This window comes from Xyrauchen texanus, chromosome 44, assembly GCF_025860055.1.
Source record: "Xyrauchen texanus isolate HMW12.3.18 chromosome 44, RBS_HiC_50CHRs, whole genome shotgun sequence".
Lineage (NCBI taxonomy): Eukaryota > Metazoa > Chordata > Actinopteri > Cypriniformes > Catostomidae > Xyrauchen > Xyrauchen texanus.
This window is the reverse complement of record NC_068319.1, coordinates 25,157,879-25,221,515: the sequence shown is the minus strand read 5'-3', so window position 1 is coordinate 25,221,515 and position 63,637 is coordinate 25,157,879. Positions and strand designations below refer to the sequence as shown.

General features: G+C 38.1%; 1 protein-coding gene across 2 annotated transcripts; it reads right to left on the bottom strand.

The window, feature by feature from the left end:
• Nucleotides 1-18,107: 18,107 nt before the first annotated feature.
• LOC127636919 (protein FAM163B-like) lies at nt 18,108-60,246 on the bottom strand. Of its 2 annotated transcripts, none has more exons than XM_052117720.1 (3): nt 59,475-60,246; nt 24,599-24,714; nt 18,108-21,856 (listed from the first exon to the last, which is right to left on the bottom strand). In XM_052117720.1, the coding sequence occupies exons 2-3, from the start codon at nt 24,689-24,691 to the stop codon at nt 21,404-21,406; spliced, it is 546 nt and encodes a 181-aa protein (XP_051973680.1). In that variant the 5' UTR covers nt 24,692-24,714; nt 59,475-60,246; the 3' UTR covers nt 18,108-21,403. The 2 variants fall into 2 exon arrangements, with proteins under 2 accessions (XP_051973680.1, XP_051973681.1); XM_052117721.1 differs by having other exon boundaries at nt 59,479-60,246.
• Nucleotides 60,247-63,637: the final 3,391 nt, after the last annotated feature.

Sequence of the window (63,637 nt, the reverse complement as noted above, 5' to 3'; positions counted from 1 at the left end):
TTTGGCCTAACAAATACATTTTCAACAAATCAATTTGTGCTCTATTTATGAGCACAGTATTTTCTTTGCATCATTCATTATCAAATAGAAGCAAATATACATTTCTTTGTTTGAAATTCTTACTTTGAAGTCCACCTCTACTAAGCAAAAATTATACTCAGACTTCACCATGATTACCATGTTAGATAACACAAAGCATTTTATGACTGTCAGTGTAATAAGTCAAATCTTTTGCAACTTGCTATCAGCATAGAAGGCGGCATTATCTATGTAATCCACAAAAATGGACAAAATCCATAACCCTCTATCATAACTTTTCACGCAGTTGGACCAGCCTATTCAACATAACTCAGTACAATACATGACCTTTAGAGCTTTTAATTGAGCAACCAGACAAGTATGGTGTATACACTTTTAAATAAATCCACTAGTTGGTTTTTAAAATGAAATACTTTAGACGATTTATGGCAAAGCAATGTTAAGACAACAGTAACACATTTGTTTAATTAGTTTGCTATAGCATTCACACATTTGTCCAGTTTCATTTACCAGAGTTGAATAACTAGTTTAAGATCATTAACATATTTTTATACAAAATCTTTCTGTAATGCTCAGTACAACTCCCTTTTGCTGTGAACACAATGCGAGGAAGCCCACTTGCAGTGCAGAAGCGGAGCTAAAAGTTAAGGGATTTCTTTTCACAATGTTGACTTAGGCCTGTTCCATTACTTTGAAGGTTATATGTAACATGGAATCAGTTTGACAGATTTGAGCATGTCCATTTCACTGAAATAAGGCAAAAATTCTGCAAAAAAACCCCAAAACACAATAAAGTAAAAACAAACAACACTAACTGGTATATTTGTCCGTAAATGCTACATTCAATTTCCAACCCTCTACAGGCATAGTTTCCCCCAAAATAAAACAATTCTGCCATTATTTACTCACCCTCATACTTGTTCCAAACCCAAATGCGTTTCCACCTCATACAACTCAAAGCGAGATTTTTTTTAAAGAATATTCATGCAGCGCTTTTCCATATAACTACAATTCATAGTGACCATGTTTGTCAAGCAAAATAAATAAATAAATCACCATTTAAGTTGTCCATATGATACATGCGCTATTTTCCAAGTCTTCTGAAGACATACGATAGCTTTGTGTGAGGAACAAACCCAATTTTAAGTTGTTATTCACTAAAAATCATCTTCTCTATCGATCTCAAACGTCACTCTCGAGTCCACATATTAGACCGTGCATCATGTTTGGTTATTACACATGCAAGAAACGATGTTGATTGGTGTCAATGATGCCAAACCTGTTTGTTACACCGTGGTGTGCCATTTTTAAACATCTGAATCCTTTCAGAGCCTCGGCTGAGAGCAAGACTTTGACTAAATATCTACTTACATTTTTAATCTGTTCCTCACACAAATCTATCATCTGGCTTGGAATATAGCGCATGAGTTAAATGAACTACAATTATGGTTGAACTTATATGAAAAACAGCTGCGTGAATTTCTTTAAAAGTTCTCCTTTTGAGTTCCATGGAAAAAAACTAACTGCATATGGGTTTGGCAGAATTTTCCTTTTTGGGTGAAATATTTATTTTACAGTATCACAGTATTCAGTGAAACCTTTCTACAAGCTTCTGGTTCTCCACAGCTCTCTCATGAAGCTCAGTCGTCCAACTCGAGGCTGAAGTGACTGTACAAGTCTCGTGTGGTCACTCCACGCAAGCCGGCTGAGAAAGAGACAGAGAGATGGTTGTCTTTGTCAGTGGTCACATGGGGAAGGATGACGTGGCACAGACCCCCTCTGGCCCTCAGGCCAGCTGAAGTCACCATAAAGTCAGAGCAGACAAGAAACTAAGCAGCCTGAGAGCCTAAATGGAGCCCATTATATTACAGAATTCTGCATTAATACTGGAGGATGCCATTATCATAATCTTAACACAAGAGAGAAATCCCAAACGTATGGAAGCTGTAACCCACTGATATGTGTGGGATGGTAAAGTGTGTAGGCCACAAGTGTTTATGGGGGAGATAAACAACAAACATGGTATTAAATGTGCAATTTATTTTTCTAGGTTGTGCATCTGATTAAATGAAACCACAAAGGCACCACATGCATGATTATCTTAAAATCCTTAAAGGAATAGTTCACACAAAAATGAAAATTCTCTCATCATTTACTCACCCTCATGTCATCCCAGATGTGTATGACTTTCTTCTGCTAAACACACACACACACACACACACACACACACACACACACACACACACACACACACACACACACACACACACACACACACACACAGATTTTAAAAATAATATTTCAGTTCTGTAGGTCCATATAATGAAAGTGAATGGTGACCAAAACTTTGAAGCTCCAAAAAGCAAATAAAGGCAGCATAAAAGTAATCCATAAATCTCCAGTGGTTTAATCCATATCTTCTGAAGCGATCCCATCAGTTTTGGGTACGAACAGACCAAAATGGAACTCTCTTTTTTACTGTACATCTTGACATCTTCAGTCTACTTGGCAGACATTATTTCAAGCTTGATTACACTTTCTATAGCGCCATCTAATGATCTGCACATGCGACAAGCACTAGGAAGTGTGATCGAGCTTGAAATAATGAATGTGCCTAGAGACTGCAATTGCAAGGTGTACAGTGAAAAAGGAGTTATATTTTGGTCTGGGTTGCTTCAGAAGACATGGATTAAACCACTGGAGTCATCTGGATTACTTTAATGCCTCCTTTATGTGCTTATGGAGCTTTTTGGAGCTTTGGTCTGGTGACCATTCACTTTCATTGTATGGATCTACAGAGCGGAGATATTCTTCAAAAAAATCTTTGTTTGTGTTCTACAGAAGAAAGAAAGTCTTGGATGACATGACGGTGAGTAAATGATGAGATCAATATTAAAATGGCAACAAGATTTACCTAATCTGCCCAGAACATTTTGTCCAATGTCTTTGACGTCATTGTATTCATGTAGCACATCTTTGTGCTGATCCAACTCCTGCACAACAAATCCTCGACAAACACAACCGAATAACAAAACCACCATTTAATCAGACCTTAAATCATAATGATGCACTTGCTTTGAATATTTATTACCAGTATGTGTAATATAACAATGTAATTACCAATAAACACAACTGATAAGCATTCTAATTGACTTTAAAGATCAGAAAATGCATTTGAGACATTTTTAGGTATCATATTAATGTTGTAAAATAATAAAGTATCTGAAAGGAATGCATTCTGAAATATCCCACATTAAGTGTCATGTGACACATTTTTCCTGTTTTTAAACAAATTTCAAATGACATCTCAGACTGACTTCTCAATTCTTTACATTAACATTACTTTACTGATCACCTATAACATACTTTTGTTCATAGAAATCTTTTGTAGGCATTGTTTTACTGCAAGTATGGGTCAGAAAGTGCTATGGTCATTTGAATCCATTTGAAACTGACAAATATTAAAGAATAATCAAAACCTAATTATCTACCCTATTAGTTATATTCCAAAATCTCTCTTTCTTCCCAATTCACTACTACTTACTCCTTTTCCAGCAGGGCGATCTCAGAGTCCAGCCGATCTAGTGATTTCCAGGCGCTGCCACAGGCGCTGCTGATACAGTTCTACTCAGCAGTCTTTGAGTCTGTCCTCTGCACTTCATTAACTGTCTGGTTTGGAGCAGCTATGAAATTGGATATCAGATGACTACAGAGGACAGTTCGGACTGCTGAGAGGATTATTGGTTTCCCCCTGCCCTCCCTTCAAGATCTGTACACTTCTAGATTGAGGAAAAAGGCTGGAAAAATCACTCTGGACCCCACTCACCCAGCCCACTACCTTTTTGAACTGTCGCCTTCTGGCCGACGCTACAGATCACTGAGCAACAGAACAATCAGGCACATGTATTTTTTTTCTCCCTCAGGCTATCCATCTCATGAACAGTTAAAACTGCCCCATTGACACATCCTACCTCTTCTGCCATAACATTTCCTTGCATCTGTATATAACAGATTTGTATTTGTACTAAATATATATATATATATATATATATATATATATATAGAACAGTTAGTTCCGGTCCTCAAATCTCATTGGACGAGAGATCTTCCATGAGGACTGATGATCTGACAGCATCAGCACTTTGACGCTTCACTGTGTGTATCACTCCGCTTGTGTTCGTGCTGTTCTAAACTGAAGTGTAAGAGCAGTGAAGATGTGTTAGGAGTTACTGTCTTTATTTTTGAAATTACATATATTAGCCAGCAGGTGGTGGCAAAAGATCATTTTTGTGTGTAATATGAGCCATTTGGTGACGTAAATTGAATCCGTTAGTCATTGTAGACATAGAACTGCACTCCATGATCGCTTGTATTACCACTACATTACTTCAGCTAGGACATTGTTATAAAAGGCTTTAAATGAACAATTTCAGGATTAAGGCTTATCATAGCTGAGAGACACACCAGACTGTGTGATTACAGAACTCGAGGCGCTTACCGAGTTTCCACATTGGAGTGGACACACTGTTTAAAATGGCGGAGGATGTCGCTGTTTCTATAGTGAATGACTCTTGCGTGGCTACCATGAAATAGGGAGAAATGCCCCCGCTTGGACACTATTTTTCCACTGAGAAAGCTTACCTTCTACCTCTCTCTCTCTCTCTCACACACACACACACACACACACACACACACACACACACACACACACACACACACACACACACACACACACACACGTAGTGTTTCCATGTTTTATGGGGACTTTCCATAGACATAATGGTTTTTATACTGTACAAACTTTATATTCTATCCCCTAAACCTAACCCTACCCCTAAACCTAACCCTCACAGAAAACTTTCTGCATTTTTACATTTTCAAAAAACATAATTTAGTATGATTTATAAGCTGTTTTCCTCATGGGGACCGACAAAATGTCCCCACAAGGTCAAAAATTTCGGGTTTTACTATCCTTATGGGGACATTTGGTCCCCACAAAGTGATAAATACACACTCACACACACACACACACACACACACACACACACACACACACACACACACACACACACATCCAGCCGTCTAACTTGTTAGAAACAGCACAAGCCGTGATACTATTTCTGAAGTGAACTTTCTGAATTACTAATGGAGGCCTGGACGCATCATTTGTTTTGAACCAGCAACAGCAGATTCTGATCCGTTGTGTAAGAAAGTAGTTCCATGCACAAATGCCTTTTTATGAATATACTCGGTTTTTAATTTTTTTTTAAATGTACTTGTTCATTGAACTGTTGTATATAAGCAATATCACACTCGGAATCGTGCTATATGGCCCTACATCAGCCTGTGGCCGAATCACAGCAGTGCTGATGTAGGGCCATATCGCACTCTTGCTCGTGTGATATTACTTAAATATATATATCTGGGCTGTCGATTTAACGCGTTAATTCAGTGCGAAGAGATCTCAAGATGTGTTCTAAGTATTAAACTATATTTAACTAAAAGTGTTATGTTTATGACGCAATACACCCGAGACGCTACACAAGCATGTCTGACGCAGGTGTAGATTGACAGGTCCTTAAACAAGCCCTCATAATAAATCTCCAACTGATTGATAAATTCACTTGTGAAATGGATTGCTGTGAACTGTGTGTCAATGATTGACTTATGATCAATAATATGATAGTAAACAATACATTGTATTCTAAAGCCACTTTTTGTATTGTCTTATCAATGATGAACTCTGCTGCCACAAGAATGTAATGCATTTTAAATATCTGAATATTTTTTATTATATATATATAATTTTTTAATATTTAAAGATAACTATGTATAATTATTTCATCATTATATATTGAATTATTGTTATATGAGGGGCTTTCTCAGACAATATTTGTATATGCGATTAAATGTGATTAATTAATTTGGACACCATGTCATTAATCGATGGACAACCCTAATATATATATATATATATATATATATATATATATATATATATATATATATATATATATATATATATATATATTGTCTCATTGTGTGTTCTATATGTACTTTATTTTCTATCCAGTTTTTATTTATTTATTTATTATTAATATTATTATTATTATTATTAGTTGCTGTATTGCATTGTTTGTGCACTGGAAGCTCCTGTCAGCATGACAAATTCCTTGTATGTGTAAGCATCTGCCAATAAAGCTCATTCTGATTCTGACTTCTCTCTCTGTTTACCTTCTTCTTGAAGACACGCCCCCTTGTCGTGGCGTAAATTTGACGGAGCACTCGCACTCGTGACTAGATTTGTAGTCTCATCCATTTCCTCGTAAATTAATTTATCTGATTATAATATGCGAACAGCTGCTTTGCTTCTGCACTGCACTTGAGGATTAAACCATCACATCGCAGTGAAAGTACATCTCCGCCATTCTACGTCATCACAAGTGGATCATCACGTGATCACTGATTCTTATTTAAAAATGTTTATTAAATCCACTTATCAAAAACACATTACACTTTCAACAAAAAGAGTACAATACAGCATTTACACACTAGGGGGAGCTTAATACAAATATACATAAAAATGTTAAAGAAGTAACAGATTTGAAGTTTTTATTGCCTTTTGTTTTTTAGAAAATTGTATTGAGTCAATATTATGTTCCATTTCCTTTCTGAAAACTTAAAACTTAAAAATGTACATGTGTGAATATGAAATTTTGCCAATAAAGGAATAAGGTTTATAATATATGCATGACTGACTTAGTTAGTCTTTTTGGTTCTCTAGAAGAACAAACAATACATGTTTCTACAATAAAACAAACTGCACATCAATACACTTGGCAATCACTTGCCAAAAAAGTTTTACAAATGTGCAGTGCCAAAATAAATGAACCACAGTTTCAGAGCAGCTGTCACAAAAGTTACAGCTTATATTAATATAATCTTTACACGTGATAAGATAATGTTTTGCTGGGTAAATCCTGTGTATGAGTTTAAATGACACTTCCTTAACTTTATTTGTAATTAGATACTGATTAGGTGTGAGCCGAACCTTATGTAAGATGATTCCAATATGAACACACATATAGTCACAACATCTCTTTGAAACAGCTCTTATGGATCTATTTCTGGATTGAAAGAATAAACAGATTTGACCTACATATGAATTTACTATGTTAAACATAGACTAATGCTGATAATTTGCTATTGTCTGTTTCTAATCAGCATACACACTACAGGAGAAATTGCACCAAAAACGTTTGCATAATCCAACTGGTGTTACAGCGATATTAGAGTGAACCAAAAACACATCATAGGTGAAAAGAAGAATTTCAATTAAATAACTGTAACCAATTAACCAATGTATAAATAAAAAGAGACATGTGTTTATATAAGATGTCCTTATTCTTCCATATATATAATATAAGTGAAAAATTGTTTTGTATATCATGGACCATGAAATAAAGGCCTGACGATGAAACTCAGCCAGTTTCACTCGTATCTTATCAATATCATAATTGAAAAATATGGAAGGGGATAAAATTCCAGATTGAAGTAGGATCTGTTTAAGCTAATTAACCTTAAATGTATTATTTAATATTTCAAAATCCAAAATTATTGAGGCCACCGTTTTCATATGAACTCATCATAACTGTTTTCTTTACATAATGTATTTTGTTTTTCCATATAAAATTGATAAACATTGTGTCACTCTCTAATGTAAAGCCAATGCTGCATGAGTTAGTCTGGAGATGCCCTCTGCCATTGTAATTACAATTCTGCCCCTTAATGAAAGATCTCTTGTAAGCCATTGGTTTAATTTCTTTATATGTTTTATAATGTTGGGATCAAAATGTAGTGAGCATCTTCTGTGCTGATCTTTAGTAATGAAAATTCCCAAGTACTGAATCTCATTTTTTATTGGGATACTGCAATAAGATGTTTCAGAGCATTCCTTAATGGCCATAATTTTACATTTACTTAGATCATGTATACACCAGATGCCCTTGAGGACTCATCAATTACCTCATAGCAACAGAAACGTGACTTTCAGTTTGAAGGAAGAGTGTAGCGTCATCAGCTAATGGAGTTACCTTTAATTCTCTATTAATAATATTCATCATTTTATCAATAGACTTCACTTGCAGTGAATTGGAAAAGGCATCAGCTGTCACTTGGAAGTATACAAATTCTTATAAAAATCACGACATTATCTAGATATTAATGTCTGATCATCCATTGTAACTCCATTAATGTTTAACTTAATAATAGTGTTATAAATAAAATTCTGTCTTTCTAAATACAATTAAAAAATGACGAGAGTTCTGTTCCCCTTCCTGAGGCCATTGTCTTCTTGTCCAAATAAAGGCACCTTCAGTATTTTTGTTTTATTCAAATCATCTGATATAATCTGCAAATCCGCCATTTCATATTGTTCTTCATCTGGATGCTTCTGAGACAGATTTGCTATTCTAGTTATTACTCTAGTTTCTTCCGCTCTTTTACATGTGGCCATAAAGGAACCAGATTTTCTGAAATATTTGTTGATTTCAAATTTGAAAAGTTTCCCATTTGTACTAAACATGTTCTCCAAACTAAAAATCAGATCTTTAACTTTCTTTATGACATCATTAGCAGAAGGGAAATAAGACGGTAGTTTAACAGTGATTTTGAGCGAGTAGCTTGACATCTATGTAAATAGCTCTATGATCCGTGAGAGGAGTAGGTAAAATAATTAGATCTACCCCATCTTTGCCAAAGCTATCAGAAATGTACCAATAATCTATTCTAGATAGAATCCTGGAGCAGGATTCATTACGCCACATAAAGGATATATAGTAAAGAATTTGGTTCTCCAAATAAGACAAAATGTATCCATAAAATCCTTTAGATTAGTGTTTGATGAATCTGATCGACCTGGTGGCCATTTATCTACAACACAGTCCTGGGTAATGTTAAAATCCCCTCCCATTATGATATAGGCCTTTGGATATTTTTCCAACCATTTTCTATAGCTCTCAAATCAATTTCATTTTCTAGCTTCCTCTTGTACCCATAAGCATGGGAGATAATGAAAGTAATATTGTTATATTTAAGTACCAAACAAACCAAATGTCCTTCAGGATCACATGCTGACCGCAGAACTTCCCCATTAAACCTATTCTTAAGTGTTGTTACCCTAGCTGAATGTTCAGAACCATGTGAAATCCATATTGAATCCCCCCATTGAGCAACATGAGAAACAGAATGAGCTTATTGCATATAACAAAAATCAGCCCTAAAATGCCTGGCAAATTATCTGAATGATAAACTTAACAAACGAACAGAAACAGAACAAACAATAGTAAATATAAAGAAGAACCTTTGCATAAACGTTGAGAGTTGAAAGATCAGCACCCTTTAAAAACAGTAGTCACACATCAAGATGTCTCGCATGAATCCTTGAAGTTTTAAATTGAAATATGTTCAGCTTTATTATGCTGTTATGTTTTAACAAGGTTTTTATAGACAGGAGTTTTGAAGGTGTAATTGTAGAGCAGTTCTATTTCTTGGTCAGTAGATGGGAGCATTTAACAATGCTTAAATGAAATATTGACTGGATTGAGGGGAAATGAAACAAGCAGCTGTTTCAAACTGACTACGCCTTGATTAATATCCATGTTGAAACTTATGAACAAATCAAATAAATTCAAACTCTGTGACTTTTAAAATGTACCACATGCTGATCTACAATGAGAAAAAGTGCTGTTGTTAACTTGCATGTAGGATTATGGACTGAACATTGGGATACGTTTTACTTTTAAATCTCAATAAAATCTCTTTTAAGTATAACATAAAAAACGATAAAAGGGGCCATTCAACCTGTGAGGACATGTTATTTATACCTCACACCTTATTTATTTTAAGAAAAAATACTTATTTACACTATCAGTATCGCAAGTCCTTTCGACATTTAATGCAAGATATAAATTATAGATATACATTTTCATTAGTAAAATTGCTAATAACTGATGTAAGTAATTAGGTTTGCACTAGAAAAATGTTTTGATTTAAAAAATGACGTTATTAATCACGTAAATACCCATTCTTGATGTAAAAAATGCAGTTTCAACTGTAAAAATAAAATTAAAAAATAATAATAATATATATATATATATTATCTGCGATAACATTTTCACTAGGATAATTACTTTTTTTATATCAATAGTTACATTGTTACAAGTACAAATGGTCATTACTGATATTACTGATATCAACATTTGAATATATATATATATATATATTCTTTTTTTCTAATGGCAATGTTAATTTCAGATATCTGTAATGTAATTGTAACTGGTATCAAAAACTCTTTAATTGATTGATGTCTGATCCATTTCCAGATATTTGAAATGAACATTGCACTATAGTAACAATGTAATTATTCATATAAAAAAATTATAGCTTTAACTAGTACATGGCTGAGATGGGAAATTGGAATTTAATCAAGTAAGAAATTAATTATAGATATTATATAATATATAAGAAATATATTATAGATATTAATTATAATATTAATTATCTATAATATAATTATAGAAATTAATTATAGACTCCTATATGTAAAGGAGTTAATGGGATAATTGTGAAATTCTACTTGTGAAAAAAGTTTCTGTGAGTAATGATGTCATTTTTTGATGTCAAGTTATTACTAGTAGTCTTTACATTAGGCGTCTTTAATTAATATGTACTTAAGCATTTGATACAATGTACTTATTTTGTACATACAGTTTTGAACTGCAAAGCATTTCTGGTTATTTAATGCAGCATAAAAACTCAAACGCATGTATTGAGACAAATATTATCCAAATAATGGGGTCACAATACATCCAGCCTAATTTATGTAATTTAAAATTGTGATTCTTATTCAGATATTTCACAAGATTTTGATACAATGATATACATATATAATCAATTAATTCACTTTTGATAATCCTGTTTAAAAATAGACAATATGGGCTGAACTATCGGCAGAGAGTTTATGGAAGTTACAAATGTTTCAATATGCTATGCGAGAATATGCTTGCTCATATCGTCTGTGAATATGTATAAAAATACTCACAAATGATAATTCTTTCTAATGAAATGTGAATTAATAAATGGAAATAAATAAGCCCAATGCGTGGGCATCCTTGCTAACGTTACATTGTTGTATGGTTGTAGGCATCTTTGCGTCTCCATGTACAATGTCCAACCGGCAAATCAATGTTGTGGTGTTCTAGCTTTTTTCTTGCATTTGTTCTTCTTCTTCTCCTCTTTTGTGGAGGTTGGAACAACAAGTTTACCATGCCTTACCACCTCCTATGTTTGTTACATTGGGAGAAAGAGCTTTGAGGAAATATGGTTATAGCACCCCTTTGGATTTTAGAGCTGCTAATGACTTATCCATGCAGTGATTGTGGCAGTACAGAGCCTATTCTGGTTGAGAACCTACTGTACTTGTTGCTGTATTGTACTTAACATTTATTTAATTACATCTGTAGTGAAACTGTTAACCTTATCCCTAACCCTAAACCTCACTCTACCCGTACAGTACCTCAACCTCAGTAGCAGCAAATGTGAGAATTTTGCAGAAAAACATGTAGTTACATTATAAAGGCATTGTATTGTTTTTTTAATACACAGTAGTTAAAGACACATCATATAAAGTGGGACCAACCTAACTACTGATATCAAGAATAAACATTTTAACTAGTGAAAATTGGATCATGGGTATCTATTATTCATACCCTGCACATGATTAAATGTCGAAAGGGCTCACGATACTATCAGTACTTTCACATTAATGAATTAATAGAATATCTTTGTCAAATAACTTGTGGAAACAGGCACCGTATGTCTTAAATGGAAATATTCTAGTTTATGATGTAACCATGATGTATGGTTTCTGATGTAACCATTTGAAACTATGAAAAATACTTACATTTACTATTTGCTGCAGATTAATCTTGCTCTTGGCTGTTTGCAACAATTTGACTCAGCATTCATGGGACACTGTAATATCTGTTCAAGGACACTATCTGATGCAGACTATCAGACTGAGAGCTTGTGGCCATTTTCCGTTTGCCCATGGTTGACTGGGCAGTGTGAAAGGAAGAAGGGTTTTGGCTATAAGAGAAAAAAAATGAAAGGATAAGGACAAATTAGTCCATTGGGCCAACCCTCTCGAGCCATGCTTTATTTATTCTCTCTCCATACAAAGAGCTTTAGGAGATTGAGTTGGGAGGCTGAAAAATTCACAAAGTCATTCCCTTCTCTTTCTCTTTATTCAAACTAACAAGACTGTGGTGGGCTGTCTAGATCTGACACCAAACAAAGTATAGACTTAATTCGCATTATACTGTTTTTATCTCTTATTATTGTTATTTTCATCTCTGTCTCTTGCTTTTCTCCATCTCTTGCTGTATTCACTCTTCACTGGAACACCTACAGTAAGCGGTATTTAGTTGGCAGTGCATGAAGCTTGGCTGGAAAATAAGGCAAGCTAATGCAGTGAGCCTGACCTCATTTATTTTATCTTTGAAAGTGTGCAACAATCTTAAACAGAATTGCAGCTCCAAGAACAGTGTACACCTACCTACGGCACATTCTTAGATCAGAATCTAATGCTTCATCCCATAGGAAAAGATATAGCCATGGACACAACACGAATGCAGCGTATTTGCATTTCATCATGTTTGTAATTCAAATGGACGCCTACCTCTGAGATGCATCTACCACCTCGTCTCACTGTCAAAGAATGTAAAACACATAAACCGACACCCCCTCCTTTATGCTGGCTCTCTACGCAGGGCTGAGAGAAAGATCACTGGCAGGGAGAAAGAGGTTCATCTCGAGGAGTGATAATTCAAGGCATGTCATAAAACATCAATACCCCTACAGAGGCCTGATCATCACAACTGTATGCTGGGAAACATTATGGCCTTAAATAATTAATTAAATGAAGATAGATACTCTATTTTATTGAAAATTCATATCTGAGTTTTGACCCCTTAATTGTTTTTTAATTTTAATTTTGTCTTATTTTAAAAAGGATTATATGCGCTGGTTCAGATTATCATGAAAAACCTGGAAATGTGTATATATATATATATATATATATATATACATACATACATATATATAATAATTGGAATTTTAAAATGGAGATTTTAAAGCTTGGGAATGACTTAAGCTGTGTTAACACTGCCAGCTACTTTGCTGCCTGTTGCCAGTGGCTGGTGGTTAGGTCGCTAGTGGTGTGTATGGAGAGTCTAAACAGCACTGTCTCTATATATTTAATATTATTATTAAAATATTTGGATCACGTGAGTGCTACCATGTTCTCACGTATTGGCTGTCGCTCCCGAAAGTCGCTCTTCATTTGCATAAAGTTACAATTTCTCAACTTTGTCACGTCGCTGGACACGCCTACATCTGGTCACCAACAGTCGCCGTTGCTCATGTTAATGGAAGTCGCCGGCTCTCATTGAGAATGAATGAGATGAGGTTGTTTTGTCGCTGCATGTCGCTGGCAGTGTGATCGCAGCTTTACACATAAAAAATCCTGAAAGTTTTTATAGTGAATATGTTTTTTGTGATTATACTATGCTCTAATGTAAAGTTATTTCATATTATTTACTTGTTATATGACGCTCACAATTGAGCTGTTGTTCCATATTATGCTTAAATATATAATTACTATTAGCACTAATTATGTGAAATATATATTATTGTAACATGCCGTAATGAAGTGTTGACCTAAGGTGAAGGAATTTTTGGCAGATTCACTTAAAATGAAAACTAAAACTTTCATTTACATTAGTATTTATACTCTTCACTATAACACACAGGTCCTCCATACCATTTGAGAATTCTTGAGTTGTCTCTAGAACTTGATTGTAGTGGCAAATTTACTTGATTGCACAGGATTTCTGAAGACACAAATCTGAGCAATAAGGCTTTCAAATTAACATAAAACATTTGAATATTCATCGAATTTAAGATAAAAATGCAGATTGAAATTCTTAAAGGATAATTCAAATTTTGGATGTGTGCCAAGCACTGATGATGACAGTTATGTGCCCCTGCTCTATTGCTTTGTTTTATTCCCGTGTGACGCTTACAATCAGATGTTCAAGTCAATAAGTGAAGTGCAGCAGAAACAATGCATGCTAAGGGGAAACAAAGTAGCAATACACTGTGTCAATTGGGGGGGTTGTACTTCCTTGTTTTGATTATTGGGGAGGGGGGTTACCTCCCCAATCCTCCCTGGAATCTACACCCCTGCTTGTAGTTGAACTGGTGGTATCCACAGAAAGTTCAAAACATTGACACCATGAATTGCTACTTTGTTTCCTCGTAGCATGCATTGTTTCTGCTGCACTTACCTTATTGACATGTGGCAGTTATGAGTAGTGGATCTTCTTGAATTTAACTGATTGGCAGTCAGCTCAAACAGGAAAAAACTAAAGCAAAAGATCAGGGGCATGTAACAATGACTTACATTCTTGAGCTACAACAGACAAAGCGGGAAATATACAGACGTGTTCAGCGTGAACGGCACCCAGAGGTTGAGATCTGTGTGACTAGGCAGGCAAAGAATGAGGATCTAAGTGCAGCTTTATTAAAATAAACACAAAAACTCAGATTAAAGAAAAACACAGGGAACCTGGGACAGAGCATAACAAAACATGCAAGAACTGACAAACTATCTGGGGAAAACAAGGGCTTAAATATACAAGGGAACAAACAAGGGAACGAGGAACACCTGGGGAAACAATCAGGGAATGAGAAATAATCAGGAGAAAACCAATCATAAAATGAAACTACAAGGAACTACAAAAACCTAACAGGAAACAGGAACTAAACAAGAACTTCAACATAAAAGCACAAAAACAAAAGACAACAGGGAATATGACAATCTGTGGCAGTGGTATACTGACTGTCTTGCTCTCTTATCAGCGTCTCTCTGAATAAGCATTAAGTACACACATACAACTATATTTAATGAAAAACAATGTGGTACCGCTGGTATTATGAAGCTTGAGTCCGTGGTAGGCCTATGGCACTGGTATAGGCTACTGTGCAACACTAAGTTAACAGAATCTTCAATTGAAGCATTTCTTTTCTCATTTTACTTTTTATTTTTTTACTTAATATTTAAGAATAGTAACTGGCTAAATCTTTTGACTATCATTGTATGCACACTTGTTAACAATCAAATATGTTCCTTGCAATAAACAATCGCAACAACACAGTGCTGATTGGTTTACTTTGTTAAACTGGTTGATTTGTTGCACCCTTTTGTGGACATAGGAGACAATGTCCATTTAAAAATCAGATGTCTTTTCGAGTTACAAGAAAACTAGCCAGTCAAACATATGTTCAGGTTTGTTGAACTTTGTCTTTGGTGTGGTTAAAGTAAGAGTGTAGAATTCAAAGGCTAATTCTAGCAGAAGTTAGTAAAATGGCTTTTAATCCATAAATGAAATGTGTTGTCTTAAACCAATTAAAAGGCAAATTAAACTGATCCCAATTTAACAAATAAACATCTAAATGTGGTGGTGATAATTTAAGATAAGACTTAAGCCTAGATAACAACAAGAAGTTCTTAAAGGAAACCATAATTAGATTCTTGCCTTTCGTTCTTTGTGTGTGATGCTGATGGTAAAGGTTTCAAAAATAGCTGTAATCCTTAAAACTCAGCCATTCCGAAGTTAAACATGGGTACATTTTGCACAATTTCAATTGAAACCCTTCAGGCTATTGTTTGTGTCCTTCCCATCCAAAAAGGCAATGAAAAATGTTGGAATTAACAGTCACGTTGTTCATGTGTTTTACTAGACCTAACCAACTGTTCATGATGGTATATCATATACAATTTTAAAGGTTCACTCAGTAATATTTCCTAATTTATAAACTTTTACTTGACATGAATAGTAATTTTGAAAGAAATGTATAAAATCATGCTCACTCATGTGAGATGATGAGTTCAGTCATAGCAGTAACCTCATGAAAGCTCTTTTATTCTACATGGGGCAGGGGCGCTTCACAGGGGAAACCATGTCTGCATCATATGACTTCTTGCTTAATCTCAGTAACTGCCCTGTTATTTGACACTTTCATTCATGGATTAAATTAATCCTGGTTTACCATGCATAGTGAATATCTTCAATGACATTGGTAACTGAAAACTACTGTGTTTGTATTTTGCAGCATCTAGGCAACTAGATGTCAGTGCCAGCCACTTTGACGTATTTCCAAAAATTACTGAGTGCACCTTTAAATATTGTAACTGCTCATTTTGATACTATGGTATCGTTCCAAATGGAATACTTAACGTTTTTTTACTACATGAAGCAATTGCGTGTAACAGCTGATGGAAATTACGTTTCAAGCACATGTGTTGCAGCTAGATTTATCACGTTAGCCAACCTCATTTCAACACTTATATCATAAACAACATACACATATTCACACAGCAAGTCATGATTGTAAAACATTCAACTCACTTTTGTATGGATATCCACTTAAGTTTCGCTTGTGTCACCGGTCCTGTTCGACCTGCTCCAAACAGGATTCAAAACAACATCTCCGGCATGGGATGCGGGCGCGCAAAAGAGGAGGCTAAAGGCCAGAGCCTATACCATCAGTCATTAGTGTGCCTCTTGAGGCCAGGGGAGTGAGGTTTACACACTGCACAGCTACCTACCAGCTGGCAACCATTACACTCACCCCCCCTTAAACCTCACTCCCATTCGGGTCATGGCACCAATGTAACCAGACCTGCTCCGAGCGGGATTCGAACCGGCGCCTCCGGCATGGGAGGTGGGCGTGCTAACAAGTAGGGCTAAAGGGTACAGCCTCAAGTGTCAGTTGCTAGTGCGCCTCTTGAGGCCAGGGGAGTGAGGTTTATACACTGCACATCTACCTACCAGCTGGCTACTGTAACACTTACCCCCCAAGCCTCAATCCCATCAGGGTCACGGCACCAATGTAACCGGTCCTGCTCAACCAGCTCCGAGCGGGATTCGAACCGGCGTCTCCAGTATGGGAGGCGGGCACGCTAACAAGGAGGCTAAAGGCTACAGCCTCTAGCGTCAGTCGCTAGTCGCCGGGAGTGAAGTTTACACATTGCACAGCTACCTACCAGCTGGCAAACGTTACACTAGCAGTGCAGCCAGGTAACTCCGCCCCTTCTGCTATGTACAGCAAGCCGTGTGCGCTGAGTGCATGAAATGGCCAACATTCCACACTCCTTTTTGACAGTTGAAAAAGTGGATCTTGGAAAATCACAAAAAATTCTATCAACAAATTCAGCTTTTCTAGGGAATATCTCTTATATAATTAAAGGAATTTTCGGACTCAGCACAAGTTAAGCTCAGTCGACAGCATTTGTGGCACAACATTGATTACCACAAAAATGTATTTGAACTCATCCCTCCTTTTCTTAAAAAAAGAGCAAAAATCTGGGTCGCAGTGAGGCACTTACAATGGAAGGGAATGGGGCCTATCGGTAAACATTAGAATACTAACTATTTCAAAACCATTGCCACAAAATGTAAACAGTATGTGTGTTAACATGATTTTAGTGTGATAAAACCGCTTAATAACCTTTTCTGTGTAAAGTTATACCCAATTGTACAACTTCGCTGCCATGACGTAATGCAGTAAACATTAAACCCCTAAAACAACTGTAGTAACGATGATATAAACAACTTTACAGCTAAAATAATTTATGAGTTTTAACAAAATAATTAATGTAAGTGCTTCTTAAAATTATAAGCTTCACATTTCTACCTTTCAGCCTCCAAACAATGGCCCCATTCACTTCCATTGTAAGGGCCTCACTGTCACCCAGATTTGGGCTTTTTGTTAAAGAAATAAATACATTTTTAAGGTAATCAACATTATGCCATAAATGCTGTCAATTGAACTTAACTTGTATTGAAACCCAGAATATTCCTTTAACAAAGCATGAAACCATTAGTGAAAATCCAAACTGTTAATTATTGTATTTAAAACATGCCAAACACTTTTCAGCCATTTTATTATCCACATTGTGTTCTTAATTGTATAATCCATTACAGTAACATTTCAGCATCACTTTAGAACATAAAAACAATATTATTTACCTAAGGCAGAAACAAAAATACTGTTATAATGCAGTGATGCATAAAAATAAATGTATAAATAATAATTATAATACAGTTCGTTAACAGGCACTGGAACGTGTGTGCGCACATGAGCATAAATGGGGCATAATGACTGAAAGATAAAATAAAATAAAGCAATACAACACAACTACATGGTGATCACAGAAGTCAAAGTCACCTGTAGGACTTTAGTATGTAGCTACACACAGAGAAAGAAAGCTAGAAACTAAAGAGAAAAGGAGAGAAGAAATATTCTTGATCATTACTGTCATTATTAAAAAAAAAGTAAAGTTGTATCACCAAACCTGTTTTAACATCAACAAGGCGAGAATCAGGCTGATTGATGCCTCTGCAAGAATGAAGTGTGCAGTGAAAAATCCTTCTGGGAGAAGACGATCTGTTCTTACAGCATTTACAAAGAGCAAATGCTGCCCTTGAAATCCAGAATCCATTTGGCCCTTGCATTCATCTCACATCCAGATTTGTAAAATAATCAAGAGACAGGAATATTATTGATCAAGTTTACAAGCATATGATCATTTTTAATCAAAATTAATTCTTAAATTAATATCAGAATTCAGTCATGTTCCATTTAAGTATGTGTCATGTAAATGCAGTAACCTGATTGCCATAACCCGATTAAGACAATATTCTGGGTTCTAGAAATCAGAATAAGACAGCTGGATGGATGCATTCTGAATATGCTGATTACATTAAATATTCCAATAGCTGTGGAGAATAAAGTCTTAACCGGAATATGGACCTTAATCAGACAATGATGTGCATGCAAATCTAGTCAATTACTGCATTTACATGCAAAATAATATTCCAATATTAATCAGAATTTCATCATATTCTGATTATGTAAGTGTCATGTATGTGGATTAACCTAATTTCCATAACCAGAATAAGTCAATATTCTGGTTACTATAAATCTGAGCAAGATAGCTGGCATACATCTATATTAATCAGAATTTTGGGTCATAAAAATGCCTTATTAAGAATACCCAGCATAATTGAACAGTCATTTACTGTATATCTGCAAACAAAGGTAATTCTGGCTAATATTTGATACAATGTACATATTAGATATTAACTAATATTTTACAAACAATAACAGAAACATCATGGCCTACATATTCCAAATCATTGTGCTTTTGTTTGTAATTGTTAAAGGAATATTAACGTTAAGAATAATAATTGTTAAGCCCAATCGACATAATTTGTGGCAGAATATTGATTGCCACAAACATGAATTTTAACTTGACCCTCCTTTAAAAAAAAGCAGGTTACATTGGTGCTCTAAAAGTGGACGTGAATGGGGCCAATCCGTAATTGTTAAAATACTCACTGCTTCAAAAGTATAGCCACAAAGCATAAACAATATGTGTGTTAACATGATTTTAGAGTGATAAAATTGCTCTTTTCTGTGTAAAGTTTTAGCCAATTTTACAACTTGCTACAGTTGCTATGATGATGTAATATCAACAAATCCTAAAATGACTGTAAAAATTAAGATTTAAAAAACTTCACAACTCAAATAATTGTTTTATTATGCCAAAAAAAAAAAAAAAAAAAAAAGATTTAGGAGAAGAATTATTATAAGTGCTTTTATAAAATTACAAGCGTCACATTTCTGCCTTTAAACACTCCAAAACTTGGCCCCATTCCCTTCTATCGTAAGTGCCTCAATGTAACTTAGATTTTTGCTTTTTTTAAAGAAACGGTTGGATGAGTCAAAATAATTTTTTGTTGTATTCAACATTATGCCGCAAATACTGCCGACTGAGTTTAACTTGTATTGAACCCAGAATGTTCCTTTAAAGGTGCACTCAGTAAATGTTTTCCTCATTAAAAAAGTTTCACTCCTAAAGACATAAATTGTAATTTTGCAATATTTGTAGGAAATCACGACTACTCTCATTAAAACGAAGACTCCAGTCATACCAGTGACCTTATAAAAGCTGTTTTATTCTACATGGAGAGGGTCCGCACATGGGGGCGGCCATGTTATGATCACATGACCAGCCGAATACTACTCGTTTAATCTCAGTAACTGTCCTGTTATTTGATACTTTCACTCATTGATTAAAGTAATCATTGCTGACTGTGAATACAACATTTCTACAAAACATCTGAAACTGAAAACTATTGATTTTAAATAGTGCTGCATCCAAGCCACTAGGTGTCAGTGTATGTCCAAGATGACACAAAGACAAAAGTTACTGAGTGCACTTTAAGGAAACAACTGAATATTAATTAATTAAGTTACTGTCCAGATTTACATTAACATAAATATTTGCACAGGAACACAGCATGTAAATGACTTTTTCAGAATAAAGGCTTAACCAGAATATCATTAAAATCTGAAAATGATGTGAAGGTAAACGTGGTCATTTAGGATAGATAATGACTTGTTAAATTAAACAAATCAGAACCTTTTAGATATCAGAAAAGTGAATAAAGCAGAACAAATCATTTAAATATTCAAAACAGAACAAATATATTGCAATTGTGAAAAACATCAATTCATATTTATAACAGCTCACAGAGGGGTGCCCAATATATTTGTCAGTAAAAAGTAATGCCTCTCATCCCGTTGTTACCTCATAATTAAACTTTAATACATAATATATTGTTCTGCTGATATCGTGTTTAGATTTACCAGTTTTATTGCAGCCCATCCTGGACTTTCAGAGTGTGATGGTTTGGTAGCTATACCAGTTTTTTTAAGATATAATTCAGCAAAAATCCCATTTAATACGTAAGCTACATGAACAACAGAAAAGTTTAAATTTAGACTGTATTTTCAAATATTGGCAATTTCAGCAGTTTCCTTGTATAAGTGTGACTTCTCCAAAGAATCCGAGAAAAGCATAAAAAACGAGCATCGCCTTTTTTCAAAGTCTTCTTTCCAATTAGCCAAAAACACAACACAAGGGAAAGAGAACTAAAACCGAGGGGTAGAGGTAGGGAAAAGGGGTCTCAATCTTCAATCTCAACACATTTTGCCCTTGTAGTTCTTTAGCAGCAGGAACAATACCTGTGTCGCCCAGCTACAAACTAATGCACTGGGCGTCTTCCTGAAAACTCGACACTCGTCCACTGTCTTTATGTAGGCAAAAGGTAGAGCTTTATGAAACATTGAAGTACACTGTTTGGACGTCCAGGCTAAGTTGCAACACTGTCTAGACATCAGTGCTAATGCTGCAACTCCGCTGGAACATTTCCCTCATGGTGACCGAGCGGCTGAGGTTTAGTTTGTGGTAGTTGGGTAGTGGTGTTGGCAGCTGGGTGTGCATCGGGGCGGGAAGCGGAGTGGGTATCGGAGTGGGCAGCCCCAGATCTTGCTGATGCACGCTGCGGTAGCTAATGCGTTCACCGCCATTCCGCAGGCCCTCAGGCTGTTGCAGGTAAAACGGTAGATCGTAATGCGTACAGGAAGGACAGAAGGTCTGCGAACGTGTCAGTTTTCGAGCCCGCGGTGGCGTGAAGAAGCCAGGCCCATTGGGGGTGGTTGCCATGGGGACAGTGGCAGCCAGGATGTTGTGGTTGGAATGTACCGGTGGCAGACGGGATGTGACAGCGAAGTCAGGCTCCTCCTCCTCTGACTCCGACTCCTCCTTCTTACAGCAATAATACTGAAACATGGAGTGTGGGAGAAATCGTTTGAGTTTTAAGATGTAGTGGTGCTCTTGTGGATAAAGTACAGCTAAAGGATAGATCACCCAAAAATAAAGGTGAGTAAATGATTTTTTAGCTCACTCCAGTGCCACATGATGTGTAATTGTAAGTACAAAATACTAGTTAAATAACCAGACCCAGGATGGATAATTTAACTCAGTGAAATCGCTTGACAAGCACAGTTTTCTTTCCTATGTTGACATATATGAAACAGGAAGTTGGGGAAGGAATCATTGCTTTTAAAGTTCTAAATCATTCTTTTTTCTGGGGTAAAAATAAGTTAGGAACAGCAGATCAATGGTATACTGTTTGCAAATATTTAGACACCTGCCACACTGCTGGGGGAGATGTTTAGAGGTACATTTTACTATGAGGATTCTCAAGACGGTAATGTGAAATTAAAATGTGTTATCAATGACTTTATGCCTCATTCTTTGAGTAGAAACTGCGGTCAGTAAAAAAAGCTGTTTTAACCACTCAATGATGATTTCAAGTAATATATATGCAGTAGAAAATGTTTAATTTGTTTTGCTTACATTCTGAATTCATAATGCCAATGCGCTTAGACGCTACACACAGCTGCCCTTACGGAAATCGAAAGTTCATGGCGAATTTGCCGCAAGTTCACCACTGATTATTTTCACATGAAAATGAGCTTTGTGGCAAACTTGCAGCTAAATGTCAATTTTTGCCAAAGGTTTGCCAGAGGTTTACAGCTACCTGCGAAGAGCTGCCAACTTCTGGCAAACATTTGTGGTGAATCAAAAGCTCATTTGCATGTCAAAATATCAGGCAATCAATTGCAACCAATGGCACATGAGTGAAGCAGCATTTTACAAGGTAAATGGGCACTTGAGAATTTGTAGATTTGATTCCTTTTGTAGACTAATTAAGCAAAACAACATGTTATTGGTCAAAAAAGTGGACACAACCATGAGTGCAAGGTGAGTCATGAATAAGCTCTGCAATGGAAAATAGGTAGACAGTCTAATGGCCTAATTTGTAGCTAATAATAGGCTCTGTTATTGCATAACTTACATTTAAGAACATTTATGATAAACCATGTCAGACCTATTGTACTTAACACAATGCCATCACTGGCCGAAGTAAATCACATTAAATTAGGTCAAGTTAATGACACTAATTGAAATGAGGACATGGCTAATCAAGAGTATGAGGAAGAGAGAAAGCGCATCTATGACAATATCTATGATCTTATTCTAAACGGATAGTTCACCCAAAAATGAAAATTCTCTCATATTTTACTCACCCTCATGCTATCCAAGATGTGTATGACTGACTTTCTTCTGCTGAACACAAACTAAGATTTCTAGAAGAATATTTCTGGTCTGTAGGTCCATACAAAGCAAGTGAATGGTGACCAAACCTTTGAAGGTCCAAAAATCATATGAAGGCAGCATAAAAGTAATCCTTATGACTCTAGTGGTTTATTATGCAGTATGTCTTCAGAAGCTACTGTATATGATAGGTGTGGGTGAGAAAGATCAATATTTAAGTACTTTTTTACTATAAATCTCGACTCACATTCACATTCATCTTTTGCTTTTGGTGATTCGCATTCTTCTTGCATATCACCACCTACTGGTTAGGGAGGATACTTTATAGTAAAAAGGGACTTCTCACTTGCTTATGAAGATATAGATTTAACCACTGGGGTCTTATAGATTACTTTTATGCTGCCTTTATGTGCTTTTTCATTCATCATTCACTCTCATTTTATTGACCTACAGAGCTGAAATATTCATATGTGTTCAGTAGTAGAAAGAAAGTCATAAACATCTGGGATGGCATGAAGGTGAGTAAATGATGAGAGCATTTTCATTTTTGGCTGAATTTTTTTTTAAGATCTGTTAGATCACTGATAACTGAATATCAGTGGCAGGTTAATATAGCTGACACAACAAAAAGGAAAATACCCTCATCTACCTGTCTTTACTAAACACAAAAGGAGAAATAGAGCAACATGTCCAAACTGCTCTTTTCCATAGAAAGAAAGAAAATAGTAACTAACTGGGGCTGTCAAGCTTTAAAAAAAGATAAAGGTCTGAATGCCATTGGTTCTCGTATATCATGTGATTGATTACAACATTGTAAGTTTGAATCCGAGGAAGCGCAAATTTGATATTTTAGAGCTGCGTCGGTGGGTAAGATTTTCAGTGAATAGCAAAATTTCAGTCTAGAAAGCTATCGTATGGCTTCAGAAAACTTGGAATATGATATATGCAACAACCAATGAAGTCTGGATTAGAGATGGGATAGAGAAGGACATTTATTTTAACATTTGCTATTTATAACGGTCTATAGCTCTCAAATCTTGTTCTCGCTTCTGCACATTCAAACCTGAAATGTTTATTGTGTATGCTACAACTAATGACATTTGAGTATAGTTTCCTTCTTCTTCATTTCTCATATTTAAACTCACAAAACATCTGAAAAATCTAAATGTGGCGTGACTGTTCAGTTCTGATTGTTGGACATATGCTAGGGCTTGTGACTGCCAATTCCTTGAAATCTAGAGATCTAAAGAAAACAAAGACTGTGACAACACTTTCTAAGTGAAGAGTGAAAGTACTAAATCACAAAGTTATACCTATAAGACTGAGAAAACAGACAGAGGATCAAAAGAAGGCAAGAGAGGAGCAATCCTCTTTGATATGTGTCAACAATCAAGGTCTCACCTGCAGCCTACAGTAGCACAGTACCGCGATAATGCACAGTAAGATTACTGTAGCTAGAATTCCACCTGTGATTACCACTGTCCCGGCTGTCATTCGAAAGCCTCTCCATCAACACCCTGAGAAAGAGAGAGAAAACTGAGTTATCAAAATGAAGAAGGCAATAGGCATTAGGTTAGCGAGAAACGCCCTTGAAGTTGCTGATGACATCAAAGGTAACCATTTATACGACCGGTGCATGTGCTATTGAACTTCATTAGCTTCAATCAAATGTGTCTGAAGGATGTTATGGACATTTTAGCATTTTACATTTTATGATTTGAATGCTAAATTTGTGACCGCACAGTGTGATGAATATGAATGGGCAGAACAAATGGAAGAAAGAGAGAGACTGAACAGACCTTAGAAGCAGATGGGGAAGGTCAAAAGAAGAGGAAATGATTGAGAGATTTGAGTGAGATGAATGATTAAAACGATGGCAGAGATTTATAGGAGATGAAGGCACAAAGGTGTGGTTGATGGAGAGAGAATGGAATGATAGTATTTAAAATTGATAAAGATCTAGTCATGTAGCAGACTGTAGAGGTAAAAATCCTGAAGCAAGAGTGGTATAGTAATTACCATACCACTTCAATTTCTGGAGAATCGCTACTTAAGATTTAATCTGCAAAGTTTGTTTTAGCAGCCTAGATTCTTAAATATTACACTACCACTAACCAAAAGAGATGGATCAGGGCACAAAAGGTCGAATTCACTAAACCATCACACCACTTTGAGTGCAAGAACCTACATCTTATTTCCTAACCACCTACAATCCAGTATAACAGATGCTATCTGTGCTGGTATAGCGCTGTGCCATGCACAATAATCCTTTATTATAGTCCATTTGTTGTCCTATCCAGCTCTGATTAGTAGCTTTATCAAACTTCAGCCTATAGTTCTGTGAATGGCCTATTGTCAGTTTTGATTACTCAATTTCACTAGCTTAGGCCATGTCCACACTCATACGTTTTAGTTTGAAAACGCATCTTTTTCTCTACATTTTGACATTCCGTCCACACTGAGATGGCATTTTTGACAGTGATAATTGAGCTTTTCGAAAAGGCTTTCCCAAGTGGATAAATGTAAAAAAAAAACTTAGTAATGATTGAATAGTGATGTGGGTCTGTAAGATTAAGTATTTGAGATGAATTGTGCATAAATAACCAATGCCATTGATATTGAATGTGGTGTAAATTGTTCAGTGCTGCAAGTTGGAGCTTAGGAAATGTGATAAAGGCCTATTAAGTCACTGTCAAACGTTCGAGTAAATACAACTCCTTTCTATGTAAAATAGGCTTATTATAGAGTATAATGAACCAGATAAAAAAAACTCAGTGCTACTTGCCTGCTGCAATTAAAATTGCTTGCTATTACCGTCAGCATAAGACAGTCAGCAAATAGCATTATTCCCAGCCATATGTCCAGACATGATATACAGTCAAGTGCTCTTTCAGATTTTTAAAGAGCAGATTCAGGTACACAGACTGCACTTATGTGCAAAAAATTAGTGATGCCAGAACAAGCAACAATGCAAATCAGACTTGATGCTGATAGTCAAACTGATTTGACCCTGGGTCCCATGTTTAATTATCCAGTGGTCTTACAACTGAGACACCCAATACTCTATTTAGGCATGGAAAAAGGTCAGATGGAAAAGTTAGTTTGTGAAATAAATGGTTATAACCAGGTGACGGTAGATGGGTATTAATAGGTAATGACCTTTCTGTGACACTGGCCAAGGTTAATTGACCCATAAGCCTTCCTCAAATGACACCTTCCTTTGAGAAATGAACACTTTGTCTTATTGAAGCATGCAAAATCACAATTTAGTGCCTTCACATGTTCAAATAGTCTTTAAGAGAGATTTGGCAAAGGGTAGACAGGATTGGATTACTGTCTGTAATGAAAGTCATTCTGCACAAGGTAAATTGCAGATCAAAGTTACCATCTATAGATCCATTGACTCAGATGAAAGGAAAGGAAATGGAATAGTTCCCATACTCATTTCAATACCTAAAGCAACGGTAGGGCTATGTATTTTAAAGTATGGCATATGTCTAATTCAGTAGCTAAGTCTGGTGAAAGTTCTAGAACACCTAACATCAGCACCTTTAAATAAAACTAGCTCTAACAGTGTACAATCAAACGTTCAGGTTGGAAGAGGCAAAACCCCAGTAATCTTGTGTAATTGCAATAAAAACATAATGATCCTCATTTATCTAATTTCCCCTATTGAGTGCTCTTCTGGCATGGACCTCCATCATGCTCCTAGTTGAATTTAGCCCTGAGACAGTTAAGATCAAGAACAGTGTGTTCAAGAACAACAGATGTTGAGCACTACTCACAGGCAGGGCTGGACTGGTAAGATAAATCGGCCTGGGATTTCACATGGCAACTGGCCCAAAACTTGTTGAGCTGTCCTTTTCTGTCATTTCGCGGCCGACCCACAGGCCCGCTCGGTTCTCCCGATGGCCAGTCTGCCCCTGATTGGCCCCAAAGTGGGTCGGTCCACCGGGACCGGTATGCCAGACTACCAGTCCAGCCCTGCTCACAGGGAAGCAGTACTACCAAGGGAAGGAAGAAACATTTTCATTCCTGAACTCTTCTAATAATAGGGTCAAAATCTTTTGAGTCTGTTGGGGTGGAAAACACGTGGACATACATTTCAGAATCTACACTACTCTTTAGCTTTTACCCTGCCTTAAAGACTATCAGGGTTGGGTAGTAATGTAATACATGTAATGTCATTTAGAAGGCCTATTTCAAATAAAAAAAACATTTAATAAATGCATTAAATTACAGTTTCAATCATTGGTAATCAGAATACGGTCTCATTTTCAAAGTATTTTGATTACTGTAGAGATTATTTTGCATATCATTCTCATTTGTTTCATTTGATATTTAGTCTATTCAGTTGGCATTTATCAATATAAATTATGTGACCTGATGAGCATTTCAACAGTGGTGAAACACTTTCTTATGTTACATTCATATGAACAGAAATATTGTGCACTCTCGCACTGTTATCAATGAAACAGTGGATCTGAAGTCATGTGTAACTTTTGGGGCATACCTTCCTCCAGGGATGTCCGTACTTACGGAATCATACATCGTAAATACGATGTGATGTTCGTTCAAGTGATTCTATTCATAAAGAATGGACCCGTTTTACAATTTCATAATTCTTTCTCTCTTTTTCACTTACCAGTGAAGGCAGGAAGATTTTAGCAATAATGCAACAAAATAAAGAGCAAAGCCATGCATAAGGTGTGTAATTAATACTTTATTTATCTGTTATATCATTCTTGTGTGGCCACATGATAGGAAATGCCTACGCTTTTCTTCAAGAATTCCCTACAAATTAAACTGCACAGTCAAAATTCTCAACTAAAACTGAATTATTACCAGTAACAAATTGCTTCAGCCATGATTCATAAATGAACATGCCCCCAGCTTGGAAAGTCAGGACTCGAAGAAAATCCTGAGCTTTCCACTCGTAATTACGAATTTGTGGTGGCATTCATGATCTTTCAACCAGTAAATACGATAACTGGGACATGACTTCAATGCACCATTTACAGAGCTATTATCATATACTATAGTTCCTAAAGCTTAACAGAAAATTATAAGTAAAGCATTGACATATGAAACATCAAGCCAATAAATAAAAAATTACAATGATATATGGTCTGCCAATGTTTAAATGTGGTTTTAAAAGATAAAGGATGTTATTTTGAGAAATGCTAACCAATGTAACATTTAACATTGTAATGAAAGCTATAAATTATTATTATTATTTATTTGAACAGAATCCACATATGATCATAAAAAGATGTCATTGTATACATTCTGTGGGGTTTTGAAGTAAGTTTGGAGCAGCAGAATTACTAAATCTTGCAAATTGTCATGTGAACATTTAGCTTTATGCTAGGCTACAATGCTATGTCAGTTATACGCACCTATTTCTAGGCTTGATTACATTTTATAATTAATTATTTTAAGAAAATCCATGCCAGATCATAATTTTTTTTTAGTATGACCTTTGACATTAGGGCCAACATGTACCACAAGAATCCTGTTATTAATGAGAATGATTGTTTTCCTGAAAAATATGAAAAACAAAACAAAAACTTAAAAGAAGCTAAATTTACTTGTAGCAACACTGCATTGGATATTAAGGCTATTTAGGTATTTTGAATAAAAAGTGTATTTTATCTTACTGTATTGGCAGATTATTATTTTTTTTTGGTCAGAGTTCTGGAAAACATGCCACAAATTCGCCACTCATTATTTTCACATGCAAATGAGCTTTGCAGCAAACTCTTCATTGTTGCCAAAGGTTTGCTGCAGGTTCACCACTACCGGTGAATATCTGCAAACATCTGGCAAACATTTGCAGTGAATCACAAGCTCATTTCCTTACAAAAATCAAGATCTCATGGAAAATTTGCCACAAACTTGCCGCAAATTCGCCACTGAAAATTTTCACATGCAAATGAGCTTTGCGGCAAACTTGCAGCAAATTGTCAATTTTTGCCAAAGGTTTGCTGGAGGTTTACCACTACCGGCGAAGAGCTGCAAACTTCTGGCAAACATATGCAGAAAATGTGCGGAAAAACTAATTTGCAAGTGAAAATAACAAGCTGCAAATTTGCGGCTAGTTTCAATTTTTTTTTTTAAAGGTTTGCATGTGAAAATGAGTGAGAAATTTGCAGCAAGTTTGTCTGAACTCTAGATTTTCTTAAAGGGTTGTTATTCAATTGTTTATATTCAAAACAAGAAAAAAATCTGCCATTACTGAAGAAGTAATCCAATGTATTTAAATTATGTTACTGATGTTGAGTAATCAAACAGACTATATTAAAAATTACATTTTACATAATACATTTTGTAATCTGTAATGGAATACATTTGAAAAGTAACCCTCTGAAACCTAAAGGGTATTTGACAGTCTCTTGGCTTTTTTAAATTCCTTTTGCCTTTAATATTGAGAGGCATCTGTCTCGGCCAATCAGCTGAGCTGTCCTCGAATCGTTTGTACCTGCTCTCAAAAATCAAATTAAGCCATTCTAATCTGATTCGTCCTGTGGCCGAATGCAATCAATTGATCCGGGTTGGAAATGAAACCGGACTGTTGGTTTTCATTTGATTGCGAGAAAGCCAGCTAGGCAACATCAGTTGTGTCAGAGCTAATGTTTGATATTTGGCTGAAGATACGGAAGATATCTGTTTTCTAACCCCGTTGGCACACCGTTGATTACCTTGTTTGTGACCATTGACCTATAAAGATCAGTAATACTGGAACTCTGTGATTAAAAGGGACAATTTCGTTTTTTTGTTTTTTACATGAGTCTAGAGTCGTACGTTAAGCCTATGCAAACGCTCACATGTGCTCAAGTAGCTATAATTCAATGAACCCAAACAGGTTATCCATTAGCATGTTGCATTCTGCCTCACCCAACTCCTGTGAGGATAGCTTAATTACATCACTCTATGAACAATTTGTTGCCATATCACAACATGTAGCTTTAATTATTTACATCACACACAAACAAAAGACAGAGATCCACACAGCCAACAGCAGAGAAATTGTGTTGGCTAAACACAAATGGTCCTCAAAAAGCTGTGGTAACTCCAGCACACAGATACATTATACAGTTTTGAATAAAATGTTAATGTTTTTATAAGTTAATGTGATTTATCTAGTGTATGTGAAAGCCAATACAACGTAATATTATAGAAATACATATATGTTAGAGAAGGAGCTTGTTCATCTAGGCCACTCAATCAAATCACAAGGACAGCAGCTGCTTTCCTCTCACCAATGACTATTCTTCTGGCATCCCGCCACCTCCCATATCCACCTTTCCATTTTATAATGCCACTACCAATTATTATTCAAAACTGACTTTCTAATTCTTGCTTTAGTCTGATAGTCCTAAGGGGTGTGGGGGTCTCAGAGCTCAAGCCCTGTGCTGTGCTGAAGCCCCTCCATTAAGGACAAAAAGCCAAATCTGTTTACCTTAATATGCTCCAGAAGTATATGAACCAGTAAACTTGTGAATGACTTTTGTTGCCAACTGTCTCTTAAAAAGCAGCTTATGTGCAAAAAACCTCCAAAAAAAACTCTTCAGCCAAAACCTAGCAAAACGTTTTGCACAACTTGCAGTGAAAACTACATTTTGTCAAATTTCAAAGAGATAAAAGGACAAATAAATCTTGTGTGTTCAGACAAGCTTGGTTTAAGAAAATTAAAAAAAAATATATATATAATATAATGCCTAAAGGACAAATTAATATAGGGTTAAAATTATTGAATATAATAAAGTCATAAAACATAATATCTTATGACAATAAAAGGGCAGCAAGCTTTGAAACTGTCATATCCCTAAACATTTCCGTGATCTTGTTAGTATTCATAGATTACTTTATATTGTTATGTGTACACAGACATTTATGTATGTTTGGATATACACTTTACAGACCTTCTGATAACTGGTTGGACCTGAAATGATCAGAACCTTTCGAGGATACCGTTGCATGTGAACCTGTTCAATACTCAGACACCATCCCATAACAGGAATAATTTTTTAGTGAATGAACAAAAATCTTAATGGAAATATATTTTAATGACATATTTGTATACCACTCTTTCTACAGCTGATTTGAATGATCATCAAACCTCAACAAGTGTAAAATCCATGTTATTGTATAATATTAATGTGTGTTTCGATAATTCCTTGATTTTGTGTGATGTGTGAGCTGTTGTCGCAATTGTTCTGAAACTTCTGAATCTTTGAACCCCAAAGGATTTGTAAACATTAAAAGTTGAAGTTGTTCAAACATGAGAAGGTTACATTTGGAAATGGCATTTTTGTGTTCGAAACGCTCTCTGTCTACACTGCCATTTTCAAGCATTTTCCAAATTTTTTAAGTTTTCTCGTCCACACTGAACTTATGAAAATGCTTAAATCCCTGTACTGCGCATGCAGAAAATCTCCATTCCATTTATGGTCTGAAACGCAATTGTCCTCGTGTTCCGTCACGGACAGCAATTCCGAATGCAGTGTGAAGGTTGTACAAAGTAACATTTATCTTTAACAATGCTATCACTTTGAATAACAGGCACAACAATGTCGTTACAACATAGGCCGCCATCTTGTTGTCTTGGGTTGAATGGATCACATGACTGCGTCACATGACAACAAATATGCCATCATTTTCTCAGTCACACTACAACGCGAAGACAACATTTTCAAATGTATCTTGGGATCTCAGTGTAGACGGATGGCCAAAATGTAGAAAAAAGATGCATTTTTAAATGAAAGCGTGGACGTGGCCTATGCAAGTGTACAAAAGTGTAAATGTGATAAAACCACATTTATACAAATACCTACATACATACAGTGTTAGGTAAGTTACTCAAAAATAGTAATCCACTACAAAATATTAATTACGTCTCCAAAATTATAATCAGATTACTTCATTGAAAATGTATTACATTACAAATTACCTTGCTTTTAAGATACTTTCCAAACCTATTTTCACAGAAAGTTTTTGTTTTTCTACTCCACAAATTCAAAATAATATCTATGTTTTCTCTTTGTTCATTCTCACCATCCCTTCATATGTTACAAAAACACAAACAGATAAACATATTAACATATTTCCTATTTTTGGAATATGTGGAACCGAAGTGAAGTACTTAAAAGTAAACTTAAATCTTGATTGAAGGTCAGTAACTGTAATATGACTATGGGAAATTAAAATGTAATGTGTGACACTACGTTATTGACTAGTAAATAGATAAGTGAAGTAAACAGATTACAGTAACTAATAGTTTTATCAGATTACATGCAACCCTGCATACAAGTGCATACAAATACCTATATGAAAACATACAAATACTAATGAGATCATGATGACATTTCATGTAAACAAACAAGCAAAAAATGCACAGAATGCTGACAATAAACAAATGCACTATAAAGGTTGCTGGGTCCATAAATATCATTGTGTTAAAATGTACTCCCTTGGAGGGACATTTGGTGAAGGCCAGCATGTGGCACACCATTTGTTTATTCTGAAATGAATTCAAAATGAATCAATGACTATGTCTTTATACACTGAATATAAAGAATAAGTAGCCTATTTTCATGCCTGAGTCACACATCAAACTCAGTTAAAGCACTCAAGATGAATAACATGAACTACTGCTGTGCCATATGCACCCTGCATAATCTTTCTATTTGTGGTTTGTGACAAATAAAGTGTTACCCTTGGCAACCCCATGGATACTGCACAGGCCTATTTGAGTAACACTGTGTGTGTGTATGAGAGAGTGAGTGTGTTTGTGTGTTGTGGGATCAAGCATACAGGTATGCCATTATATAATTCATTCTCACACTAATGAAGGCTATTGAACACATGCACACTTTGTCACAAGTCATGAGTCTATAAAGGACCATTGAAATGTAAAACCCTCATTGATCCAAATGTATGACAGGAGGGATTTGTATTCCCTTAACAAACTCTGCGAACACAGCTTATGCCTAATGTGCAAAATATCATCGTTTATCAAAAACATGGGTTCCTGGAGGCCCCACAACACTACACATTTGGGATATCTCCATAATCAAACACACCTGATTCAACTCATCAGCTCGTTAGTGGAGACTCCAAGACCTGAATTGGGTGTGTAAGAAAAGGGAGATATACAAAATATGTGGTGTTGGGGGGCTTCCAGAAAAAGGATTGGGATACACTGATAAAAAACATATCCATATAAGAATTTTGGATTTGAATTACATGGAATTTGCTGAAATTTGACATGGGACAGTATTTGAAAAAACATATCTGTATAAGAATTTTGGATTTGAATTACATGGAATTTGCTGAAATTTGACATGGGACAGTAAGTTTAGCAACCACCCAGATCACCATAGTAACTACCTATCAAGTAACCATCTAGAACAGCTTAGCAACATTTTAAACCACTAAGACCTTGCAAAAACACACAACACCCTAGTGTTGTGACTATTAATTTTGTATGGGCAATCATCAATTATGTTTCCTACAAAAAATCTAGTTACTGTAGTTATGCTATGCGAATTGTGACACAAATTACATAGTGTTGACCTCAGACTTGTATTTCTGTTAATGCAGGAGAAATTAGAATGTTCAGAATGTTTCTAGGAATTCTAATTATCCCACTGAAAAGGGTGATATTGCAATATACCCCATGGTGTTCAACATCACTTAATAACTAGTATAAGGGCTTTGTTCAGGAGTGGGATAGGTTATTAGCAATAATGAATAATTATCAAAGATAACTGAAGGGTGCATTTAGTGGTTGTACCATGGTGGGCATATGACATTAGAACTTTGGTGGCTGGTTTGTTAATGAGCCAGCAGTTGCCTGCTCGCTCTACCTTTGTCTCGGTTTCTTAATTTTTGACAGACATGCTACCTCAACACTTTTGTTCAGGGGACTCGGCTCTTAGGCCGCAGAGGTAGTTAGTCACCTCTCTAGCAAAGGGTTGCTTGGACCAACCTAATGCATGTCCTCTCTCTTGGTACACATGCTTAGGTTAGGGATAAGGTAGAGCGAGGGGTCCTCATCCTGGTAGGCGAGTGTTGGTGGTGTTTTGAGGTGAATGTGTGTGTTACCTCTCTGAAAACCAACATTCAATATGAACATTAGTCTGTATATATTCTCCTTTTCTATGATGGCATGATTGAGGATGAATCCTAATTCGAGATTCTGAGGATTTACATAGATTGGAATTGCACTGCCAAGACTATATGCCAGGTGAATCTGTGAAGGTTGCACAACGGAGGTAGTAACAGATCTAAGGATTTCTTCAACAAGGTCTAGGGAGATCAGGTAAGCTGGAATCCTTCCACCCCTCAGACTGTTGACTGAAGAGCTAATTTCCCTGATGAGGTGCTGCATTAGATCTCTAATGATACGATAATATATGTCTTCTCTAACAAACTCTGACAATGTCCCTAAAGTATACAAAGTGTTATTGAAAAGAGCAGAGTGCAATTTTACAGTGATTACAGTACCCTGAAGGGTTTTATCCAGGCCCTGTAATTGTTCTTGTTGGAGGAGAAGTCTCTGTTATATTTCTGGCATTTCCTCATCGAGTTCACCCATGTGCCTTTGAAGTGCACTGATTCTGACAGAGTTGGCACCTGAGAGGCCAGTGGAAAACAGTGACCCGGTTGCTGATGTCGTAGCAAGCAGGCCACAGGGAAATCGTTTTGGTCTTGTCTGGCTACTGAGGTCCTCCTCGTTCACTAGGAATTTCTGCACTTGTTCAAATGTGTGAACAGTTTTCTGTTTGGCACGTTTGACTGTGTCATGCGTTTGGGTTCCGCTTAGCCTACCTTCATTCAATAGTTGGTTAGGCAGATGTGTTTGCGGTATACATCTCAGGGATCTAAACATGGTTGCAGCGGGTGATCAAGAGACCAGGTGTCCCTTGTAGGATGATGCTGGTCGGCGGGCCGGGCTCGACCACATCACTGGATAGGTCAACTCATAGGCTGAGGAGAATGCAAATGATCCACGAGACTTTAATCCAGAAACAAACCAGAGTTCATTACTGTATGAGAGTGGAGTGGTGCTAGGAGTTGATGCATGCCGACGGGATTGGTTGAGGCATGCAGCTATCCTTATGGTGCTACTGTGGTGCATCTTCTCGCTTTTGGAGTGAGTAATCTGATTCGAGTGGACCCATTTGAATGCTGGTGTTTGGCTTGCATTTGAGACCCTGATGCGGTAGGCTACTGGTGAGAGCTTTCCCACTATCTTGAAGGGGCCTGTCCTACTTGGTAGGAACTCTTTAGAGATTCCTACCAGTTTTGTGAACCTGAAATAGAGTATCTTGTCACCTAATTGGTACTCGCAGTGAGACGCTTTCCTGTCATGCTATGGATCCCATGATGCTGGCTTTCAAGTTCTTCTGGGCCCACGTGAATGTCCATTCGACCTGTTCAGATGACTGGGGATGATACAGGAGTGGAAGTTGACTTCCACGCCCATGATTTTGTACATGATTGTCATGACGCTTGAGGTGAAATGGGTTTTTCGATCCAAATCAACGGAGAGGGGTAGCCCCCTGTGGCTGAACACATGGTTCAGGAGCAGGACTGCAGTTTTTGTGGCTGTGCTGTTAGGGGCAGGGAGGCATTCCAGCCATTATTCCAGCACAGGTAACCGTGAGGAGGTACTTGTTACCGCGTGAGGACATGGGGACTGGTCCAATCTAGGGAACGTGATCCCTCTGCTCTGGAGTGGGACCAAATCCAGTGATCTGGATGGCTGGAACTGGCTACAGACCAGGCACCCTATGATATAGGAACGGGTGTCATGGGACATCTATGATCAATAAAACGACTTGCTGGAGTGTCTTGAGGGTGGCCTTGTAAACCCAGTGGCCTCTGACAGGGGAGTCGTGAGCATGGGTTAACATCAACCCCCTATGTTCAGTTGGGACAACCCAGTGAGCTGGTCCCGGTCAGTTTGGGTAAAGACCAACAAACCTTTCTCGAATTTAATATGCGGCTGGTCGTGAAGGAGACTAGCCGAAACAGGTTCTGTAATTGTAGCTCCTCCGCACGGTGGGATTTGAGAGGCCTCTTGTGTTGCAGGGTTTGCTTCACGCTGCCAGACAGTTTGGATGGCCAGGTCTTGCTCCTGCATGGTGATCAGATCTGCATTGGCAGGTCTCCGTTTCAGGTGCAGAGTCTGTGGGCAGGACTGCGGGTCTTCTCACCTTTCTTTTGCCTGCACATAGGTAAAGTAAATTTTTTTAATTTTTACAGTACATTTTTGGGAAATTGGAAGCCACTCATCTTGGAACTCCCAAGTCGTGCCGTGCCTTCCTCATTACGATCTTTGTCAGGACTGGAGGCTTGGGAATGACCTTTGACCTTTTTCCATTACACCATCATTCCCAAGTCTGTCATAGAATGAACAGACATCCACGTAGAACCTTAGGAGGTCTGCGCAGGTATTCTCATAATAGTAATGATGATTTGACAGGAGCAGTGGAGTGGTGACAAATAAGGATTCTGGGCTTGTTGCTCTTTGCAGTCACAGTGTTGGCATTCAGCCAGGCCCTGGCCCAAGGCCATTTTATGGTTCTGGGCATACTTGACCTCAATATCGTAGCCTTGCAGTGCCATCATCCAAGTGGCAATGTGGGCTGTTGGAAAACATCCCCTCCCTCAGCCGTTGGCTGTTCAGGAAGGTGACAGGTTGGTGACAAGTCTCAATGACTGTATTCTGACCCCAATGTAGCTACAGAAGTGTTCCACAGCCCATACGGTGGACAGGAGGGTCTTCTCGCATTCAGAGAACTTAATCTCAACAACACTAAGAAGTCGGCTTGCACAGGCGACCACACGTTTGTCTGAGTCTTGTTACTGTGTTAAGGCGGCACTGAGATAGTGGGAAGAAGCTTGCTTCGATGTGGAACTCTTTATCTTTGTCTGGGTGGGCCAGACGGCGCAGAGCTGAGCTTGTCTTTCTCACCACTAAAATGTTTTGTCTTTACGGAGTAGTTTGTTAGGGGTCTGGCTATCTCCACACAGTCCTCAATGAACTGTCAGGAGTAGTTGAAGAGACCTAGGAAGCTTCTGGGTTCTGACAAACTTGTCAGAGCTTTGATGTCATGGATGGCTCGAACTGTCCCAGCTTAGGGTTCGATGCCATCTGCACTCACTGTTAGACCCACATACTCAACCTTGGTGTGGCACCACTGGCCCTTGGCTAGTGCAAGTTTGGCTCCAGTGGTTGAGAGTTGGTTAAGTACATGTCAGATCTTGGTCAAGTGTTCCTTACAAGGATATCATCCATGTAGATGAAGTTACCGTGGGCCATGGAGGAAGATATTGAACTCGGCTGGGGGAGTTTGAATATCCGAATGAACAATGGTATCAGGTGTACTGCCGGTTACCAAAACAAAAAGCCATCTTTTACTGGTCAGCTGGGTCGACTCTCATTGTCCAGAAGTCGTTGGCCATGTCCACAGTAGAGAAGAAGCGATTCCCTTTGACCTTGGCCAGTTATTGGTCCAAATGGATCATTGGCCAGCTGGAAAGTGGCACCTGCTTATTCAGAGGGTGATAGTCAATGGTGAGACACCATTTGCAGGTCGGCTTTAACACTGGCAAGATAGGAGAGCTGTAGATTGAGTTGTATTCCCGAATAATTTGCTTTTGCAAAAGCTTGTTGAAGATCCATTAGATCGACTCATAGGCAGCCAGGGGGATTTTGTACAAATGTGGGTGCTGCATTTTGGATCAGTGGAAATGAGAATTGGTGCTTTGTTCAGGAGTGGATTTGGTTATTAGTAATAATTAATAATGATCAAAAGATCATTATTAATTATTAAAATCAACAGAACATTAATTAGAATCAACATCAGCTTATTAATCCTTCAAATCAACAATTCTAATTCAATTTTGAAAATCAATTATCAAAATCAATAGAATATAAATAAGAATGATGGTGCACCACCCTGGAATCAGGGACTAATAACCAGACAGTATAGCAGTCTCAATATAGGATTGTTCTCTTAGGAAAGTCAATGTCTGGAGAACATGAAAAGATGAACAATGAAGGCTTGAATCCGAGCACTGCTATCCCCTGCCAGCCATTGGCACAGGTGCATGCAGAATAATACCAAAACAGTTTGTTGATGCAGTAATATCAATTAATTATCAATACAATGCAGTCGATAAACTTCTGACTTCTAACTACAAAATAAACAGTAACATGATTAGACAAGTTAACAGATAAACCTATAATACATGGGAGGGGGGTAGAGGTGTGTGTGTATGTGTGTGTGTGTGTGAATGTGTGAATGGGCGTAAGTAAGGAAATAAGGAGTGCAAAAAAATGGTGGGTGTGGCTCTCATAGAGAGTATGTCACACAAGGTTTACAGGCAGAGAATGTGGATGGAGAGACTGGTTAATGGCGTCTGCCCATTTACACGTGTCTCCGCTGGTACGATAACTTAGGGGCAAACATGGGCTCTATCGTCAATTTATCTGTTTGCCAAATGTGTGCGCGGGTATGTTTGTGAGGGGTCTTGTGCGTATATGTGGTTAGTAAGAGAGAGAGAGAAAAGGGTGACGGCACCGAAGCCAGTTTAGCGATCGTGGGAGAGATGGCAAATGTTCATTTTAGCACTCAGAGATGCAGTGAATGGCTCGTAATCCATCCACCACAATTGTTGGTTCTTAAATGGATAAACTCAGTGTGCCGGTCTCACCCACGATAGCGGAAATTCACAAACAGCCCAACGTGGTTGGGCGACAACACAGCAAATCTCATTATTGGTAACAGTAAGTTAAAGTAACACCTTGAGTATTATTAGCAGCAATGAGTGGACTTAGCGATCTGTAAACTGTAACACAACCTTGATACACAAGAATAACACACTATAATATTGTATCTCTGCCCAGACGTAAACCTCTTACTTGAGTCACATGAGGACGTGGGTAGAATGTGTGCTTGTCCATCGTTTGACTCCGACTCGTTTCCTCGAAGCTCAGGTGATGGCGGGAGGCTGTTTTCTTGCTCTGTCAGCAGGCAGTATGGCGGCTGATTCTCAGCGGGTAGGCCGAGAAATGAGCAAAGTTGAAATGGAAGAGAAATATTCTTCACTTCTGCAGGCAAAAGGGTGAGATGTGGATTGCTCAGAGGTCTCCTTCGGATCCGTTAGCATGCTTGGTGGAACACTGAGTTTCTCAGCTCGTCCAGTGAGATGGAGATTGTATGGCCAATGTTCAGGTACGTAAGTTACTTCCTTGGGCAAGGAGGCTACACCTGGGAGCAACAGGGCTGCAACTAGACGTGGCGAATACTGTTGCTGGAAGCAAGGCTTAGGAGGAATCTCCGGGGTTTTATACTTTCGATGACATCATGGTTGAGGGACGCGTTCTGGCGTGTGTTTCATCCAAAAGGAGTTGAAAGTTCGATCTTTTCGATTTTCACACCTAGGTGGAAAGTGAGCAAGGCTTGATGGGATCTGTAATCTGTTTGGATTTTGTAATCTTTGTTTGATTTTGTCTCTGTTTGGCTTTGAGTGCTCCTACAGGCATCAGTCAGGCTTGTGTGTAGGCCTGCCTTTGTCTCCTATCTGAGGACATGAAGCCCAATACTAGTGTACACTAGTCTGTCCTACCTAATCATTATGCCCTATGTCCTATTAAAAGATGGAATTAAGGGTACTCAAAGTGGCATCTTATAACAATGGAAATGGTAAACAGGTGTTATTAAGGGCACAATTATTGTCCAGATCATCGCAGGAAGCTCAAAGTTACATTAATTAGATACTGGAAAGTATAAATTACTCACACGGTACATAAACTTTTGCATTAGATGTACTTGTTGAACATTTCAATATTAATGTGAGAGCAAACAAGTCATTTCTACCATGTACTGTGAGTAATTATACAGATGTAATTTATGCATTTTCAAAATTGAAATAACAAACCATTTGTCTTTCAAAATGACAAGACTCTTAATCTAGGGGTTAGTACCAACATGGTCTCAGCCTTTTGGGTAACGCTGCCCTTGTCTCATAGGATCACGTTACTACACCTACATTTTTGCTAAATTATTTTTACTTGCCTCGTTGTACATTTCCCATTAATTTCTTGGTGAAATGAACACTAGATAACTAGTGTGCTACAAAAACATAGATTTTTCTTTACTTTTACACAAATCACGAGTAAAACGGCAGATTATCAGTTCATAAATGCTTTATTTTCTACCTGTTCCTCACACAATGCTATTGTATTGACATCTAAACACTATAACTATAGCACATGACTAGTAAGGTGATGCATTTTAACGTTTGCATTAGAGGTTGACTATTTGTGGAATTTGCCGATAGCGATAATCAAGGTGGTGGGAAAGGCCAATTACCAATTAATCGGCCTATAGAATTTAAATCGATTTATAGGATGTCAAAAAAAATTCCTATACTTTATTTACTAGCTTGCAAAAACACCAAAATAAATAAAATATCAGAAATATCAACCAAAATCCCAATAATAACCAGAAAAAATTAAGATTTGGTGCATAATGCAGGACTTTTAAATATAAACAAACCCAAAACACACCAGGGACTCTTATTTGAAATTATGAGAAAACTTTTGACGATAACAACTTTCAGCACAGATGAATCGGTAAATCTGATATATTGGTCTACCTCTAGTATGCATTACATAATAAACTACATTTACAAGCTTCTTCAAATGCAATCAGATTGCGTGGTAGCTGAATTAATATAATGTTGCACTTGCGATACAAATGACTGGGGTATGAGTCCTGAGTCCGGAACATGATCCAAAAGTGTCATAGAAGTGCCACAAAATTACGTGGTTGCTTCAGAAATTGTGTTTTTCACACATTTGTTTTAATGACACTATCTGTTTAGGTTTAGGGTAGGGACATTGGTTTTGTTGATTTATACCTTGACAGAGCATTTTACTTTAAAAATATCATGTGTTTTTTTAACTCACATTTGCTTTTTATGACACTATCGGTTAGGTTTAGGGTAGGTACGTCAGTTTTGATTATTAATATCTTGATAGAGCATTACCCTTAAAAGTCTCATGTGTTTTTCAAATCGCATTTGCTTTTTATGACACTATCAGTTAGGTGTGGGGTATGGAGGTGGGTTTAGTACTTGTTACTTTTTGAGACAGAAATTCTGATTGCAAAAACTATATATATTTCTGCTATTATTTTGTTGTTTTCTGAACAGCTGTTCATGACCTGAAAGATACTACTGCGCAATTATTGCAATTAATTATTATCATGGTGAATTATTGTAGCAGGCCATCAACTTTTTCAGATAAACATACCCCGAAATGACTTAGCTCTGAATCTCTTCCTGTCTTTGCAGGCAGTTTTGGCCACGATAAGCTGAATAGTAGACCAGATTTTAAGCTGCAAGTCGTAAGTCTGTCTAACGAGATAAGTACAAGCATCACAAATGTAAGTTTTGACAAATAATCAAGTGACAATAATTCCCATAGCTCCCCCACAGAGTAAAGCCACTTTTTACCACACAAAATCTTGAAATTGCACACACAAACCAGGTGTGTAGTTTTACCAGGGATGAACTGCTGAACATTTGGCAGCACATACCAGACAATCTTTTCCCGGTTTTGGACTATTCGGACGTTTTGCTGGACATTTTAGTCGGAGGCGCATCCGTGTTGTTTAAGTGTGCTATGAGACGCAGGTGAGGGAAGCGGTCCACTCTCTTCCTAACAAAATGGATGATCTACATCTCCTCACCTGTACAAACAAGGACTTTTCAAACTCTGATAACATGTGCTTCACAGAAACCTGGCTGAGTGAAGCCATTCCGGACAGCGTGTTACATCTGCCAGGCTTATAGCCGTTCAGAGTTGATTGCATCATGGAGTTAGCAGGGAAAACGAGAAGTGTTGGAACATGCTTTCACCAATCAAAGTTGGTGTACAGGTGTAACAATGTTAAAGAAGACGCTGTTCTAATTTGTAAGTGCTCTTTATCAACTGTAAGCCTTTCTAATTGCCGCAGGAGTTTTCCTCGTCTATTATGGTGAGTGTTTATATTCCTCCACACACGTGCGTGAATGCAGCACTGCAGCAGCTGCCTGATCAGATCAGAGACATGGAATACCAATACCCGGACTCACTTATTATGATTCTGAGAGATTTTAGATTAGATTAGATTAGATTCAACTTTATTGTCATTACACAAGTACGGGTACAAGGCAACGAAATGCAGTTTGGGTCTAACCAGAAGTGCAATAAATACTATTAGTACAAATTAAATTGGACAAAAACTATCCGAGTAAAAGTGCAGTGGAAAGTAATTGCATATTACAGTTAAAGTACGGTTTTGCAAATGTATATGTAAACAATTGGTACTGTAAATAAACAGTCGGCAGTGCAAATGATATTCCAGTCAGATAAGTAGTGCAAGATGCATATGTAAACAGTTGTTACTATAATATAGTCAGCAGTGCAAATGAACATTATAGCAGTGCAAATAACAAAGTGTATGAGGTATGAGGAGGGAGAGGAGAGTTTATCAGTATATGAGGGAGTGGGATCAGTGAGGGTTAGAGTTCAGTAAAGAGACAGCTCTGGGGAAAAAGCTGTTCTTTAGTCTGCTGGTCCTGGTCTGGAGGCACCTGAAACGCCTGCCAGAGGGCAGGAGAGAAAACAGTCTGTGGGCTGGGTGAGAGGAGTCCTTAAGGATGCTGCGAGCTTCGGTGCAGACAGCGTTTCCTCTGGATGTGCTCGATGGCAGGTAGTTGAGTCCCAGTGATGCGCTGGGCGGTTTTCACCACCAGCTGCAGTGCCTTGCGTTCTGCAACAGAACAGCTCCCATACCACACTGTAGCACAGTTGGTCAGGATGCTTTCTATTGCACAGCGATAGAAGTTCACCAGGATAGTCGAGGAAAGCTGATTCTTCCTCAGTGTCCTCAGGAAGAAGAGGCGCTGGTGAGCCTTCTTGACCAGGCAGGAGGTGTTGGTTGTCCAGGACATGTCCGCCGAGATGTGGGTTCCCAAGAACTTGAAACTAGAGACACGCTCAACAGCCATTCCATTGATGTGGATGGTGTCGTGTATGCCTCTTGGCTCTTTTCTGAAGTCCACGATGAGCTCCTTCGTTTTGGTGGTGTTGAGGAGCTGGTTATTTTCAGTGCACCATGTGGCCAGGTGCTTGATCTCCTCCCTATAGGCAGTCTCATCGTTGTTGCTGATGAGACCAATCACCGTAGTGTCGATCCGCAAACTTGATGATGGAATTAGATTCGTACACAGGTTTGCAGTCGGAGGTGAAGAGGGAGTAGAGAACGGGCTTAGCACACAGCCCTGTGGTACACCAGTGTTGAGTGTGATGGACGTGGAGCAGGTGAAGCCAGATCGAACATTCTGGGGTCTGTTGGTCAAAAGTCCAAAATCCAGTTGCACATGGAGGTGTTGATGCCCAGGTCTCCAAGTTTGGCTATTAGCTTAGTTGGGATGACAGTATTGAATGCTGAGCTGAAGTCAACAAACAGCATGCGTGCATAGGTGTTCTTTTTGTCCAGATGTGTGAGCACAGAGTGCAGTGCCTCTGTGCTCCTATTGCTACGGTAGGCAAACTGATGTGAGTCCAATGTGGATGGTAGAGAGTCTTTTAGGTGTGCCAGGACCAGCCGCTCAAAGCACTTCATTACGATGGGTGTGAGTGCTACAGGGCGGTAGTCGTTAAGGCACTTCGGGCTGGAGTGTTTTGGCACTGGCACAATGGAAGTGCATTTAAAGCATGTTGGTACAGCTGCTTGGGCAAGAGACAGGTTGAAAATGTCTGTAAAAACCCCAGCGAGCTGCTCCGCACATGCTCTGAGTACGTGACCAGGGATGTTGTCTGGTCCTGCAGCCTTGTGCACGCTGATCCTGCTCAGTGCATTGCAGACATCTGTAGACGAGAGTGTGATTGGCGGGTGGTCTGCTGAGGATTTGAGCTTGGTGGCAGAATCTCTGTTGCCTCTTTCAAAGCGAGCATAAAAGTCATTTAGCTCGTTCAGGAAGTTGGCATCAGTGGCTGCGGGGGTGGAGTGAGTTGGTTTGTAGTCACTGATGGCCTGAATGCCCTGCCACATACGTCGAGGGTCAGTGTTGGAAAAGTGTCCCTCTATCTTAAGCTTGTAGCAGTGCTTGGCCTCTTTGATGCCCCTTTTCAGATTTGCTCTGGAAGTGCTATAGGCTTGTGCATCTCCTGATCTGAAGGCAGTGTTAGCGTGTCTTCAATAGGAGTCGCACTTCCCTGTTCATCCATAGCTTCTGATTTGGGTATATGGTGATCTGCTTCTGGGTTGTAACACTGTCAATGGTGGTATTAATATAATCCAGTACAGAGGAGGTGTAGCAATCAATGTCCGTGTGAGAGTCACTGGTGGCTTGAGAAGCAAACACACTCCAGTCAGTGTGTAGAAACCTTTCCTGGAGTGTGAAATCTGCCCCCGCAGGCCACACCTTGATGGTCTTCACTGATGGCTTCACGCGATTGATGAGAGGTGCATATTTGGGAGTGAGGAACAAAGAAAGGTGATCTGACTGCCCCAGGTGGGGGAGGGGTTTCATGACGTAAGCTCCAGCCATGTTTGTGTAAACATGGTCTAAAGTTTTGTTTCCTCTGGTGTGACAGGAAACATGCTGGTGAAATTTCGGTAGTACTGACTTTAAGTTTGAATGATTAAAATCACCAGCAACAATAAGCGCAGCTTCGGGTGGACGGTCTGTTGTTTACTGATGGCTGTGTGAAGTTCTTTCATAGCGAGCTTAGCATCAGCAACCGGGGAATATAGGCTGCAGTTATAATGGTGGAAGTGAACTCCCGCGGTAGATAAAGCGGTCTACATTTAACCATGAGAAACTCAAGGTTAGCTGAACAATGTCTCCCAACAATAGCAGAGTTTGTGCACCAAGCTCTGTTAATGTAAATGCACAATCCACCACCTCTGGTCTTACCGGAGCCATCTATTGTTCTATCCGCCCGAATTTATGGCGTCCCGCTAGCTCAATAAGCGTTGTCCGGTATCCCGCTGTTTAACCATGTTTCCGTGAAGATTAGGACATTACAGTTCAAAAGTCTCTTGCTGCATGTGATGTTGAGTCGAATCTCGTCCATTTTGTTCAACAGCGACCGTACATTGGCAAGGATAATGCTGGGTAAAGAGAGCCGATGTGGTGTTAGCTTTAGCTTATCTCTTAGTCCTCCGCGCTTCCCCCGCCTTTGTTTACGATCTCGACGCCGCCTGCGAGCACTTCCGCCCGGCCGGGCAGAGTGTATAGCCTCGGGTGTTCTGGCGATCTCAGGAAGCATTCGAAGGTTGTCCATAAAACTGTCGGAAGTTCGCAAACCAATATCCAAAAGCTCACATCGGGTGTACGATGTAAAGGCACAACTGTTCCGCACGAACAGACCCGAAATGAGCAACAAAAATATAGCAAAATTGCAGAATCTGGAGAGACCGCGAGCCTCGCGATGTACTCGCGCCGCCATCTTGGTCATCTTTAATAAAGCTAACTTCACCTGTGAACTGCCAAAATACAGACAGCACATTACATGCCCCACCAGAGACTTTGGATCATTGCTACACAACAAAGGATGCATATCACTCAGTACCTAGAGCAGCTTTGGGACTCTTTGATCACTGTCTGGTTCATCTTCTTCCAACCTACAGTGAGAAACTAAAATCAGCTAAACCTGTAGTAAAGACTGTAAAGACTTGAACCAATGAAGCAGAGCTGGAATAACAAGCCTGCCTTGACTGCATGGATTGGAGTGTATTTGAGGCAGCAGACACCAGTCTGGATGAGCTCACAGATACTGTGACATCATATATCAGATTATGTGAGGATATGTGCATTCCTACTAAGACTTATTTAACATACAACAATGACAAACCATGGTTTAGAGCTAAACTCAGGCAGATTTGTCAGGCCAAAGAGCATATTCAGGCCAGGAACACACTGAATAAGGAAATCAGAGTGGGTTAAAGAAGATACTCTGATAAGCTGCATCAGTGTGGAGAGGCCTAAAAGACTTTACTAACTTCAAGACACCATCCCCCAACACTGAAGGGAATCAACAACTGGCAGACAACTTGAATATGTTTTACTGAAGATTTGAAAGGCACAATCTCACACCTGCTCTGACCTTCATTTCACACAAAAATCAATACCTCCTGTAACCCCCCTCTTCCCCCCTCCTGCTACTCAACCTGCACTTAAGATCTGTGAAGAGGAGGTATGCCATGTCTTCTGAAAACAAAATACAAGGACAGCACAGTCCCCAGATAGTGTTTCACCCACTTGTCTATATTCCTGTGCTGACCTTCTGGCCCCCATCTTCACACAGATCTTCAGTCAAGTCAAGTCAAGTCAATTTTATTTGTATAGCGCCTTTCACAACACACATAGTTTCAAAACAGCTTTACAGAAGATCAGGCATTAAAGACGATAAAACTGTTATGCACAATAATGTTGATGAATCATCATTGTGTAATTAGATAAAGTAGATCACTGGAGCAGTGTGAAGTTCCCTGCTGCTTCAAATGCTCCACCATTATTCCTGTCCCAAAGAAAGACAAAATCATAGGACATAATGACTACAGACCCGTAGCTCTTACATCTGTGGTCATGAAGTAATTTAAGAGACAAACCCACCTGAATGACATCACTGGGCCCTTTCTAGATCCCCTTCAGTTTGCTTATTGAACAAACAGGTCTGTGGATGATACAGTCAACATGGGATTGCATCACATCCTAAAACATCTGGACAGACCTGGGACATATGCAAAGATCCTTTTTGTGGACTTCAGTTCGGCTTTTAACACCATCATCTAAGCTATTCTCCAAACTAAATTACCCCAACACTCTGTTCCCACGTTTATCTGTCTGTGGATAACCAGCTTTCTGTCAGACAGACAGCAGATAGTTAGAAAGGGGAAATTCACTTCCAGCACATGTACGATCAGCACTTGTGCCCCCCAGGGATGTGTGCTCTCCCCACTACTCTTCTCCCTGCATACAAATTGCTGCATCACCATGGAGTCACGCTCTTGAAGTTTGCAGATGACACTACTATCATCTGAGGATGAACGGCTGGCTCACAGGTGCAGTCAAAACAACTGTAACTGATACACAGACTCGATGGTAGTGTTAAACCCGGAGGTGATGTTTATTAAGGGATTTAGGGGAGCTGGTGAACCTGAGTGCACACCACAGTGCAAAGGAGAGGAGATCACGGGAGCTTGATGATGGAGCAATGGAGTGAGGAGCTTTAACTCGGCGGAGCGCTGGAGAGGAGAATTACGTGGAACGTTGCTGGAACGAAGGAGCGAGGAGCTCTGGACGATGACCATGAAACGTCTAGGAGAGGAAGCAGGTAAGTGAGTCTATGATCAACGTGTGAGACCAGACAAAGAGTGAAGAGTGGGGCTTATATACTGTGAGGCAGATTGATGTGGGAACAGGTTTCAGGTGCGGGTGATTAGTATTCGGGAGAGAGAGAACGTGGAGTGTAAGTGCTGGGAGTGTCAGACGGAACTGTGACATTAACCTGGAGCTGAATGCTCAAAACAGTGCAGATGATAGTGGACTTTAGGAGGAACACCCCAACATTGACCCCACCCACACACACACGCTCACACATATGTTGGGTTTCCATGTTTTATGTGGACTTTCCATAGACATAATGGTTTTTATACTGTGCAAACTTTATATTCTATCCCCTATCTTTAACTCTACCCCTAAACCTATCCCTCACAGAAAACTTTCTGCATTTTTACATTTTCAAAAAACATAATTTAGTATGATTTATAAGCTGTTTTCCTCATGGGGACCGACAAAATGTCCCCACAACGTCAAAAATTTCGGGCTTTACTATCCTTATGGGGAAATTTGCTCCCCACAAAGTGATAAATACACACTCACACACACAGTTAGCACAGGTAGCACTCATAGTGTATGTTTTTAAGCATTTAAGTATTGAATTATAGGGACACTAGAAATGTCCTCATAAACCACATTTATAGCATACTACCCTTGTAATTACCAGTTTATAACCTAAAACAATGTCCTTGTAAACTACCTAAACCTGCCCACACACACACACACACACACACACACACACACATACACACACACTCATCCAACGCTAGGTGGCACTATAATAAACACTTTATATTTTGACTAATATCTTCAGTATAGGCTGGTTAATAGTCAATAATGTGTTTTGCTGTGACCCATTTTCACCAATCAACCTACAGTGTATCTTCTGAATGCAAAATCCAAACTTAACACAACTTGGTTAACTTCGATACAAAGACATTTTCAGTCCGCACACCGAATTTCACCCATTTCTGGCCATAGAAGGCGCTATAATAAAACCAAATACTGTACATTCAAACTCTGCAACCGTTTTATCAAGAAGTTCGAATTTAGCATGCATCTTTTTTTTAATTGTTTAAAAATGTTTAAACATCCTTTAAATATTGATTGCACAAAACAACAAAAATGGCCACCAGCAGCCAATCAAATGTCAGCAGGTAATAACTTGAGTTGTGAATAAAATTTGGCCAAAAAAAGTTGCCAAAATTAGGCTGCATATCAAATAAAAATTTGTATTTCCTCTGAATCCTTCAGTGCCCCCAAATCAATTGGTCATTTGGTTTCCATTTCTGCACAATTTTGATTCGTTAAGCCTTTTGGAAGATATAAGCCAAGACAATTTTGGGTGTGGCCTAGAATGTCTAATTGAGCTCAATATTCAAACATAAACATAGTGCACATGGATTTTTATTTATGCTAAGGAGGTGTTATAACTAAAATCCTAATTGTGCAACTATAAAAGCAGTTGAAATTTGACACCAAAAAAAACTGTGTCTACAGGGTCTACAGGTTCTGTCAAATTTGGCTATTTTGGTCATGTAATATTCAATTGTGCTTGGACCCCAATAACTACCACTTGCGGCAATATTTATAATAGGAATTTATAAAAGCATTAGGGCACTCAAAGTCTATATCACAAAAATCACAAGATCACAAAAAATAACACAAAATCACAGCTCCATATGACTTATATCCACATTGTGCCTAAAAATGTCCTTTAGCCATTTATATATTCACACCTTGAAATTTACTTTGTGATCACCGATTGGATCATAACAAAGAACATAAGACCATTTTGCACCATCTAATTCACATTTTTAATAGCTAAATGTGGATTATACGATTCAAACGGAGCACTCCAATAATGTCATATATAGCTCAGGATGAATCATCTTCTCATTTCTATTCCTTCAAAGAAGCACTTACATCCCAATAAGCTCAGCAAAGTCTCTATTTAAAACTATATTACTTCCTAGTCCAAGTGTTTGACTATAAATTGTGCTTGTATGGTAAACCACTACAGTGACAATACATCAATCCAAGTGAATTCTTGCACATCACTTATTTCTAAAAGACTTGTCCTCAGTTTAACTGGAAAGGTAGGTGACCGGTTCAACCCCCTGCAGCCTCAGGGGAGACTGATGTGTATTTTGACTGACTGTGTATGCATTAAAGGGAAAGAGTGAGTTACAGGGAGCATAAGACTGAGTCATTTTTGTAGCCGCCTTGTACACAACATCTAGCCTTCTTCCATCTCCATGAAAAATATAAAAGTGTATACAGGACTTACATAAAACACTCTTTTGTGAGATAAAAGTGCATTTGTGTGTGTGTTTTGAGTTATTCCTGTAGGGCAGTTGAGTACTTCTACAGCCTCTTTCCATATTCTCTTCCTGCCTTAACCTTTTTATATCTCTGCCTGTCCAGGTGGCAACTCCATATCCAGAAACATTCTGCATTTATGTGGTTTGGTGTGAATTCTGCCCTCGAGGTTCAAATAAAAACAAAGATTCCTTTTAACGCAAAATTGATATTTAGGCTAAAACTCTTTTGATATTTAGGCTATTTAACTCTTGAAAAAAATTATTTGAATAATAATTTACACTGTAAAACTGCTAACATGCAGTTGTTACCTCAATGTTCCAAAATGGTCTGATCGAATCATGTTACTATACCTACATTTTTGCTGAAGCATTTTTACTTGGCTTGTTGTATGCATCACGGCAGTTTCTTGGTAAAATGAACACTAGAGGCCCTTCAATAAAACTTCAGATTATCAGTTCATAAACACTAACTTTTCACTCTTTTCCTCACACAATTCTATCTTGTGATTTCTAAAGACTTTTACTATAGTACATTAAAAGGCAATTCATTTTAATGTTTGCATAACATAATCAGCTATATTTACATACTTTACATACTATTACATGTCCAAGTGCAATCAAATTGTGCGGTAGCTCAACTGATAGAGTGTTACACTTGCGATGTAAAAGAGCAGGGTTTTAGTCCTGAAGAGCATGTGACAAGTCGAAAGGGACAAAGAAGCACCACAACATGACGTGGCTGCTTCCGAAATTGCATTTTTTTATCTCACGTTTGCTTTTATGACACTATCGGTTAGGTTTAAGTGTAGGGAAGGTTTTGTTGATTTAAAACTCGATAGAGCAAGTGTAACCTTAAAATCCTAAACTTTAAAATCTATTTGGGAGAAAATGTTACTAGCTTTTAGTGCCACACAGTGGACGTTTCACCTCGGAGCGTAAATTGTAGCAATCCTAATCTTGGCAGGGTTGTCCCAAATCCCAACCGCTACTCAGGCACACACACACACACACACACACACACATGTTGTGTTTCCATGTTTTATGGGGACTTTCCATAGACATAATGGTTTTTATACTGTACAAACTTTATATTCTATCCCCTAAACCTAACCCTACCCCTAAACCTAACCCTCACAGAAAACTTTCTGCATTTTTACATTTTCAAAAAACATAATTTAGTATGATTTATAAGCTGTTTTCCTCATGGGGACCGACAAAATGTCCCCACAAGGTCAAACATTTCGGGTTTTACTATCCTTATGGGGACATTTGGTCCCCACAAAGTGATAAATACACGCTCACTCACTCACACACATGCACACACACACACACCCACACACACACCCACACACACATGTTGTGTTTCCATGTTTTATGGGGACTTTCCATAGACATAATGGTTTTTATACTGTACAAACTTTATATTCTATCCCCTAAACCTAACCCTACCCCTAAACCTAACCCTCACAGAAAACTTTCTGCATTTTTACATTTTCAAAAAACATAATTTAGTATGATTTATAAGCTGTTTTCCTCATGGGGACCGACAAAATGTCCCCACAAGGTCAAACATTTCGGGTTTTACTATCCTTATGGGGACATTTGGTCCCCACAAAGTGATAAATACACGCTCACACACACACACACACACACACACACACACACACACACACACACACACACACACACACACACACACACACACACACACACACACATCCAATGCTACATGGCACTATAATAAACACTTTACATTTTCACTAGTATCTTTGCAGACGTATAGTCTGGTTAACAGCCTTACCCATTCTCAATTATCGACCTATATCTTTTAAACGCAAAGTCCAAATTTAGCAAACCTAGGTAAACTTTGATACAAAGACATTTTGAGTACACATACCAAATGTCATCTGTCCATAGGGAGTGCTATAATAATAATAATAATAATAATAAACATCCAAACTCTCCAAGCATTTCATCAAGGAAGTTGAAATTTAGCTTAAATTAAAATATTGATTGGACAAATTATGGCCACCTGCAGCCAATCAAATTTCAGCAGGTAATAACTTGCTCTATGAATGATATTTGGCATACACTTACAGGTTGCCAATATCAGGCTTTATATCAAATAAATGTGTATTTCCTCTGAATCCTTCAGTGCCACTAAATCAATCGGTCGTTTGGTTTCCATTTCTGCACGAAAACATTTATACCAAGAATTTTGATTCATTAAGTCGTTCGAAAGATATAAGCCGCTAACATTTTAGGTGTGGCCTAGAATACCTAATTGGCCTATATCTTGTGAGCTCAATATTCAAACTTAAAACATAGTGCACATAGACAGAACACTTTGAGGTCGCATGCCAAATGAAATACATTTCTGATTCTAGGGAGGCACTATAACTTAAGAAAATCCTAATTGTGCAACTGTCAACGTTTCTTACTAAACATCTGCAGGTATGTGTATCTAACATGGTGCCTCTGTAGAAAGGAAAGTCTCCTGCTGAGAAAGCTCCTCCAAATGAAAAGCTGTGAGAAATAATCAATTTTGTTATTGCTTTGGGACCACCTTCATTGCTTCCCGATTCAGTTTAAGCAGTTCGGGGGATGTGATAACCAGCTTCTATCTTCTATTTAAAACAGACTGTGCTCCATGATTCTGAACAGAATTTAATATGAGACATGTTTATGTTTTTAAAAGCATTGGCCAGTGTGTTTTGCCTCGGGGTGGCTGGTGTGTTGTAGCCCCCATGCTGGTGTCTGTGGTTACAGGAAGTGACATGGCCTTGTGGCAGGAGACATAGCAATTGTCTCTGACAGTGTGGGGGTGTGTGGGGGAGGGTGGACAGTAAAGGATATAAATGAAGGAGTAGAGAGGAGATGTGATGTGGGAGCCTGACATATTCTGGTGCATTTTGTTTCTGATGGTGAAGTGCTTAGAAAAAATTTAGTTTTTCAGAAAAGGGGTTTGAAGAATAGGTCAGTGCTCTGGCAACAAAATCATTACACAGAGGCCATATGGTTGTGATAAAATCTAGTACATTTTAAATGTATTTTACAGCATAGTGTTATAATATTATTGCAATATATTGCAATTGCAAACTCAATAGTTTGTCTGTCTTTCGTGTACACGGGTGTGCCTCACATCGCGCTTGTTTTAAGCGCCTGGGTCTTCAGCTGTATTCACGTTGTGCTGAGGTTCGGTCACTTCGGTTTGAGATTTCGGATTTGTGTGTGGCCGACCTCTCATACAGGTGTCCTGTCTTGTTTTTGTCACATGTTGTGTGCATCATGTGGTGTTTACCTCACGATGTACACTTGTGTTTCCTTTAGTGTGAGAATGCGTGGCATCGTTTTTTTGCCATAGCTATGCTCTCGTCTTATTTTTTTGGTTGGCATGTGCTTATATTGCCATATTGTCTTGGTGATGTGCAAGTACTGTAAAAATAATTTCTCCTCTATCACCTTCCATAACAATATGCAGATCTGACATATAGGTGGTGCTCTAATGCATTTTAGCCCTCACAGATGTGCTTGTCCATTCAGGCATTCAGTCTAATTTTCCATTCATGCACCATCCTTGATATTTCATCAAATATATTGGCCTCTGAGTGGACTAAAACTCAATCTATTGTGTCATTAGAAAGCTGAAGTCCTCCTTTGTGATGATATATAAAATGTTATCATCAATAGTCGAAAACATATTTTTCTGATGATTTGTTTAGCATGTTTTTCCAACTGGATGGCATATGTTGTTCTGGACATCTAAGATAACATTGGATTATTCACACAAGCAAGCTCATAGACAAGTAAAAATGGCTAATTATTTTTAGAAAACCGCAAGATAAAAGCAGATATAAATTTTTTAGCTATTTGAGGCTTACAGCAGCAGTGATCGCGCATAAAAGAGACACTTGTTTTTGATGACTTATAGAAATCATATTTCACTTTGTGATTTTTTTGAACATATTTTAAACTGTAGAATTAGGTTAACAAATATCCTGAGAATGAGAGCTTTCATTTGATATATGATTGTCCATTAAAATACTAGTGAAGGACATAGTCATTTATATTATATCATATAAATATCCCCATTACCTGTAGGGGTGCTAATTTGCAACACAAATGATTTGAGACCTTATTTTTATATTTTAAATAACATAAATTCAGAAGTGATGTTATCTCTGAAAAGTTCTGATTCCAAGCTTTCAAATGATACCTTGTATGCCTGATATAGTTATATGGGGAATTTATGCGTAAAAAAAAATGTGCGTTATGGCGCCATCATTTTAGTGGGTCCATAGACTTTAAGGGGTGAATTAACTGGTCTGAATCAACCTGAATACATTAGGTTACACCAACAAAACTTGTCCAAAAAGCACATAAAGGCAGCATAAAAATAATCCATAACTCCAGTGGTTTAATCCAAAAGTCTTCTAAAGCTATCCAAATGATTTTGGGTGAGAACAGGCAAAAAATGTAGCTCCATTTTCATTTTAAATCTTGACATCTACACTCTCCTTGGCAATCCTGATTTTAAGCTTGAGTACACTTCCTAGCACAATCTGTCACTCTGAGGCCGGGCATTTTCCCAGTGGGCCAACGCACTTTGGGGCCGATTATGGGCGGACTGGCCATTGGGAGAACCGAGCAGGCCGGTGGTACGTCCGCGAAACGTGCCGAATGGGCCACGATAAGCAAAAATGAGCCGCCCCCCCCAACCCCCCTGTAAAGGAGTTCAATGGGAAGGAGGAGGCGAGAACCGGCTTGGCAATATAAATAATATTTTAATGAATAACTTAAACCAAAAGACAAACACACACATGACGGACATGTCCGTAAACTATCTCTCTGTAGTACACCCCCAGAAAAACACAAAAATTTAAACGATAGGGAAAAGGCCAACGCAGAGCGGCAGTGAGAGAGAGAGAGGAGAGAGAGATAAAAAAAAAAACATACTCGCCGGTTCTCCGATACACCATCGCATGGTCCTCGATCACTTCTCCACCCTCTCCGGCATTCGACAGCCGCTTCTCCGACTCGTGGGGAAACTCCTCTGCCCCTGGCAGCGGCTCTACCACTCCAGGTGGTCGGGGAACACTTCCCTCCTCCCCTCGCGGATGGCGGTCTTCCTCCGACCCCTCCGCGTTTTTGGGGATGGCAGGGCTCTCCTCCGCCCCTGGCAGCGGTTCCATCGCTCCAAGCGGTCAGGGAGTCCAGTCCCCACTCGCCTCGCGGACTGTGGCCGTTTACCGCGTCCGGGCGGTTGGTCTACTCCCTCCCCGGTGGATGGCAGCGGCACTCCCCTGGATGGACGGCAGTGTCCAAGACTCCACAACGGGCATCCCTCCTCCTTCTCGGGCTTTGGCACCAGTGTAAAGGAATTCAATGGGAAGGAGGAGGCGAGAACCGGCTTGGCAATATAAATAACATTTTAATGAATAACTTAAACCAAAAGACAAACACACACATGACGGACATGTCTGTAAACTATCTCTCTCTCATCGCACCAACGTCTGCCATTGGCCTTTTTCCCTCTTGAGGCTTAATTAGCCTGATAAGGGACCGGGTATGTAGAATCACAACCCGGCCCCGCCCTCCACCCTGCCACACCACCCTAACAACTTTATGGCCAGTTGCCATGTAAGATCCCGAGACAATTTCTCTTCCCAGACCAGCCCTGCTCTGAGGCATGTGTCAAGCTCTAGGAAGTGTAAACAAGCTTGAAATGATGAGTGTGTCTAGAGACTGCAATGGCAAGATGTATGGTGAAAAAGGAGTTATTTTGGTCTGTTCTTACCAAAAAATGTATTGGATTAAACCACTGTAGTCATATGGATTAATTTTATGCTGCCTTTATATGCTTGTTTGAGCTTCAAAGTTCTGGCCACCATTCACTTGCATTGTATGGCCCTACACTGTAGGGCAGATACACTGCCCTACAGAGCTGAAATATTCTTCTAAAAACCTTTGTTTGTGTTCTGCTGAAGAAAGAAAGTCATACACATCTGGGATCACATGAGGGTGAGTAAATTTCATTTTTGGGTGAACTATGCCTTAAAGTTTTCTTTAAAAATATAAAAATTCTTATTAAGATATTAAGTGCAATAAAAATTATTTTCATTGTCATTATTATGGTCTATAATTATTCCTTAACTTCTTAGCATGCAGAAAAAAAAAATTCAATCCCTTAAACCCCCAAGGAACACGTGAAAATTGCACTTTTTTTTTAAGTTACCTAAAAATGTGCTTTGTGTGGTAACATTTAAATTATGAGGCTTTAATCAATTCATTATATTTTTAATCATGATTGAATCCTGACTAAATGGCATCAACAAAATCATTTTTAAGAGTCAGATCAGTTAAAAATAGCTCCTGCCCAACTGCACACATTCACTTTTTACAGAGCAGAAAATCTGTGTTTTCATGCTGCTCTTAGAGAAATGGGAGGTCATATTTAGAAGAAAGGCTGCATATGTGACACTAGCTTGCTTTTCTAAAGATGACACTTTAGAATAGACATGTATTGTCTCCATTATTCATTGCAATGGGGCATCTTGCAATTAATGTTTGTGTGATAGAGAGAGAAAGAGATGTGATGGGGGAGGGTAAAGGATGAAGAAATGTCATGGCTGGGGGTGAAGAGAATTTTTTAACATTATTATTGTGGAAATACCCCTCCCCCTGTATGCCCCATCTCATTACTGACTCCGTTCACCTTTCAAGGGGTTATGGGAAATCACATGCACCAATCAGAAAAAGTGTAGATTGCCCAGTCATATATGCTTGACTGCACAAGTGACATCAAGGTTCAAGAGCTCTTGATGTCTGAGGTTATTTTATATATCCCTGCTATAAAGTGAGCATAGGTTGAGACATAGCTCTATGTATAGACCAGTTTATTTGCCAAATGACCAAAAGAGCACAAATGCAACACTTTGCAGCTTTAAGTTCAAAGAACTATCAGGGTTTGTCCTTAAATGCATCCATGAATTATCAGAATGACAAGAGAGTAGCAGCCACGGGGGATGTGGGGGACACGTTAAATTGGTGATTTCTGTCCCCTGCACTTTTCCAAGCTAAAATCATAACGAGTCCAAATGATGGATTTGCATACAGTATTCTTTGCGTTTTGTAACTTTGGGCTGTTTAAGCAACCATCCAGCCAATCACAGGTGAGTTTCAAGAGCTGAACACTTGCATAATAGGCCTTCAGACAGACAGTCTAATCAATGTGGCTCCGTTCATTTCTACAAAGTTGCTTTCAACAATGCTCATTTATCCATGGTTTTTTATCGGCATTGATGTTGATCTAAATTAATAATCTAGAGATGAGGAACACACAAATGAGAATTATTTATCTGCATTTCATTCGTGATTGGCATCATTGAAAATGCACTTCAGAAAAACAAAAACTTCATTAAGTTATGCTTTTTACATTATGTTTGTGAGTTAATAATTTGATTGGTTGTTTTTGCCAATTTAAACAGATTATTAGATCTGCATTAAGTAAAGCTATTTTTAATATCAGCTCCAAATTTTTAACCACTATGTTGGTGTGCCGTCGACAAACTAGAAAAATAGATAGATCTGCTGTGTTCTTAGAACCTTATGTATTTTACTCAAGTGAATAGATATTTAAAACGTATGGATATTTTTGAAACATTATAATTATTATAAGAATTGTATTGTTGTCGTTTGATAAAGTCATGCTCAGCAGCACACAGACCGTAGGGAAATGATAGATTTCTTTGTTCTTATAATGCTTAAAACCTCAACTAAAGTCTCTTTGTAGGTCTGTAGACATATACATTTTAAAGGATTAAAATTTTCTTTTGATCGTTGTATTCAGTGACTAACTCATTTCACATAAGACACTCATTTGTCACCACCTTCTGGCATCACCAGAAATGGTCACTGAATCATTAAAGGAATAGTTCACCCAAAAATGCTAATTTGCTGATAAATTACTCACCTTCAGGCCATCCACGATGTATATGACCTTCTTTCTTCATCAGAATAGGATTTAAGATTTTTAGGAAAGTATGCCAGGTTTTTAGCTTCATCCAATGCAAGTGAATGGACACCAATATTTGACGGTCCATAAAGAACATATAGTCAGCATCAAAGTAATCCACACGAATACAGTTGATTATGTAATATCTTCAGAATCGATATGTTTGTGTGAAAAACGAATCGCTAATTAAAACTTTACTAAGTTCCTGTAAACACTCAATGCCAAACGTCGCTGTCGTTTGACGTCAGCTAGAATTCAGAAGTTCTGCTCTGTTTACCACAGAAGACGGCACTTCATGTGAGAGTTAGTTCAATTCAGCTACAGAGAGCATGCAGAAGCGCCAATTTAAGTTAATAGCGTTTTAATTAGCTAATTGTTTTTTACACAAACGTATCAATTCACTTCAGAAGACATTACTTAATCGACTGGAGTCATGTGGATTACTTTGATGCTGCCTAAATGTGCTTTTTGGACTGTCAAAAATATGTGTCCATTCACTTCACAAAAATCATAAAAATCATAAATCCTGTTGTGATGAAGAAAGAAGGTCATATACATCGTGGATGGCCTGAGGGTGAGTAAATTATCCACAAATTTAGATTTTTGGGTGAACTATTCCTCTAAAAGAATCTGAACAAATTTTGGTGATCGTAGTCAAAACACTCGAGCCACTTGGATACATTTAAATCCCACAATGCACAAGCACAGAGTAAAAAATGTAACTGTGCACTTGCACAATTGTCATTGTTGTAATTTATTAAACTATTTGAACCAGCTTGTGCTCAGTCTTTTATTGTTATGTGTGAAACAGAAATAATTGCTCCACAAGATGCCCTTTATTTTTGCAGCTAAGTTTGCAAAATTTTGCACTTATTTTATAATCTTTAAAATACTGCAAATATTTAAAATGTAATAATACATATATATATATATATATATATATATATATATATATATATATATATATATATATATATATATATAATACTTATATCATACTTATATATGAATACTGTAATATTTTAATACTGCACTGTAAGTGTTGGGTCTGTGCAAGCCAACTACTGACAGCTGTGTCCCCCCACTTTTAAAATGACTGCTACGCCCCTGAAGAATGAAGAATGTAGTAGTTGTAAAGTATTTAGTATCATCTATTCAGGATGCATGCAATGTCCAGATATAACACCACAGCTTTAAAGGTTTCCTGGACTTCAGCACCATGGACAGAGGACTCATTTCTAAAACAGTTTATTCTACTGCATTAATGAGGTTGCATCTTGTTGTAACTACCCAGGCTAAATAATTCAAGTTTGAGAAGAATTGCTAATAATGATAGTCAAAGATAGCCTATGTGCTCTTTTATTGACATTGAATGCGAATATCCAAAGAATACTATTCACAGCAACCAAAAGAGAAACCAGAAATGGCATTTCTCCACGGCAAAATCAAGACCATGGGCAAATTAATCGAACTGAATCACAAATGTGCTTAAAAAAACCAGTTAAGGTGGTATTCTTACCTACACGAAGGTTAGACTTGAACCAGAGCACATCTGCAGAAGTGACGAGGCTCAAACGAGAGTAACGAGGCGAGCATGTGCTTTATGAATGATTGGTTTTACCCGGGTGAACTGTTACGGAATCCGCGCAAGTGGCTTTCGTCGATTTCTCGTCGACTTTCGGGGTCCAAAAACCTCTCAAACATGAAGCGAACGGGATGGAAACAGCGTAAATGCTGCGCAGTCCGAAGCAAAATTAAAGTGTTCCTTTTTTCATATCTGTTTTTGTCAACATCCTGAGCAAGTTTTAATGGACAGTTCCTCAAATGTGACGGGGGAAAAGCTCCGAGCACAATATAGTAATTTAGAATAATTATAATAATAATGAAATGAAAAAAAAAAACTTGTTGAGGTAACCCAATTTTAAGTCCTTTTCGATAGATAGCCCTATTAAAATCCGGCGTCGTATGATAAAATCAGCGTAAACTAGCTACATCGAAGAAGTGGTCCGCAACGCTATTCCTCTTGTGTCGCTTTAAAACGTCCTCAGATCTTCAATGCACTCCAAAATTCATGTATATCTGCTGGAGATGTCACAGTTGTCTATATTCCTTCTTCTCCTTGTGCGAGAAAATTAAAAGGGACTGTGAAATCTCAGCTTGTTTGTTCTCAGAGCTCGTGTTGCTGATTTGCCGTGCGTTTGGTGTCGCGCGATCTTTCCCGCGAGATAATTGCTGCTGTTTGTCTCGTGCAGCTGAAGTCCACTGTAAATCTGCCCGCGCGCGCGGAGTGGGATGAGACGGTTTAACAGTTCCGGGCACTGACTGACGATATGCGGCTATCAGGAACTGTGATGTGAGCTCAACGAATCCAGAGAAGCATCATAAATTCATCCGAGCGCATTTAGTGCGTTAGATAACGTCTGAGTGATTAATTAAGACATGTAAAACTTTACAATGCTGTGTTTATTGTGTTGTGTATTTAGCTAAATAACAGACTAACCTATACACTGGAAAAAAAAAGACTAAAAACTCATAATAAACTAAACAGAATATTTTGTGGTGAAGTAAATATAGCAGAAAAGATAAAGTACTTTCTACCTTGAATAAGTTAGTTTAAGCATGGACTTGAAAATATTATGTAAATTCTACATTTGTACTCAATTCAAGCATGTAAAAAGAAATGCTCTAGCTTATAAGTAAATATGATTTATGATTGTTTGTTATCTTTACAATGTGTCATCATGGATCAAGCCTAAAGTAGAAAACTTTGTCATAATTATTTGCTAATATGAGTAAATGTCACTGGTATATAAATTAAGTAAATTTTTTTCCGAAACTCGGAATGTCATTTCCTGCCTGAGATATGAGGCAGGGGCGAGGAGCCTATCCCCGTGCAGGATGGGACTCAACTGGTGGTGGTGGGGTGGTGGAGGTTCCCGTGTTAGCACACTGAAACAGCAATGTGATAGATTGTGAGCAGACTTATAAAGCAATGGCTTACATGTGATTGGCTGGATATTACCCAGCTAATGGTGCGATGATGTACAGCTGCTAGTCTTCCCGCTAGAACTACGCTGCGCTTACATGTCTTATAGGCTTCTATATTTCATGTGTATTCACCTGATTCAACATGTGTTCATGAGAAAAGTTCAAAATGTGAAATGTTCAAATCAAATGTTAATTAAAGGTTATTTAAGTACCATGTACATCAGATTTGTAAGTTAAAGTTACTGTTTTAACTGAAATGTTTAAATAAAATGTTACTCACTCACTTTAATCAATATCATGTCATGAAGTTAAGTAGATTTTACATAATTTTATACCATTAAAATGTACTTGTGAAATAAAAATTAAGTAAATCTTACTAGTCATTTCTTTCTGTGGAGGACACGATGTTAGCCTTAGTAAAAATCATCATAATGCATATGCATTACAATTCTAGTGAGGTTTTGTATTCAAATCTTAAAAGTCAACATGGACCAAGTTATTTAAATGTTATTTCAATAACAAGCACATAAATTGTGTTTACAGTCCAAAAGATCTTATTTTAAAAGAATCTGGTACTTTATTCCTCTAAGTCTATTACTATAATGGTAGCTACATTTACAGGTGCCAAAGTTTATAACATCAACAATTTTCTAAAACACTTCAAAGGGGTCCAAGGCAGCTTTTGTGTAATGCAATAAAACAGTATGTAAGTCATATTTCCATTTCTCATTGATTGCTGTTTCCTGATTTGCAATTTGATGGAACCAGTGGCTGTTTATGGTCAACGGTGCATATAATTCTTCTTTGGAGCGATGAGCGTTGAGAATTACACCCACCTCCCTTTCTCTCACACACAAAATGTTGATGTAAGATCTACTGTAGGTGATTATTTCATGTCAGCCACTGATATTGCCCTTTCCTTCAGGCCCTTATCTACAGAAACTGGGTTGTAAGGATGGCCTGAAGACTGAATACAAGAGCTGCCCAGCAGAACTGGATAAAGGCCAGGATACGCTGTAGCCCATCTGTAAGGCCTGCTCATTGAGTGATTTTGGCCAACATGATAACTGGTAGGATACACATGGCTCATCCATGATGCGACCCTTCGGTCCAGTTCTAGACTGGGCTATGTGGTGATATGATTTCTTCAGACATTTACAAGAAATTTACACAAGATCATATGCTGCAGATTTTAAAATTTGTTTCAAGTTTCTAGCTGGGACAAACCAGAGTACCAGGTTTCCATGGTACCAGAACCTGTGTCTCGGAGGTTGTTTGTCCAGTGCTCTATCAGTTGCATTAAGGTAAATGTGTTCACATCCAAATTGATGCTAAAATGTCTGATGGAGCATTGCGCTTGTCAGCAATTCAGCTGAATGTGGTTGATTTTTGAGAAATGCATTTGTTATTAAGGTGCCAAATATTAAGAATAGGGGACTGAGCTCTATCTTAGTGACAAAGCTGGGCATAATACATAACCTGGGTGGAACTAGTTGAACCACGTCTGTTCGGTCCTCATTCCATCCTGTGTCTGATCTCTCTATGGAAGACATGGAAGAACAACTCTTTCTTTCATTCTCTGAGTGTGTCCAGCTTCATGCTGACTGAAGTACTGTTACAAACTGGATAATGTCAGTATGTGCCTCGGGCCATCTGACTCCTTTCTAGTGTGCGTCTGTATACATAAAACCCCACTCTTTGTCACATGTGACTTGCAACATATACACTAAAGCAGAGGTTCTCAATAGGTGGTTTGTATATGTTCTGATATAGTCATGGATATCATAGATAGTTCACCCAAAAATGACAATTATCTCATCATTTCCTCACCCTCATGCCATCTCAGATATGTATCACTTTCTTTCTTCTGCAGAACACAAATTTAGATTTTAGAAGAATATCTCAGCTCTGGAGGTCAATACAATGCAAGTGAAAGGTGGCAAGAAATTTGAAGCTCCAAAAGCACACAAATGCAGCATAAAAGTAATCCATATGACTCCAGTGGTTAATCTATATCATCAGAAGTGATATGATAGAAGTGGGTGAGAAACAAATCAATATTTAAGTCCTATTTTACCATAAATTATCCTTCCTGCACAGCAGGTAATGAGGTGTTACTACAGTAATAGGGTTTTTAAATAGTAACCATGTTTCATTTTGTGGTTACTATGATTTTACTACAAAATGGTGATACTACGGTTACTGTAGTAAAACCATGGTTCCTTTTTGTAAGGTTTTTGTAAAGTTGGTGAAGGGTGCCTGTGGGACTAAATAAACACAATAAACACACTGCAGTGATGCTCTTATACTGTATGTTAGTATTTAATTAGGGGTGTAAATAGTATCTGCCACAATTTGCAGATCTAACACTGTTTGCACTTAGTACAAAGAACATGATTTGTGTTGCTATTTACACTTAGTGAAAAATACCCTCTGCCATTTGTATATTGTTGGGCCTATGCAATTCAAGGAAACATTAATACATGGCAACGTTTGATTTTAAGAACATTTAGTTTAATGTTATCAATTTTAATACAGTGTTTGCTTCTGAAGCAAAACTAGTTGAGAACCACTGCAATGTATTATTTACAAGATGTTCTTTCTTTTGTGTCTACAATCTGGAATTTTCTCCTTCTGATCGTCCTAATTCCCCCCTTCTCTGTCCTTCTGCCAAAAAAAATTTCAAATAATTTT

What these genes read in the sequence shown, in the direction of transcription:
- LOC127636919 (XM_052117720.1), bottom strand. Translation starts at nt 24,691, where the DNA reads ATGACAGCCGGGACAGTGGTAATCACAGGTGGAATTCTAGCTACAGTA. An exon ending in TGTGCTACTGTAGGCTGCAG is followed by an intron (nt 21,857 to 24,598) that starts GTGAGACCTTGA and finishes TCCATGTTTCAG; the next exon opens with TATTATTGCTGTAAGAAGGA.